This window comes from Gossypium hirsutum, chromosome A02 (genome assembly GCF_007990345.1).
Source record: "Gossypium hirsutum isolate 1008001.06 chromosome A02, Gossypium_hirsutum_v2.1, whole genome shotgun sequence".
NCBI classification, from domain to species: Eukaryota; Viridiplantae; Streptophyta; class Magnoliopsida; order Malvales; family Malvaceae; genus Gossypium; species Gossypium hirsutum.
The window spans coordinates 68,692,420-68,764,508 of record NC_053425.1 but is presented as its reverse complement, the minus strand read 5'-3'; the positions used below and the strand labels follow the sequence as shown (position 1 = coordinate 68,764,508).

At 36.6% G+C, this 72,089-nt stretch overlaps 2 non-coding genes across 2 annotated transcripts; one reads left to right on the top strand and one right to left on the bottom strand.

Annotated features, from left to right (window-relative positions):
* The first annotated feature begins 41,585 nt into the window (after positions 1-41,585).
* On the top strand, positions 41,586-41,692 carry LOC121216988 (small nucleolar RNA R71). The gene has a single exon (XR_005913190.1). It is a non-coding gene; the product is annotated as a small nucleolar RNA R71 (small nucleolar RNA).
* Positions 41,693-55,342: 13,650 nt separating this feature from the next.
* LOC121216878 (small nucleolar RNA R71) lies at positions 55,343-55,448 on the bottom strand. Its single transcript, XR_005913084.1, has one exon. It is a non-coding gene; the product is annotated as a small nucleolar RNA R71 (small nucleolar RNA).
* Between the last annotated feature and the right edge of the window lie 16,641 nt (positions 55,449-72,089).

Below are 72,089 nucleotides of genomic sequence, written 5' to 3'. Positions count from 1 at the left end.
CCCGAATGCCATTTACCAAAATACTGGCACTCTGTTCTGTCTCGACGATCATTTCCAACACTGGCAACCGAAGTGACTCGTGTACTCACAGAGGGTCGATCACGATCTCGTCTAGAAAAGCCCGAAGTGTCTTTAGATCGGCCTAAATCATCTCTAAATTTCTTCGATGACTGTTGAAAGGGATTCCCCGAAGATCTCTTACGAAACTCCTTTACTCTCATATCAGTTTTCTTTTCTCTTTACTGAGCTCTTCGGCTTTGCAAGCTCGCTCGACAAGTACCACAAACTCTCTGATTTCTAAAATGCCAACATACAGCTCTATATCATCGTTCAGTCCATCTTCGAAACGTTTACACATCACAGCTTCTGAAGAAATGCATTCTCGCACGTACCGGCTAAGCCTTACAAACTTTCGTTCATAGTCAGTAACCGACATGGAACCTTGTTTAAGTTCAAGAAATTCTTTCCGTTTTTGATCAATGAATCTCTGACTGATATAATTTTTTCGAAACTCAGTTTGGAAAAACTCCCAAGTTACTTGCTCTCTAGGCACAACAAAAAACAACGTATTCCACCAATAGTAGGCAGAATCACGTAGCAAGGAGATCGTACACTTTAAGCATTCATCGGGTGTGCAAGATAGTTCATCAAGTACCCGAATAGTGTTGTCCAACCAAAATTCAGCTTTCTCGGCATCGTTGCTGTTTGTAGCTTTAAATTCCGTAGCCCCGTGTTTTCGGATTCTATCAACTGGGGGCTTATTTAACCTTATCTAGTCAGTTACCGGAGGTATTGCAGGTGCAGGGGTTGTATTAGTCGGGAATGGGGGTTGTGGAACAGCCGTATTAGTTCGAATGTATTGGTTGAACCAATCATTCATCACGCTATAAAAAGCCTGTCTAGCTTCATCATTCTGATTACTAGCAATAGGTTGAGAGTCCACCGGCGCTGTCCCTTGTGCGGGAGCAGGCGCTACACTCTCAAGATCATCAGCTACCACTCGGTTGGGATCGGGATCCATTACTATAAATAAACACATTTTTAACTGTCAGAAATCGCCACACTATCAAATCAACACACAATGGCATGTATAGCTAGACCCGAACGTATTACGGTAGTCCTAGAATTGAATAAACCGTAGCTCTGATACCAATAAAATTGTAACACCCCGCACCCGAGACCATTGCCGGAGTCGAACACGAGGTGTTAACAAACTTAATTCATTTATTTACACAGTTCATTTTAACATTTCCAGACAAGCTGGCTAACTACGTCACTGTCACCTTAAAAATCATATCTTGAGTTCCAAAACTCAAAAACTGATTCCGTAAATTTTCCCTAAAACTAGACTCATATATCCATCTACAGATTTGTTTCTAGAATTTTTGGTCAGGCCAATTAGTACAGTTTATTAGTTAAATTCTTCCCTGTTTCAGGGATAGACTACTCTGACCTTCATGCATTACGACTTAGATATCTCCCTGTACAGAGCTTCAATACTTATGCCATTTGTTTCTAATGAAACTAGACTCAAAAAGGAATCTATACATATAAAGCATGGCTTCTAATTGTCTCTGGTTAATTTATGGTAAATTTTCAAAGTCATAACAGGGGATCCAGTAATCGCTCTGGCCCTGTTTCACGAAAACTTAAACATCTCATACAATACGGATCATATAGTCGTTTCGCTTCTTCCATATGAAAATAGACTCATAAATATTCGATTACATAATTTATTCATTATTTAATTACATTTCTACTATTTTTAGTGATTTTTCAAACTCACATCACTGCTGCTGTCAGCATCTATTTTAAGGTAAATTTCACCTATTTCATAGTTTCCATGATTCAACTAGCCATTGGACATACATAGCACCAAATATGATCGTGATTAACCATTCCAATGGCTAATCATTGCCAAGCATTTCCACACCTCTCAATAACCATATATATATAAAATGATTTTAATACTATTCTCAAAATATTTAAGCCATTTTCGCATGGCTATCCGAATATATACACATTACCAAAGGTACTTGATTAACAACAAAGGTTAGTTCTATACATGCCATTATCAACGTTTAACTAAAAGAGTACCAAAAGGGCTTAGACAGTGTGGACGACTTCGACTTTGACAATTCCGAGTCCGATAGCTGACGAACAAAAATCTATAAAACAGAGAATTAAAGAAACGGAATAAGCATTTAATGCTTAGTAAGTTTTGAGTAACGAAATTAATTACGACTAAAGTATAGCGTTCATATGACTAAATGAATAATTTCATATATGCACATTCTCAAAATCATAATTTCTTCACGCTTCAACCAATATATTCATACACAGGGTATCAAACCTAACTAGAGGCCGGAAGCTCATTAATCAATTGAGCGAGTACTATTTGAAAGGAATCAACCTTTTCGATGCATATACGAAACATACCTTATCGTTTGTATTTTATGAGCGTATTAATTGAAATTATTACAGCAAGATCGCTCGCTTCCAAACCCAAGTATCTTCGGGATTTAGCCGGATATAGCAACTCGCACAAATGCCTTCGGGTCTTAGCCCGGTTATAGTCACTAGTATGAATGCCTTCGGGACTTAGCCCGGATATAGTCACTAGCACAAATGCCTTCGGGACTTAGCCCGGGTATAGGAACTCGCACAAATGCCTTCGGGACTTAGCCTGGATATCATCCGAATAATCAAGCACATATATCAATAAATCATGACACATCTATATTTCACTTTCATAACCAGAATTCAAACACAAGACACTTATCAACCATTACCATTTTCGGCTCAATAGCCACATACAAAGAGCATGATTTTGATTTGCTTTATAACATAATCTCTATACGCATTCGGCTGCCCGTCATAAGTATGAACTAATTACCTCAATATATATAACTTAAATAGAATCATTATATCACCGTTTATTTGTTATGCTTATATGTCATGACTTAAACAAATCATAAACTAAGTTCCATTACTCGAAAACTTACCTCGGATGTTGTCGAACGATTTCGACGGCTATTCGATCACTTTTTCCTTTCCCTTATCCAACTTTGATCCTCTAGGCTCTTGAGCTAAATCAAACAATTTACTTCCCAAATTAAACATAGTCATACGACATCCATATACATTTTATACTAGCCGAAATGTACCATCAAGATATACTTTACTCAAATAATTTACCTTGGCTGAACATGTATAATATTTGTGCAGCCAATTATCCATGGTCATACACACACAATCAAAAGTAAATACCAAATTTTCATATCCTTTATGCCCTAAGCCGAATACACTTGTCATGTTCACCTACATTTTTCAAGTACAACATTCTCATATTCGGCATTAGTATCAAGCATAATAGCCAATTCTTCCCACCTTGAATCTATGCATCTATTTAATCATAGTTTGTTCAAGCACTCATACAACAAGATACATCCAATTTAACAAGAAACAAAAACCTTATTTCTCCATAGCTACTATGGCCGAAAGTTCTAGACATCTCAATACCGAAATTTTTAACATGGGTTGCCTAAAGAACTTGGTGATGAGTTCAAAATAATCTAACATTTCAAGCAACTTAACACATCCATATAACTAAAAATTCTAAGTTTAAACACAATACAACATTTTAGCACCATGGTCGAATACTTCATGAAGTTGTTAAGACCCATCCTTTTTATTAAGCACTAAAACTCAATCATCTTAATGCCTCATCACCACAACATCAAACACCAACCAAGAAGACAACACCCATGGCCGAGTATCATCTCCATCAAATAGCAAAAGAATTTAAACCAACATCTAAAAATATGCATGAATTTCATGGAATAACATCAAACATACCTCTTGCTAAACATCAACCAACCGAACATGAAGCAAGAGAATCCTCTTCTTCTTCCTTCCTCAAGTCACGGCAATGGGGGAGCATGGATGAGACAACTTTGTTTTCATCACCCCTCCCTTTTCATTACTTTATTACTAACCTTTTATTTTATTATTTCTAACATAAAACATTAACACAAAATGTTTATAATATGCTTTAACCCATAGCATGGCCGGCCACTACCTAAAGTTTTGGGTAATTTGACATGCAAGGACAAGCATTTTCTAACATGCATCAATAGGCCACTTTAACATTTGCCTAGCACATTTCTAAATTTTCTCACACAAGTCCTATTTAATAAAATTCACTTACAATTAACAAAATTCAAACATGAAATTTTCACACATGCATATATACATATAATAAGCATCAAATATGACGGTTAATTATTTTTATGACTCGGTTTTGTGGTCCCGAAACCACTTTCCGACTAGGGTCACATTTGGGCTGTCACATATGCAGATTTGAAGCGCAAGGAAATTGAGTACTCTGTGGGTGATATGGTCTTCTTGAAGGTTTCACCTTGGAAGAAAATATTAAGGTTTAGGAGGAAAGGCAAGTTAAGTCCGCGGTTCATTGGGCCTTATCGGATTCTTAAGCGAGTGGGTCCAGTGGCTTATCGATTGGAGCTACCTCCAGAGTTGGATAGGATTCATGATGTCTTTCACGTCTCCATGTTAAGGTGGTATCGTTCTGACCCTACTCATGTTATGCCGGTTGCAGAGATCGAGGTCCAAATAGACTTGACTTTTGAGGAAGAGCCTGTGCAGATTTTGGATCGAGATGTTAAGATTTTGAGGAGGAAATTAGTTCTGCTAGTAAAGGTGCTGTGGCATAATCATAGCAGAGAGGAAGCTACTTGGGAGCCAGAAGTGGCGATGCGTCAACAATATCCTCATCTGTTTGATTCAAGTAAAATTTCGAGGATGAAATTTCTTTAAGGAGGGTAGAGTTGTAACGCCCCAATTTTCTGGTTTTCTTTGTTTCTGTGATTTTTAAATTTTGTGTGTGTTCTGGTTGGTTAATATATATATTAGTAGGTTAGTGGGCCTTTGGAAGGCCTAAACTTAAGTTAAATCCGTGGTAGTCTTCGGAATTTTAATTTTATATACAGGTGATGCAATTGGCATTTGGGCTTTTAAGAGTAAAGGAGTAAAAGATGACACAAAAAGGAGTGTGGTGTAGTGGCAAGGTGGCGCCACTTAGGGGACAAGGAAGTGACGCCATAGAGGAAGCAAGGGGTCCAAGGTTCAAGTCTTGGCTCTTGCAATATATTTTGGTTTTTCTTTTCAATAAATCTGGAAGCAAGTAGGTGCGCTTTAAAGTTTAATGTGTTGGATTTATGACACAAATGAGTTGATGGCCTAGTGGTGGTGGCATGAGTTGGCATGTGAGAGGACTTTGGTTTGAATCCCTTGGCACGCAAAGGTTGATTATTTTGCTATGTTGGGACGGCAAGAGTTGGTGTTGGTTTTAAACTCTGGTGATGGAGGGATCCCACATCGGGAAGCTAACATAAGAGTAGATGGAGAGCTGGCTTTAAATAGAGCAAACCATGAGGAGAGTAGGCATACCCTTCTTGGCTGATCCCTCTCGCTTTGTGACGTGCTCATTTGGGTTGGGCGTCAGCTAAGAGTGTTTGGAGCGCGGATTAACTGCAGTCTCCTAACAGGTGTGTATTTCTCATTACTCTAGCAGTAGGACGGCTATTTTGGGCCGCGATGGGCTGAAATAGGCCATGTGGTCCCAATGGGTCCGTAGGCCCAAGTGGATAAGTTGTAGAATTACCGAAATACCCCTGTAAGCTAGAATTATCGAAATACCCCTGTAGGGTAGAATTATTACAATACCCTTGTAGGGTAAAAATACCGAAATACCCCTGTAGGGTAGAATTACCGAGATACCCTTGTGGGGTAAAATTACCATTTTGCCCCTAGGGTGTTAAATGACTATTTTGCCCCTCGTGCGTAAATGACTAACTTGTGGGGTGATTGGGTTAGTTGACGTGGATTTATGTTAGTTATCGTTAATTCGTAAGTCTAATGTGTTAGTGATCGATTGTAGAATTATCGCGTGGGAGATATCGTCATCAATCGTCATCAACCAGATGTGTAAACGACACCCTCCCTTAGACTGAATTGGCAAAAGCCAAAATACTGAAACATTGGTATTTTGTGAACTCGTGAGCGTTCGAGCGCTTGTGAGACAGTTGTTAATGAATATGGTGCATTTGGATGATTAGAGTGCAGAGTGTACATTTTCGTGTACAACGGTATTTTTGGGATTAATTGGCTGAAAACGGGCCAATAGGCCAATGGGCCCACTTTGGTAAAAAGACGAGGTAAGTACTTCTGGTTACTTGGTAAACGTTAGAATAAGCATGAAACCTTAGCAATAGGTAATAATTACTAAAATACCCTTATGCATGCAAAATTACGATTTTACCCCTAGGGTTATTTTTTTCTGAAAAGCATGATGTTCTGTTTCTGTATATTTATGCCATGACATATTTTTTCTGTTGCATGGGACATGGGTTTATATTGATGGAGGAAGCGTTTCTGGCAGCCTCGCTGCAATCTGGTGGCCTCGCCACATATATCTGTTCTGGTGACTTCGTCACAATATCTGGCTGCAATCTGGTGGCTTCGCCACATATATAAATATATGTTCTGGTGGCCTAGCCACAATATCTGTATCTGGTGACTTCGTCACAATATTTGGTAGCCTCGCTGCAATTTCTGTGGTGTGTAGCGGTTGGGTGGGTCGAGTAGTCTCCCCACACGGTGTAAGGCTGGTACGGGGGTGTTATGGATGGCTTTGGGTTGGGATTTTTGCATTCATGATATATTTGTTCTGTATCTGCTATGGACCTATGCGTTTCATTCTGATTTCTGTACTGGGCCAAGGCCCAGATAAGTCTGACTCTGAGGTTTGTTCTGTTTTGGGCTATGGTTGGGTTATGTTACACACTGAGTTTACCGAACTCACCCTTTATTTTCATCTCTGCAGGAAATCCCCAACTATAGTGGGCTTGGAGCTGTAAAGGATTCGGAGTGGCCACATCATCTGCAAAGTTGATTTTCCTAAGTTAGTTTATTTTTATTATTTTATATTTTGATTTAATTTTGGGTTTTAAGTTGTAATAAGGCCGGTATTTAAATTTCTTTTTCCGCTATGGTTTTATTTTCTGATTATATTCATACTATGTCGAAACTGCTAGTATTAGGCTGCGCGGGTTTTCAAAATTAATGAATGTTTTCCAAGACTCAACAAGCACAACAAATGGATAGCCTAAAGATTGATAAACCGACATTTCATTCAACCGCTGTTTTTACAAAGACCACCCCAATCACTTAAACCAACTAATGCATACTAAGTCATAAGTCCATGTGACACGTCAGATCTGGCCATAACGTCTGGGCCGGGTTTGGGGTGTTACAGTAATGCCTCAAACCTTATCCCGGTGTCGGGTACGGGTGAGGGGTGTTACACTCTTTTATCAAATTGACCCCATGTATCTTATTCTCACTGAGCTCAGTCCAATACAAAGGTGTACGGCATTTGCGACCATATAGGCTTCGTACGGTGCCATTTCAATGCTTGATTGAAAACTGTTATTATAAGCAAATTCAATCAAAGGCAAATACTGTTCCCACATACCTTCAACTCAAGAATGCAACATCTCAACATATTCCCAAGAATCTAAATAATCCGCTCGTATTGACCATTCGTTTGCGGGTAAAATGCAATCCTGAAGTACAATTTCGTACCCAAATCATCTCACAATAGATAATGGCACATCGTGCAATCTCACAATATCAGAAATGTATAACTCAGCTAACTTATCAAGCAAGTAATCAGATTATACCGGAATAAAATGAGTTGATTTCGTCAATCTATCCTAGATCGTATCTTTCTTTCTCGAGGATAGGGGAAACTCGAAACAAATTCCATTGTCACTTTATCCCATTTCCACTTAGGAATCATAATAGCCTGAAGTAACCTAGATGGAACATGATGTTCAGCTTTAACTTGCTGACAAATTAAGCATTTTGAAACACTTTTCATTCCAGACCATCAATAATGCTGTTCCAAATCATTATACATTTTCGTACTACCCGGTTGTATAGATAAACGATTGTTATGAGCTTCATTTCAAATCGTTTGAATTAACTCTATATTTCTTGGAACACAAATTCGATCTTGAAATCTCAAGCAATCATCATTATTAACTCAGAATTCAGAATCAGAATCAAAATTACACTGAGCTCATTTTGCTATTATCTCATTATAAACCTTTTGAGCATTAATAATCTATTGTGAAAACAACTGTCTTATTTTCAATTCAGCTAAAATTGAACCATCATCAGACATAACCAAATGAGTATTCATAACACGTAATGCAAACAGTGACTTTCGACTCAAAGCATCAACAACAACATTTGCTTTCCCCGGATGATAATGAATAACAAGGTCGTAGTCTTTTAATAGTTCTAACCATCTTCTCTGTCACAGATTCAAATCTTTTTGAGTCATCAGATATTTCAAACTTTTATGATCTGAATATATATGACATTTCTCACCAAACAGATAATGGCGCCAAATCTTCAAAGCAAACACAATAGCTGCCAATTCTAGATCGTCGCGTCGGGTAGTTCTTTTCGTACGACTTCAAGTCTCAAAGCATAGGCTATAACTTTGCCTTGTTGCGTCAAAACACAACCCAGACCATTCAACGAAGCATCACTATAGATCACAAATTCTTTACCCGATTCTAGTTGTACTAACACCAGAGCTTCAGTCAACAGGGCTTTCAACTGATTAAAGCTTTTCTGAAACTTTTTAGACCAATCAAATTTCACATCTTTATGAAGCAATTTCGTCAATGGAGTTGCGATCATCGAAAAGCCTTTTACAAATCATCGGTAATAACTAGAAAGTCCCAAAAAATTACAGATTTTTGAAACATTTCTCGGAGGCTTCCAATCCAAAATAGCTAAAATTTTGCTCGGATTGACTCGGATACTTAATGCTGACACAATATGGCCCAAAAACCCAACTTTACACAACCAGAATTCACATTTACTAAACTTTGCATACAATTGCTTATCTCGCAAAGTCTGTATCACTGATCTCAAATGCTAGGCATGTTCGGTTTCATCACGTGAATAAATCAAAATGTCATCAATGAATACGACAACAAATCGATCTAAATACAGTCTGAAAATTCTGTTCATCAAATCCATAAAGATAGCAGGTGTATTCATTAACCCGAAAGGCGTTACTAAAAACTCATAGTGACTGTACCTCGTTCGGAAAGCAATTTTTAGAATGTTTGAATTCTTTACTCGCAACTGATAGTAACTTGATCTCAAATCTATCTTTGAAAACATGGTAGCTCATTTCAATTGATCAAACAAATCATCAATTCAAGGCAGAGGATATTTGTTCTTGATAGTCACTTTGTTTGACTAAAAATAATCAATGCACATTTTCATCGTACCATCTTTCTTTTTCACAAATAGAACAGGAGCTCTCGAAGGTGAGAAACTCGGTCTTGCGAATCCTATTTCTGTCAACTCTTGTAATTAAGACTTTAATTCTTTTAACTTGGTCAGACCTATTCTATACGGAGCTATCAAAATTAGAGTAGTTCCAAATAATAATTCAGTGCCAAAATCAACTTCTTGAATCGGAGGTAGTCCCAGAAGTTCTTCAGGAAACACATCAGGGAAATCACAGACAATCGGCACTGATTCAACTTTCTTTTCTGTTACTTTCAAATCATTCACATAGGCAAAATGGGCTTTACAACCCTTTTTTATAATACTCAAAACTTTCATTGAAGATATCAGAGCTGGTAACCCATTCAAATCACTAGATTCAATTCGGACTATTTCATCATTCTTGCATCTCAAATCAATAGTTTTCCATTTTAAATTCACAATAGCATCGTGAAAAGTTAGCCAATCCAAATCCAGAATTATATCCAACTCATCAAAAGGTAATAACATCAGATCGGCTGGAAAACAAATGTTTCGAAGCATTAACGAACAGTTCTTGCACACTTTATCAACTAAGACACTTTTACCTAAGGGGTTTGATACTCTAATCACAATTTCAGTAAACTCTACAGACAAAGTCTAACTAGATACTAAATTCATACATATATAAGAATGCGTTGATCCAGGATCTATCAATGCAATCACAGAAGTATCGTAAAGTGTAAAAGTACCAGTTATCACATCAGGAGACGAAGCTTCCTCATGTGCTCGAATGGCGTAGGCTCTAGCAGGTGCTCTAGCCTCAAATTGTACAACAGTGTCTTTAGTTCCTCTTTGACTACCACTCACATTTCCCGTGTTTCTGGGAGGTCTGCCTCGAGTTGAGGTGTTACTCTTTCTCAAAATTTTCACAATTTCTTGCTCGACAGACTTGGGGCAATCACGGATAAAGTGATCTAGTGATCCATATTTGAAACAAGCCCGATCGTATAGTCTACAATTTCCAAGATCAGATCTAGCATTTCTAACACTAGCAAAAAAAGTAGCTGGAGCTTTGAAGCTCGATAGCGATCTAGCACGATCCCTTCTCGGATGTCCCACATTGGTCTTTGAATAGCTATAATCATCTCGGAATTTCTTTGATGCAGACTAAAATGGTTTACTTGCAGATCTCTTTCTAAGATCTCTAGCTTCAGAATCGGCTTTTATTTTCTCTTTTCTAAGTTCTTCAACTTTATATGCCCAATCAACAAGCACAACAAACTCTTTTATCTTTAAATCTTGACTATAAACGAATGTCTTTATTCAAACCATCTTCAAATCTTTTACACATTGTTGCTTCGGTCGAGACACATTCTCGTTCATAATGGCTCAATTTTACCAATTCTTTCTCATGTTCTGTAACAGACATACGACCTTGTTTCAATTCAAGAAAATCTTTACGCTTCTTGTCAATAAATCTCTAATTGATGTATTTCTTCTTGAATTTAGTTTGGAAGAAATCCCAGGTGACTCACTCTCTTGGAACCACTGATATCAAAGTCTTCCACCAATGATACGCTGTATCTCTTAGAAGCGAAATAGAACACTTGAGACATTCATCCGAAGTCAATGACAATTCATCGAATAATCTTATCGTATTCTCTAGCCAAAACTAAGCTCTCTTAGCATCATCATTCGTAGTAGCACAAAACTCTTCAGCTCCATATTTTCTAATCTTATCAACTGGTGGGTTACTTAACTAAATCAAATTTGCTTGTGACATGACAAAAATTTGCGGAGGATTAGGCAGGGTTGAGGGTTGTTGAACAGTCGGATTAGTTCAGATATAATGGGTGAACCAATCATTCATCATCTGATAGAAGGCTTGTCTTGCCTCTCCCTCGTGGATACTCTTAGCCAGTCTAGAATCAGATGGCGCTGTCCCTTGTGCGGGACAGACGCATTACTCTCAATATCGTCAGCTATGGCTTGCTCGGGATCTATTTGCTATATAAACACATTTTCATTGTTAGGATTCATCACACTATCGCAGTTCATAAATATAGCATGTATAGCTAGACTCACACACACTACGTTAGTCCTAGAATCAACTAAACCGTAGCTCTGATACTAACCAAATGTAACATGTAACGCCCCAAATTTTGGGCCTAGAAGTATTAGGTCTTGAGCATGAGAACAATTAGGAGGATGCACATTACTATTTAGATGTGCAAGAAAGTGATGCATAATTGTGTATCTACCTTAGTGGTTATATGTTCTGGGAAGTGCCGGAGAAGTCTTGGGTTCAAGCCTTGGCTCGTGCAAAAATTTTTTTTATATGGATAAACGTTGTCTCTAGTCAGTAGGCTTTTAAATAAATAGGGGTAAAACATGTTAGAAAGGGCCTGCTGGTCTAGGAGATAAGTGGGATGTTGTTGTTCCATGAGGTCTGAGGTTCAAGTCCTGCTTTGAGCAGTGGGAGAGTTATATTTTGTTGCTAAGGCCGTGTAGGAGTTCTAGTCAACCTGAACTACTGAAATGTTTGAGTGAATTTTGAATTAAGTAGTTGAGGGAGGAGTGGATGGCATAGAGGGATTAGGGGAGGAAATTGTGGAAAGTTGAGGTGAGAGGGAGTGTTGTGCCGAATTTGAATGTTGGGCACTCTAGAATTCGGCTTGGGGTTGGTATTTTCTCCTCATTTCAGGTTTGGTGAATTCTCTTTTGGTTCATTTCTGCTTGAAGGCCGAATATTGTTGGAGTGCATACGGGTATTTTCTTTTTTGGTTTTCTTTAATTGTGTTCTCCCTTCTGGCTATTGTTCTTTCCCTTGTCTAATCGATTCTTTTCCTTCTATCTTGTGGCCGAACCTCCTTCCTCTATCCATTATACTGCTTCATCCCTTTGGCTAATTTTCTTTCTTCTTTCCCTTTCCCGATCAGTTTTCCTCTTTGGCCGAATATCCCTTCTTCCCTCTCTCAATTAGTTTTCTCCTTGACCGATTGTTTCTTCTTCTCTTACCCTCACTGTGCTGACTTTCCCTTCATTGCTATCTATCGTTTCTGTAGTCATTCCTATTCATTGCTTTTACATTTTGGGGTGCAATTGCTCATTTTTGCCTCTGTCATATTGTGTACTTTCAAATTTTGTATTGGGTGTAGGCCGATTTTTTCTTTCTTCTAATCTTGTCTTCGCGTTTTCGGTAACCCCTAGGGCCTAGTGATCAGTCTCTTGCACGGGTCGCTCGAGACAACTGTGAACATACTGTTGGGTCGGTAATATATGATAAAATGACTATTTTGCCTTTATATAATAAAATTACTATTTTGCCCCTATGTGATGTATATATATATGTACATGTATGACCGTATTTTAGCGTGCTATTTAAACTATAACGGATACATGTATGATTCTATGAGATGACATGATTGTGTGATGCATTCCATGGGGATGGGTTTATACTGATCGGAGGAAATGTACTGAAAGGTTTCGAGCCTAAATTACTAACAGCCCAACTGCATATTACTGTATAGTGCCACTTTCGGTACTTTCTGGACTACAGGGATAGGTGGGTTGATTATATCCCCACATAGAGTGTAGGGTTGGACGGTGTAACACCCCTAACCCGTATTCGTTATCAGATTAGGGTTATGAGGCATTACTGTATAAAACACAGTTCAGCACACTCATTCCTCAACTTTCATACACCAAGAATTAATAAACATTTAAAACTTACAAATTTCAAATATCCACAATTCACTTATTATAAATTCGAATACATGGGTCATAATTCCAATTCAAAAATAATCATACCTTATTGAACATATATCGTAAATAAGCACATTTCAAAAATTCCAACTAATTCAGTACGAACATATATCAAAACCCAACTGATTATGTTCTATTATTATTAAATTCGAACCAAACCTAAATTAAGAAAAATGAATTCCTTCCTCTTGAATAATAAGTTGAAGAAGATGAATGGGAAAGAATTTGTTTTGTTATATCTTAATTAACCTTAAATACTAAATACCGAAATTAACCTTATTACTTAATCAAAATTTCAATAATACCAAGCCATTATCATCCACAATCTAATTAATGGGTTATTTACCACATAAGGACCTCTATTTTAATGTTCTATAGCTTTTAGACACCTTTAGCTAATAGAACTCAAGTTTTACACTTTACGTGATTTAGTCCTTTTTTATCAAATTAAACACTCAAACGATAAAATTTCTTAACAAAATTTTCACACAATCATACTGTCATACTGTAATCATTAAAATAATGATAAAATAATTATTTTGACCTTGGATTTGTTATCCCAAAACCACTGTTCTGATTTGACTAAAAACGAGATGTTACAAGGTACCAGTTTCCATTATTTCATAAAGAGATCCGAGGTTTACATTGCGATTTTGGAAAAAATTGCAAGAAGCCTTGGTTACATGATTGCACTTTAGTACCGCATTTCTTCCGCAAATCTACGGTCAGTTTGAGAGAGTAATTCAGATTCTTGAAGATATGCTTCGTTGATGTGTTTTAGAGTTTGAAGGCAACTGGGAGAAATATTTACTGTTGGTTGAATCACATATAACAATAGTTTTCAATCGAGTATAAAGATGGTACCTGTGAAGCTTTGTATTGTCGCAAATGCAAAACTCTGTTGTATTGGACCGAGTTTAGTGAGAAAAAGATTCACAGGGTTGATTTGGTTAGAGAGACCAAAGATAAAGTGAAAGTAATTCGTGATAGTTTGAAAGCAATTTCAGATCGACAGAAATCTTACGTGGATGTGAAACGTAAAGACATTGAATTTAAAATCGGTGACAAAGTATTTTTGAAAGTATCTCCGTGGAAGAAGATTCTTAGATTTGGTCACAAAGGCAAATTGAGTCCAAGATTCATCGAGCCGTATGAGATTATTGAAAGAATAGGGCCTGTGGCATATCGACTAGATTTTCCGTCAGAGTTAGAAAGGATCCACAATGTTTTTCATGTTTCGATGTTGCGCCGATATAGATTAGATTTGTCACAAGTAATATCTCCTACAAAGATTGAAATTCAGCTTGATATGACGTATAACGAAGAACCGATCAAAATTTTAGCTCGAGAGGTTAAAAAGTTGAGAAATAAAAGTATAGCTTTAGTTAAGGTTATCTGGAAATGTCATGGAGTCAAAGAAGCTACGTGGAAACCCGAGGAAGCTATGAGAAAACAAAACGCTAACCTCTTTTCTGGTAAGATTTTTGGGGACAAAAATTCCTTAGGGGGAAAGTTATAACAACCTATTTTTAGTCAAATCAAAATGTGGTTTTTGAACCACAAATATGAGGTTGAAATAATTATTTTATTATTATTTTGAAATTTACAGCATGATAGTATGATTGTGTGAAAATTTCATTAAGAAATTTTATCATTTGAATGCTCAATTTGATAAAAAGGACTTAATCGTGTAAAGTGTAAAACTTGTGTTCTATTAGCTAAAGGTGTCTAATAGCTATAGAACATTAAAGTGGAGGTCCTTGTGTGGTAATTAGACCATTTATGAGATAGTGGATGATAGTGGCTTTGTATTTGGTGAAATTAATAAGTATTTTAAAGGTTAAATATGTAATTAGGTTATTAATGATAAAAATAAATAAAACAAATTTATCATCATCTTCAATTATCATCTTCCACCGATTTTCATGAGGGAGAGGAGCCATTTTTGTACTTGATATTCATCCAAGCTTCCATAACTCATATTGGTATGATTTTTTATCCCTTTTTTAATTGTTTCTATGTTTTTCAGATTGTTGCAGCTTAATCTAGCTAGCCCAAGGACTATTTTTCAAAATTGTTAAAGTTTTAGGATTTTTCCATTGATGAGTACATGTGTATTTTGATGTTTGATGATAGAAAATGCCTGGTTGTTGTTAGATAAACAACATTTCTAAAGTGATTTTTGGTAAAATTGTCAATTAGGAATTAATTTATGAAATATGTAAATTGTGGTTAAGTTGTGAAATAAATGAAAAATATGGGCTGCTGGGGACTTGACTAAATTTTGGCTAGTATGGGTAGGGACCTAATTGCATGAATTTTTATTTTTATGAGATAAGGACAAAATTATAAAATCATTGAAATATTAGGGGCAAAAGTGTAAAGTTGCCATAATGTGCATTTTGGACTAAATTGAATAGAATGTGCAACATCCCAAATTAGGGCATAGTCAGAACAATGGTTTCGAGACCATAAATCTGAAGTAGAAATAATTATTTTATGATTCTCATGAGATCTACGATATGATTGCATGCTTGTGTGAAAGTTTCATGAAGAAGTTCTGTTGATAAAGTGTCCAATTTGATATTTAGGACTAAATTGCAAAGATTACAAAATGTGAGTTCTAGAAGCTTTAGGCATGAAATTGTCATGGATTATTAATTAGAGGTCCCTAAATAGTAATTTTCCCAATTTCTATTTTTATGGACAAAAATGGGCATGAATAGGAAAATTTTCAAAAAAAGGCCATAAGGGCATTTTTGTCATTTGGTTAATAAAAGAATAAAAAGGGAAAAATAAGTCAAAATTGTGTCCATCTTCTCCCACCTTGGCCAAAAATCTCAAGGGTTCCATAGCTAGGGTTTCTTCAACTTTCAAGCTTAATAGTAAGTGCATCTTAGCCCCGTTTTTAATGCTTTTTACATTTTTGAAACCCTAGTAACCCGATTTACCTATTTCTAGCCATATTTTGAAGTAGGGTTCATGTTTTAAATTTGACCCATGTGTGACATGCATGTACTTTGATGTTTAATGGAGGATTGTGAAAGTTTGATGTGTGTTTAACATCTTTTACTAAGTGATTTTTTATAAAAATGCATGAAATAACCTATTTGTAAAAGATGCAAAATGAGTGGCAAGATGTATGTTCTAATGAGAAATGTGGGCTGCTATAAGCATTTTATAAGTTTGGCTAGGCTTAGGTAACAAAGAAAATGAACACATTTCATTTTACGAGCCAGGGGCTAATTCGTAATTATGTGAAAGTTTAGGGGCAAAATTATAATTTTTCCAAAGTGTGATTTATGGACTATTTTGAACAATGTGATAATTAAATAAGCAAAATTCGCTATTATAGATCAAGAAAAATAGAATCCAAACCTAAACCTAGGAAAGAACAAGGTTGTGGACTAAATCGAATAGTAGCCATACTTTGGGTACCGAGGTAAGTTTGTGTGTAAATAATGCAACATTACATTATTATATATTTAATGCTTTAATATTGCATGAATTGTATAATTGTCTTTATGGATTTAATTAATGATGACTCGATGATGATTCGATGAGTTCGATACCTCAAAATCCTAGTTGAAACGTAGGAATAGTTAGGATACAAATGTCATGACATTAGGGCTATGTACGATCCCATGTAAGACCATGTCTAGGACATGGCTTTAGCATCGATATGTAATATCGTGTAAGACCATAGCTAGGCTATCGGCATCAATGTGTGATCCCATGTAAGACCATGTCTGGGACATGGCATTGCCATCGATATGTGGTCCCATGTAAGACCATATCTAGGATATGGCATTGGCATCCTACCAAGTATATGAGAGTTCCCGCATATCCTTTAGTATTCCCAGTGGTTCAATGGGTAATCAAACAATTATGTCAAAGAGATGACAAGGTATGATCATGTTGGAAGAATATAGGTACATACACAAAGCTCATAAACATTGAGATTATAAATCGATGAGACCTCGAAAGAAGTGATTGAATGAATTATGATTCATGAGTTTTATTGCACATTATGTAAATGGCATGATGTAAAATGTACCTATGATACTTGTTGACATTGTGATTAATATTATTGTATTATGTGTATAATGTTGCATGGTTAATGTTCTTAATTATTTACATGTAAACTTACTAAACTTTATGCTTACTCCCTTTCCTTTTCCATTTCCTTATAGCGTTGCCAAGCTAGCTCAGGGATCGAAGGACGTCAGAGCTTGATTCATACGATCAAACTAATCTTTTGGGTATAGTAAATTTAAATATTTTGAGTATGGCATGTATAGGAACTTGGTCTTTTTGTTACATGTCATATTGGTTTAGCCAAGTGTGTTGGCTTATAATGATTTGATGATTCATTTTGTATATAGCCATGAGATAAGCCTTATATTAACTATAAGGATGTAATCCTATTCATACATGCATACATGTGCTATGGTCACTCATGTTGTGGTTAAATTCATTTGGCATGGATGAATTGTGGATATGACCATGAATGGTTGATGATGGAATTGTGAGTAAATGACATAATAACAACGAAGACATGAATGTGTAAAATGGAATTAAAATGATGTTTCATATTGCATGTGATTTGGTAAACTTGGTCTAAATAAAATATGAAGTCTTAAGTAAGTATAAATTGTTGAGAAGTTGACATGCATGAGTCATGTTTATGAATATGTAAGTGCTCATTTATGCCATGTAGGATGTCATTGAGATATATAAGTGTTCATGTGTTATTAAGGTGACAAAAGGCTTGGAAAATAGCCTCAAAGTTGTCCACACAGGTAGGCCCACGGGCATGTGACTATACCATGTGTGACACACAGTTTGCCCTATAGGCGTCTGATCCGACTGTGTGTCCCTTGCACCTTATTAAATGCAAAATAGAATGCTCAATAGTAAACACACGAGCAGAGACACAGTCGTGTGTCTCAGCCGTGTGAAGGACACGGCTGCAGGACATGGGCATGTGCCCAGTTGTGTGAAGTTTGCACATAATTTTTGGAATTTAATTCGCCACATGGCCTAAGCACATAGGCGTATCACTTGGCCGTGTGATCCTAGTTGCATTGATGACATCCGGGCTGAGGACACGAGCGTGTCCCAAGCCACACGGGCGTGTGTGACCACACAGCCGACCCACACGGGCGTGTGACTATAACGCCCCGTACCCGAGACCATTGCCGGAGTCGAACACGAGGTGTTAATAGACTTAATTCATTACTTAAACAGCTCATACAATTGATTTTAAAATTTTCAAACAAGCTGGCTAACTGCATCACATTCGTTTTAAAAACCATATCTCGAGTTAAGAAACTCGAAATCCAATTCTGTAAATTTTTTCTGAAAGTAGACTCATATATCTATCTACTAAATTTTTTCTAGAATTTTTTGTCAGGCCAATTAGTACAGTTTATTAGTTAAAGTCTCCCCTGTTTCAGGGTTCGACTACTCTGACCTCTGTGTATTACGAATCAGATATCTCCCTCTACAGAGCTTCAATGACTATGCCGTTTGTCTCTAATAAAACTAGACTCAATAAGGAATCTGTAAATATAAATCATGACTTCTAATTATCTTTGTAATATTTATGGTGAATTTACAAAGTCAGAACAGGGGATCCAGAAATTGCTCTGGCCCTGTTTCACAAAAATTTAAGCATCTCATAAAATATAACTCATATACTGTTTTGTTCCATCCATATGAAAATAGACTCATAATTCTTCAATTCCATATATTATTCATCATCTAATTGTATCTCTACTATTTTTAGTGATTTTTCAAACTCACGTCACTGGTGCCGTCTGAATCTATTTTATAGTAAATTTTACCTATTTCATGGTTTCCATGGATTAGCTAGTAATTTAGCATACATAACACCAAATATGATCATGATTAGCCATTCCAATGGCTAATCATTACCAAGAATTTCCATACCACTCAATAACCATATCATAAGACCATATATACAAAATGATTATAATGCTATACATGCCATACTCAAAATATACAAGCCATTATGCCAAGATGGTATACGGATAGTGTGAGCGAGCCTTCGACCGTTCCCGATTTCCGAGCTGGCTTGTCAAAACTACAAGGAATGAAAAGGAGGGAGTAAGCATAAATGCTTAATAAGTTCACATGCAAATAGCAAGTAACATAACCATATAAGCAAACATAAAACATCATTTGCATAATCATCACCAAGACATTCATATCACATTTTCATTTATCATCTTACCATATTGTTGTTATATCGATTTTTCAACCCGAGGGTTAAGTACATACCTGTTCAAAGTATCCATTTCACAACACTTACCAATACGTCCCTTTCATCTTGAGTATTCCTCCATTTCAGTAGAACTTTACCCGTTGAACACATCGGAATATAATTCGGATACATGGAAAGTTTGCACATAAGTGCCACATATGTAGCCAAGCTACCATGTAACCTGCCCATAAGTGAACTCGGACTCAACTCAACGAGCTCGGGCGTTCGCATCCATAAGTGAACTCGGACTCAACTCAACGAGCTCGGAGGCCTAGTTACATCTCTCGAACTCGGACTCAACTCAACGAGTTTGGACATTCGCATCCATAAGTGAACTCGGACTCAACTCAACGAGTTCGGATGCTCAACCATCCTAGTGACATGTCGCTTGTATCCTAATCTATTCCTAAGGTTCAAACGGGCTTTTTTCCTCGATCTCACATCTTTTCCGTCTTCCACGGAATATCGGAACCGATACTCGGTGATAGTTCATACTCATCAAGTAATTCACATAATTACATATTATTCAACAATAACCACAGAACATAAAGTTTCATGATAATAATAAGCATCATATCATATAAACAACATTAAATTCCTTAAAACAACAATTATGTTACTACATTTACACATGAACTTACCTCGTATGCGAAAATGGTTACTTTTACCATTTCATCCACAACTTAGTATTTTCCCCATTTTAGCCCGAATTTTAGTTTTCCTTGCTCTATCATTTAAAATATAGTCTAATTAGGACTCACATTATTCAAATTGACCCAAAATCATATTTTGGAATAATTACAATTTTGCCCCTAAACTTTTGCATATTTACACTTTTGCCCCTAGGCTCGGGAATTAAACTTTATTTCTTATTCTTATGTTTCATAACATGCTGATCATTTTTCCCTTCTATGGCAACATCAAATTCTCACTTTAACATGTACTTATGACTATTAGGTATTTTTACCGATTAAGCCCTTTTGCTCGTTTTCACTTAAAACCGAGTAGCACAAGTTGTCTAACATAATTTAAAACCTCATATTCTATCATAAAACACCAAAATACACAAATTTCACCTATGGGTATTTTTCCAAATATGAACCCTAGGTTGAATTATTGCTAGCATAAGTTCAATTGAGCTACCGGGACTCCAAAAACGTAAAAATCATTAAAAACGGGGCTTGGAATCACTTACTATGGAGCTTGGAAGCTTGAAACAAACCCTAGCTATGGAGAACCCTTGAAATTTCGGCCTAATGAAGAAGATGGACAAAAATTGGCTTTTAATTTTGTTTTTAATTCATTTTAATAACTAAATGACCAAAATACCCTTACTGCTAAACTTTCCAAAAATTCCTTCCATGTCCTAATTTTGTCCATGAACTTAAAATTGGTCAAATTTCTATTTAAGACCTCCTCATTAATATTCCAAAACAATTTCATACTAAAAACTTCTAGAATGCAAGTTTTGCAACTTATTCGATTTAGTCCCTACTTTCAATTTAAGCACTTTAGGCATAGAATTTCATCACGAAATTTTCACACAATCATGCAATCATATCATAGACCTTAAAATAATCATAAAATAATTATTTCTATCAAGGATTTTGTGGTCACGAAACCACTATTCCGACTAGGCCTAAAATCAGGATATTACAACTCTCCCCCCTTCAGGGATTTTCGTCCCCGAAAATCTTACCAGAAAAGTGGTCTTCACTTTTAATCTCATATTCGGTGCCGAAGAACTTGCACTTAAACTATACCTCCAATACATCTCTTCAATTTATCATATGATCTAAAAGCTTACAGTCTCAACTCTCAACTGTTCTTAAACTTTCAACCCTTCTCAGTTTCCCATGATATCGTGACATAAAACCCGGATCTCAACTTGATTTAATGGAGACCGGAATTCCAAGAAATCCAACAATCAAAGAGACCTGAAATTCCATTATAAGTACCACTTCGGTAAGGGGGAGGGGTTGTAGGACCTCTGACTCGACTTTCTTATACATACACATATGACACAACTTCTATCATCATAATAACATCATCAAAATCATGTCATTCATTCATGTTGGCTTACACCAATTTTCCTATTGTCCCATTTAGACAATATACTTATGCATACATTCTATGTTTTCTAGACAGCTTTACTTATCCATTCATTTAATTAAATTAATTCATGCTCATGACATTATATAAGGCCAAACAAACATAGATATTTGCATCACAATCACAACTTTCATTTCGTGCATCATCATGTACATATCATTACAATCATATAATTCAATCCAACAATTTAACATAGATAAGTTCATTTCATTATAATCCTTTATCTCATAAAAATTATATATTATTAACATTTATCAACATTCGACGTCCAAATCAAGACAAGGACATTTTCACTCGTATCATAATATTATGACCTTTATTCATACCTCTACTACTTTCTATTTATTCCGCTCATCTTATCAAGTAAGCCACATACACTACATCATATGAGCATTAAGCAAATATGAATATTTATCACAACATGAACTTTCATCTCACATATTATCACATATGTATCATAAACTTTTATTCATACTTTTCTGAACCGAGACTTATCATAATCATAATTTTACTCAAATACCTTCACATAACATTGAACATGGTCGGCACAGCTCGGTTGGAGAGTACCCTGTCTAAATAAGACAGTACTCATACGCGTCGGAAGACATCACACTATCACAAATCAGTGGCATGTATAGCTAAACTTTTACACATGCTCGGTTAGTCCGAGAACTGACTAAACCTGCTCTGATACCACTAAATGTAACGCCCCGTACCCGAGACCATTGTCGGAGTCGAACACGAGGTGTTAATAGACTTAATTCATTACTTAAACAGCTCATACAATTCATTTTAAAATTTTCAAACAAGCTGGCTAACTGCATCACAGTCGCTTTAAAAATCATATCTCGAGTTACGAAACTCGAAATCAAATTCCGTAAATTTTTCCTGAAAGTAGACTCATATATCTATCTAATAATATTTTTCTAGAATTTATTTTCAGGCCAATTAGTACAGTTTATTAGTTAAAGTCTCCCCTGTTTCAGGGTTCGACTACTCTGACCTCTGTGTATTACGAATCAGATATCTCCCTCTACAGAGCTTCAATGACTATGCCGTTTGTCTCTAATAAAACTAGACTCAATAAGGAATCTGTAAATATAAAGCATGACTTCTAATTATCTTTGTAAAATTTATGGTGAATTTACAAAGTCAGAAAAGGGGATCTAAAAATCGCTCTGGCCCTGTTTCACAAAAATTTAAACATCTCATAAAATATAACTCATATACCTGTTTTGTTCCATCCATATGAAAATAGACTCATAATTCTTCAATTCCATATATTATTCATCATCTAATTGTATCTCTACTATTTTAAGTGATTTTTCAAACTCACGTCATTGGTGCTGTCTGGATCTATTTTATAGTAAATTTTACCTATTTCATGGTTTCCATGGATTAGCTAGCAATTTAGCATACATAACACCAAATATGATCATGATTAGCCATTCCAATGGCTAATCATTACCAAGCATTTCCATACCACTCAATAACCATATCATAAGACCATATATACAAAATGATTATAATGCTATACATGCCATACTCAAAATATACAAGCCATTATGCCAAGATGGTATACGGATAGTGTGAGCGAGCCTTCGACCGTTCCCGATTTCCGAGCTGGCTTGTCAAAACTACAAGGAATGAAAAGGAGGGAGTAAGCATAAATGCTTAATAAGTTCACATGCAAATAGCAAGTAACATAACCATATAAGCAAACATAAAACATCATTTGCATAATCATCACCAAGACATTCATATCACATTTTCATATATCATCTTACCATATTGTTGTTATATCGATTTTTCAACCCGAGGGTTAAGTACATACCTGTTCAAAGTATCCATTTCACAACACTTACCAATACGTCCCTTTCATCTTGAGTATTCCTCCATTTCAGCAGAACTTTACCCGTTGAACACATCGGAATATAATTCGGATACATGGAAAGTTTGCACATAAGTGCCACATATGTAGCCAAGCTACCATGTAACCCGCCCATAAGTGAACTCGGACTCAACTCAACGAGCTCGGATGCCTAGTTACATCTCTCGAACTCGGACTCAACTCAACGAGTTCAGACATTCGCATCCATAAGTGAACTCGGACTCAACTCAACGAGTTCGGATGCTCAACCATCCTAGTGACATGTCGCTTGTATCCTAATCTATTCCTAAGGTTCAAACGGGCTTTTCTCCTCGATCTCACATCTTTGCCGTCTTCCACGAAATATCGGAACCGATACTCGGTGATAGTTCATACTCATCAAGTAATTCACATAATTACATATTATTCAACAATAACCACAGAACATAACGTTTCATGATAATAATAAGCATCATTTCATATAAACAACATTAAATTCCTTAAAACAACAATTATGTTACTACATTTACACATGAACTTACCTCGTATGCGAAAATGGCTACTTTTACCATTTCGTCCACAACTTAGTATTTTCCCCATTTTAGCCCGAATTTCAGTTTCCTTGCTCTATCATTTAAAATATAGTCTAATTAGGACTCACATTATTCAAATTGACCCAAAATCATATTTTGGAAAAATTACAATTTTGCCCCTAAACTTTTGCATATTTACACTTATACCCCTAGGCTCGGGAATTAAACTTTATTCCTTATTCTTATGTTTTATAACATGCTGATCATTTTTCCCTTCTATGGCAACATCAAATTCTCACTGTAACATGTACTTATGACTATTAGGTATTTTTACCGATTAAGCCCTTTTGCTCGTTTTCACTTAAAACCGAGTAGCACAAGTTGTCTAACATAATTTAAAACCTCATATTCTATCATAAAACAACAAAATACACAAATTTCACCTATGGGTATTTTTCCAAATATGAACCCTAGGTTGAATTATTGCTAGCATAAGCTTAATTGAGCTACCGGGACTCCAAAAACGTAAAAATCATTAAAAACGGGGCTTGGAATCACTTACTATGGAGCTTGGAAGCTTGAAACAAACCCTAGCTATGGAGAACCCTTGAAATTTCGGCCTAATGAAGAAGATGGACAAAAATTGGCTTTTAATTTTGTTTTTAATTCATTTTAATAACTAAATGACCAAAATACCCTTACTGCTAAACTTTCCAAAAATTCCTTCCATGTCCTAATTTTGTCCATGAACTTAAAATTGGTCAAATTTCTATTTAAGACCTCCTCATTAATATTCCAAAACAATTTCATATTAAAAACTTCTAGAATGCAAGTTTGCAACTTATTCGATTTAGTCCCTACTTTCAATTTAAGCACTTTAGGCATAGAATTTCATCACGAAATTTTCACACAATCATGAAATCATATCATAGACCTTAAAATAATCATAAAATAATTATTTCTATCTCGGATTTTGTGGTCACGAAACCACTATTCCGACTAGGCCCAAAATCAGGATATTACAGTGACCCTGTTTCATGAAAATTCTTCTAAGTTCTCCGAAAGTTTTCTAAAGTTCTCGATTTAGACTCGAATCACTCTTAATGTATGTTTTGGGCCTCGTAGGCCCATATAAGGGACAACATGCATATGGATGAATGAATTTAATTTGAATGAAATTTTGTGACTTGATTTTTGTTTGTGTGTTTACGTTTAAGTCTTGTAATGCCTCAAACCCTGTCTCGGCATAGGATACTCGTAAGGGGTGTTACAAAATGATAATTAAATAAGCTAATTTTGATTACATATAGATTAAGAAAAGCGAAGTCCAGATTTAGATCGGGGGGAAAAACAAAGTTTTGGACCAGTCGATACATTTCGTTGTTTTTGCGATCGAGGTAAGTTTGTATGTTAATAAGCATTAATGTAATCATATTTTAAATGATTTATTATTAAATTAATTGTGACTACGACCTTGCAGATATGTTGACGACGATTCAGCAAATATGGAATCCCAGTTGAACCTTAGGAATAGATTAGGATACGAATGACATGTCATTAAGGGTTATGTGATTTGGGTACTGGTCTGTACGTCCTACCGATGGCTGAGTTGTCTGGCATGTGTTGCAGATTCTTGTCAGCTTGTGTGAGCAGCACTGTATAGGTAGGTCATGATCGTCAGCTTGTGTGAGTAGACCTGTTGAAAGCTTGAGAGTGAGCATTATATGTGGTATGAGATTGAGATAGCTTCAGCTATGTATTGCCACTTAGGGTGCGAGATTCTTAAGTATCCAATAGTATTCCAACTGGTTCAACGGGTATATCGAAGTTATGAAATTGTGAGAAATAAACACATATCAGTACAGGTATGGACGGAAACTATACAAGCATTTAAAACTATGAAAGTTATAAGATCTTGATTAATTATGGGATTGAATATATGACAACCTTATAATTACATGATTTTGCATTATACTATGTTATATTACTTGAATGGTGATTAAATGGTGAATTTTACTTATTAGCTATATGGGCTTACTAAGCTTTATAGCTTACTTTTTTCACTGTTCCATGTTTTATAGTGAATTTTGAAGCTAACTCAGATTGGGAGTCGTATGATTGCGTACACTATCGAGATTTTATTTTTGTACTTTTGAGCTTATGTTTTGGTTATATGGAATGTATAGGACATATGGTCATTTTGGTTTATGGTTTGATAATGAATTTAGCCATTTGAATTGGCTTGCTAATGTTAAGTGTTTGGTCTTGTGTATAGCCAAAAGAGTTGGCTTATTTTGGTATATTTGGTGATATATATATATGTGCAAATGGCCTTTGTTATGCATTTGGTAAATTGAGTATCATATGGTTGTTTGTGAATTGGTATGCTTATGATTTAGGTAAAGTGATGTATAAATGAAAGTGCATATGTGAAGTTATCTAGTTAAGTGAATTCAGAATGTGAATTTGGTATAAATTGAATAGCCTAATGTGGTACTTGTGTGCCTTGTTGTTTTTGGTATGGAAATGGTATGAATTATGTTAGGTTGAGGTTGGTTGAATGCCTATTTATGCCATATTATGTGCAATTTGGGTTGTATAGGTATAGCAAATTTGGGGTGAGAAAGATGGCTTGGTAAATAGCCTATTTTTGTCCACATGGGAAGAGACACGGGCGTGTGTCTCAGCCGTGTGTGACACCTCAGGTGACACGATCGTGTGTCCCCTAGTGTTTGATTAGAAATCAAATCAGTATGCTCCACACGGTCCAGTACACGAGCGTGTGTCTTGGCCGTGTGGCATAAGTCAATATAATCTACAGGTTTGGCACGGCCTAGCACACGGCCTGGCACATAGGAGTGTGTGGCCATTTTGAAGGGCACACGGGCTGGTCACACGGGTGTGTGGTTGGTCGTCTGACCCAAGTGAGAGAGTTACACGGGCTGGGACATGGCCATGTGATCCCATTTCTAATGTCCACACGGCCTGTGACACGAGTGTGTCTCTGTCCGTGTGAGACACACGACCAGGCCACACGAGCGTGTGTCCCTTGTATTTTGAAAAATTTTATAAGTTTTTCAAAAATTTCTTGAGAGATCGGTTTAGTTCTGAACCACTTTTAAAGCATGTTTTGGGCCTCGTAGGCTCATATTAGGGACTTGATGAATGATTGTGAATGACTTGCATTTAAATTTGATAATTGTATGAGAACTATATGTTAGATTGATAATAAGTATGGTAAAACTCCGTAACCCTATTTCAGCGACGGATACGGGTGTGGGGTGTTACATCAGCTATCAGTAAGACATTCAGGACTAGCACCCGAAACATGGTAACCCTAATGACATGTCATCCGTATTCTATATAATCCTAAGGTTCAAACAGAGCTCGATAATCGCCGTTACATTGTTGGATTTCCACATTCAATTTCATAGCAAACAATACATGAATATATAATTCAACATAACATTAAAACATTATATAACCATACGAAGTTACCTCAATAACAAGGCATAGAAACAGGATCAATCCGAGTCTTTCGCTTTTCCCTGATCTAAATCTATTCGAGGTTTTTCTTCATCTAAATAGATAAATTCAGTTCATTTAATACTTCTATTATTCAATTCAGCCCATAATTCATATTTTTGAAAAATTACCATTTTGCTCCTATTTTTTTATCTTCTTAACAATTTAGTCCTTAAGCTCATAAATTGAAATTTAAGCAATTTCATCCACATTTCATGCTAGCTGAATGCTCTAGCAACCTCTACTAATTCATAAAAATTAGCATGTCACAAATTTACCATGGTATTTTACTATTTTTACAAATAAGTCCCTAAATGGAAAATTCATAAAAAATCCCTTTACAAAACTTATTTATTTAACAACAAAGATTCATATTCTTCCATTAAACTTCAAGAATCATGCAAATGTGTTCATGGAAAAACCCTAAATCTATAACAATTTAGCAAATTAGTCCCTGGGCTAGCTAGATTAAGCTACAACGATCCTAAAAACATAAAAATCATTAAAAACGGGACAAAATAACACTTACATGCACTAGATGAACTTGGCCAAATGAAAATCCCTAACTATGGATATTTTCTCTTAAAAATTTTGGTGGAGAAGATGAACTAAAAGATGATACATTTGTTTGTTTATTTTGTTTTATGTTGATTTTACAAATTATAAAATTAACCTTGGTTATAAACATTAAAATCACTTAACATGTGTCCATCTTTTTCCACTAAAAAAATAATGGTTTAATTACCATATAGATCCTCTTAAAATTAAATTTCATAGCTAATAGATACCATTAAATAATAGAACTCTACTTTTGCACCTATTTTGATTTAGTCCTTTTTACTTAATTAAGCATGCAAACATCAAAATTTCTTAACAAAATTTTTATATGACCCTACTAACATACTATAAAAATTAAAATAATAATAAAATAATAATTTACTCATCGGATTTGTGGTCCCGAAACCATTATTCCAATTTCACTAAAAACAGGCTATTACATTAATACTCTTTAGCTATCCTAGTGGTCTTAAATTCAAGTCCCTTTGTTCACACCTTTTAATGTAATTTTTTAACATTTTTCCCATGTGTTTATTAAGCTTTCCATCCACCCTATAGCTTTCATGATTAGGAGGACTTCTTTCCTCAATTAAGGGTCAAACTTACCCTAAGTTTAAGGAGGATGATCCCATTTTCACTCCATATCTCCCTCTCTTACCATTTCATCTCACCTTTGCCATAGTAGACATTCATTGAACCTAAGCCTAGTTGACCAACCTTTCCTCTCACTCACCAACCTATCATTGTCGTCCCCTCTTCCCTCTCCTCCATATTCATTTTTTTCTCTCCATTCTCACCTATTTTTCTCTCTTTTTGCAACACCACCACCCTTTCCTCTATTTAATTTTTCTTCCTTCCTCCACTATGACCAAACCCTCCACCACTGACCACAGCACCTCATAGCCACTACACCTCCTCTTCCTCTTCCCCGTTGCTGCCTATCACTGCCATGACCATCACTGCAAAACACCACATTTTTCTCTTTTCCTCCATTTCTCTTTCATTCATCGCAATATTTTACCTTTGTTTTGTCGAACTTTCACTATTTCTTTTACTACACCTTTCGCTAAACTGCACTACCGGTGATTGAGTTTTCCTCTTTTTCTCCAAATTTCTTTACCATTCCTTTATTTTGATTAATCTTATAACATCTTGCTTTAATAATTCTCTTTGATCACCCAACTCTCCAATCTCTTGGCTTTATCGATCCACCATTCATCACAAATTGATCCACTGTGTAAGTGTGGGTTATTTGATCATAAACTCCTCTTCTTGGTGATTTCCTCTCTTGGCCGAATGGTATAGTGGCCATAGTAATTATTCTTATTTAATTATTTACATATTAAGACTATCATTTATGCTTTTTGAAGGTCCAATCGATAATAATAGGAGAGATCCTTAACTTTGGATCGGAGATCATAGATTCGAGTATGCAGATCGTGGGGTAAGTGTTATGGTGAGATTTTTAGTCATCAATATATTAATAATAAATATTTTTCGACGGTTTCTAACCAATAGAGTTCATTTGTGTGTTTAGATACATCTTTTGAATTTAGATCCAAGCAGAATCAATACTAGGGGATTGTGGCATTTTGGATCTAAGAAAAAGGTATGGGTTCAATACGATTAGCGATTAGTTGTGTGCGATGTGTTTTCTTTTGTTATATTAATAATTTAATTATAATTAACTTTTAGTACATTAAGTATTCAAAGAGGAGTTGAAAAACTCATCAAAAGGTACCCAAGTAAGTGGCTCTAACTGAGTACATTTTATGAAAGGCAAGATATATGATGTGATTATTGCTATAATAATGATATATGTATTGATCTTTGTAACAACCTGGTTTTAGCTAAATCAGAACAGTGGTTTTAGAACCACAAATTTGAGGTTTTAAATTATTTTAATAATAATTTTTTTGTGTTTACAGCATGTGAAAATATATGTGTGAAAATTTCGTGAGCTAATTTTATCGTTTAATAGCTCAATTTGAGAAAAAGGACTAAATCGCGTAAAATGCAAAAGTTGCATTCTATATGTTAAAAGTGCTTAATTGCTATGGCTTATTAAATGAGAGGTCCTTATGTTGTAATTAGACCATTGATAGTGGTGATGGGCATAAATGGCCTTGAATTATGTGTTTTATAATGGTTTTAATTAAGGTTAAATTTGTAAAAAGTTAAATAACATATGATAAATAATAACAAAATAGAAAATGGTGTTCATATTTCTCTCCATAATCGATTATTGAAGAGAAAAGAAAGATTTTACACTCATTTTAGGGTTTGACACTTACAAGCTTGATTAAGTACGATTTTAGCTCGATTTTTGATGATTTTTATGTTTTTGTGATCGTTGCTTTGAGTACTAGCTAGCTCGTACCCTAATTTCTGAATTTATTGATGAATTTGTGAGTTTCCATTGATGAATGCTTGAGATTTTGAATGATTTTTGATGAATACTGAAAGCTTGATGATAGATATTAAAGTTTTGTTAAGTGATTTTTGACAAAAATGCCTAAATAGGATTAATTTGTGAAAAATGTAAAATGGGCAGTTAAATGTGTGAAATATTGATAAATATGGGCTGTTATGGAGCCTATAGATTTCAATCAAGCATGGCTTAAATTGAATTTCATGAATTTTGTGTATTTATGTAATAGGGACTAAATTGAGAAAATGTGAAATTATAGGGGTTAATGTGTAAAATGTTCAAAATTGTATGTTTTGGATGAAATTGAATGAATTGAGGAATAAAAGAGTTAATTTTGAATTCATATAGATCAAGAACGAAAGAAATCGGATTTAGATCAAGGAAAATCGAAAGTTGACAAATAGTCGATTTCTTTCGTTTATTCTAAACACGAGGTAAGTTCATATGCAAATATATGTATTTGAATTGAATTATATATATATTTTTATTATCAATGAATTGCTACGAATGTTAAACGAGTAAATACGAGCATGAATCGACGAAGTTACGACATCCAAAAGTCCTGTACGAGCCTTGGGAATACTATAAGATACGAATGTCATGACATTAGGTTATCGAGCTGTGATTACATGTACGACCATGTCTGGGACATTGGCATCGTTAATCGATTTCGTGTAAGACCTTGTCTAGGGTAGTGGCATCGATATGTGATAACATGTAAGACCATATCTGGGATATGGCATTGTACGAGCTTATGTAATTTTTGAGTATCCTTATCGATTTCGAATGGTTCAACTGGAAAACTCAAGTGAGAAACAATATGTGAATGAATTAAGTGACTCAGGTACGTATGAGATTCGTAGGAGTATTGAAAAGGATATCATTTGATGAATTCAATTATGATATTGAATATATATACACTGAGAAAGGTTTGTGAACTTGAATGTGCATTTAAATGTGCTTATTCATATCTTATCTTGCTTAATTGATGGAAATGATATTGATTCATAAGATGATTTATTTGTGTATGGCTTATGATACATGATATTCGCGACAGGTTTTAAAAATTTATAATTAATCGTTCTTGAAACTAACTATTATCACGATGAAGGCAAGTGTACCTATCAAATAGTAGTATAGCTTTAGCAAGACTGGATTGTCGAACCCAACGGAACCAAGAGTACTAGTAATTACTTTCTTTTTATTATCTAGCCTAAAAATTAAGGGGTTTGTTTATCTAAATTAATTAACTAAACTAAGGGTGCACAGAGAGAAAATTGGGGAAAGCTTTTGGGAAAACTCGATTGATTAAGACAATTCCCAAGGAAAAATCCACCTAGACTTCACTTGTTATTTGACTTTGAATCAGACGATTTATTCATTTGACTTGATCCCTAGAAATCCCTAAGTTATATTATTATCTCTCTCGAGACTAATAACGTCTAACCCTAGGTTGATTAATTGAAATCTCTTTCTAATTAACACCCTAGTGTTGCATTAACTCGATCTATCGATTCCCTTATTAGGTTTCACCCTAATCCATCAAAATCTTGTCACACTATCTCTAGGAATGCAATCAACTCCGCTTAATTACGACAAATTTACTCTTATACAGGGACTTTTGTGCCTCTGAATAAGCGTCTTAACTTGAATCAATATCCTAAAATATTAAAACAAGAATTAAGAACACATAATTAAGAACAAGTCAAATATTTATCATACAATTCAGATAATAATAACAAGATCCGTCTTAGGTTTCATTGTCCTTAGGTATTTAGGGGGTTTAGTTAATAATTATGAAAGAAAACATTTCAAAAATAATAAAGATAACAAAACATAAAGAAAACCCAAAACTCCTGAAGGAAATTGAAGGGAGATCTTCAGTCTTGACGATGAATCCGACTTCTGAGATGGATCAATCGGCTTTCCTTGAGTAATTCCTTGCCTCCTACTCTGTGTTTCCTCTAAGTGCCTCCTTAGGTGTTTAAATATGCTTTAGAATGCCTAAAAGCCCTCAAAAGTGGCCTTTTCCGAATAGGACTATACTTGGCCTCGACAAGGACATTCCCGTGTGACACGCCCATGTGCGATTAGGAGCATCGAATTCACCAAATCTAAGGAGAAATCATCTGTAATAACCCAATTTAGGGCCTAGTCGAAACAGTGGTCTCGGGACCACAAATCTGAAGTTAGAAAATTATTTTTATTATTTTCATGAGGTTATGATACGATTATATTAGTGCATGAAAAATTTGGTGAGTTAATTTTAATGTTTTCAAGCCCGATTGCGAAAAAGGACTAAATCGTATAAAAGGCAAAAGTTACTTTTTAGTACCCAATGGTGCCAAGTAGCTAGAGAATTGAAATTAAGAGTATTTAAAGGGCAATTAGACCCTTGTGCATTGGCTTGGCCGGCCATGGGGAGACAAATTGGAGAGAAGGTCAAAATTAGGTGATGGTGAGGTCATCAATTTTGACTAGTTTTATATTAAACAAAATAAAGGCCATTTCTTCTTTATTTTCTTCTCTTTCACCGATTTTTACCAGCCATAGGGGGGTTTTTGAAAGCTTAAAAATTTCAGCAACATTAAGCCTCTCAAGTAAGTGATTTTGAAAGTTTCTATTAATGATTTTTACATTTTTGGACTCCTTAAAGCATAGGCTTTCTAATGAGATGTTTATTTTGCAACATGGTGGAAAGTTTAGGGTTTTTCCATGAAAATATGTGTAATGTGTGCTGAGTTTTTATGGAATAATATGAGTCTTAGTTGTGTTATAAACAACTTTTGTGAAAGGTGATAGCATGAAAACACCTAAAAGGACTATTTTACATAAGTTGCAAAATAGGAGGTTAGTGTGTGAAATAGTGAGAATTTGGATTGCTCTAGTAGTAAAAAGAGTTTATCTAGGCTCAAAATACGAAGAAATTTGATAAAAATAGATTTTTAGGCATAGAGGTAAAATGGTCATTTTGCCAAGGCCTAGGGGAAAAAATGGTCATTTTACCAAAGTTATGAATTTATGAATGCCTAATTTTTGTGGTTAGTGACTAAATGAATGCATATTATTATTATAGATCAAGATTTGTCAAAATCAAGCCTAGATCGGGGCAAAGCCAAGCAATCCGAATAAGCCGACTAGTCAAGAACTCTTTGTAAACCGAGGTAAGTTGTATGTAAATGATACAACTACAATGTAAATACTTGTATTCATATTGTCATTGAATTGATATTGTACGAATTGTTAAGTTATAAGTTGAGAATGCCTTGTAATATTTGAGATGGTAGAAATATCCCGTTGAAACCTTAGGATATGAACTGGATATTCGTGCCAAGACATTGGGTGAGTTGTGCGCTAGTGTAAGACATGTCTGGGACATGCTTCGGCTGCATTATGAGAGCCAGTGTAAGCCCATGTCTGGGACATGGCATCAGAATAGAGATCAGTGCCAGAGTAAGACATGTCTAAAACATGCATCGGCCTCGACAGAGATAGCCAGTGTAAGACGTGTTTAGGACATGCATCGGCTAAGAGTTGTGCTAGTGTAAGACATGTCTGGGACATGCATCAGCATGCATATATGAGAGCCAGTGTAAGACCATGTTTGGGACATGGCCTCGGCAATTTATCCCATGTTGAAGGTTCATAGAATATCCATTAGTTTTCCAAACGATTCAATGGTGAAAGTTATAGTTAAATTTTGATAAAGAAAGGATGATCATGTTATGAGTGTTACAGGCACCTATATAATAAGCATGAGTAACGAGCTTAATTTAGAAAATGAGACTCGAGTAGATGATAATGAGTAAGTTAAGTTGTGTTTACCTTTGAGCTATAAACATGATGGTAAATGGTGAGATTGTTGTTATATATTTATTTATATGCAACTTACTAAGCTTTATGCTTACTCTTTTTCCTTTCTCTCTTCTTTCAATATCGTCAGGCTAGCTTAAAGATCTCATAAAGTTAGAGATATCGATCACACTATCAGCCGCAGCACTCGGTATAGTTTGATTTAATTTTTTTGAAGGTGGCATGTATAGGGCTAGACTAGGATGTTGCATTAAGAGAATTATTCATGTATTTTGGCTCAAGTCAAAAGCCCTTCACTTTGTGTCAAGCCTGGAATAATGGCTATTATTCATTTTGATGAATGCATGTAATGTTCTTTCTATGGATGAATTGGTGTTCATTGTGATGAAATTTGTGTATTGACATGATCTTGTCTAGGTTGTGCAAAATGGGTGACAAAATGGCTTGGGAAATAGCCTAGTTTGTCCACACGGGTAAGACACAAGGGCGTGTGTCTAGGCCGTATGTGACACATGGCTCACGCCCATGGGTGTGTGTTATGGTCGTGCGTCCCTTGCACTTAAAACTTTAAAGTCATTTTAGTACACGGGCAGGCCATACGAGCATGTGCCCAGGCCGTGACATAAAGTCAGTATGCATGCTAGTAGTACATAGACAAGAGACACGACCATGTGTCTTGACCATCGGAAGGACATGGTTATAGGACACGGGCATATTCTTGGGCCGTGTGGTTTTGACAGAATGTGCAAGTTTCCAGACACGGGTTTGGTACATGGGCGTGTCCCTAGCACATGGCCGTGCGTTCTATACCCACACGGGCGTGTGGAGCCTTGATGCATGAATTTTTCCAAGCTTTTCATGAGTTCTCGATTGGGTTCTAAACTACCCTGGATGAATGTTTTGGACCTTGTAAGCCTGTATGTGAGACAAATTGCTTGTGAAAAGAGAAGCTTTTAAATTGTTTGAAATTTCATGGCTCAATTTTATACAGTTGGTCGAGTTTAAGTTAGGTAGCACCACAAACCCTATCCTAGCGTCGGACATGGGCGATGGGTGTTTCATTTAGTGGTATCAGAGCATGGTTTAGTCGATTCTAGGACTAAACTAGCTAGAGTACGAGTCTAGCTATACATGCCACGTATATGCATATTGATAGTGTGACGATTATAAATTGTATTTCTCTTGCATAGTAACTGGATCCTGATAGAACCACGGCAGATGACGTGCAAAGTAATGCATTGGCTCCCGCAGAAGGGACCGCGCCAGTAGAGAGTGAGCCCGTAAGTGTGGGCCAAGGTGGAGGGGCTAAGGAAGCTTACATCTGAATGATGGATACTTGGTATACAGAGTTTGTTCGTGCGAACCCGAACACTCCACCTCCCCCACTTCCCCCGATTCATCGGTATGCTTCGATGGCTCCGCAAGGTGCGGAAGTGTTCAGAAAAGAGAAGCCTCCGGTAGACAAGATCTGAAAGCAAGGAGCCAATGAATTTCAGGCTAGTGTAGATGATGACCCAGGGAGAGCAGAGGTTTGGCTAGAAAATACCATGAGGGTATTCGATGAACTATCATGCACGCTTGAAGAGTGCATAAAGTGTGTCGTGTCACTTTTACAGACTCAACTTATCAGTGGTGGAATACTCTCGTGTCTGTTGTACCGAGAGAAAGAGTAACTTGGGAATTCTTCCAGGGAGAGTTCCGAAAGAAGTACATTAGCCAGAGGTTCATGGACCAGAAAGGAAGGAATTTCTAGAGTTGAAGCAACGTAATAAGACTATGATAGAATATGAGTATGAGTTTGTAAAACTCAGCAAATATGCGCAAGAATGCGTATCCACTAAAGATATTATGTGTAAGAGGTTTGAGGATGGCCTCAATGAAGACATTCGAGTGTTTGTGGGCATCCTAGATTTAAGAGAATTTGTTGTGCTCGTTGAGAGAGCATGTAAAGTAGAAGAGCTGGTGAAGGAGAGGAGGAAGGCAGCCATCGAGTCGCGAGATTTAAAGAGAAGACAGATGGGGAAGACGCATCAGTCCTCCTCCAAGAGGTCTAAAGAAATTAATACCCGATCGAACACTTCAGTGGGATTTTCACGGAGGAATAAGAATCAACAAAACATGACATCTAAAGCCCAAACTACTTCAGTTACAAGTGTCGATTGTGCTCGGCCAAATATGCCAGAGTGTTCGCAATGTGGAAGACGTCACTTGGGCGAATATCGGGTAAACGAGAGGGGCTATTTCAAGTGTGGGTCACTTGACCACTTTATCCGTGAATATCCTAAGATGGATGAGAGAGCGAGAAAACAATATGTGAAAGCAAGCAGTGCTCCCTTGGGGGGTAGGCCTCAAAGGAACTCCGAGAGTAGGACTAGTAGTAGAGGTGCACCGAGAGACGCCGCGATGAGGTCTAAAGGCAAAGTGCCAGTGAGGACCTATGCTATACGAGTCCGAGAAGAGGCAGAGTTTCCAGACGTGATCGTGGGTACCTTTTCTATTCACGATATAACTGTTGTCGCTTTAATTGACCTGGGATCTACCCACTCTTACATATGTATGGAACAAATACCTCATATAAGCATGCTAGTAGAGTCCACTAAGTTTGTAATAAAAGTGTCTAACCCGTTAGGCAAGCATGTATTAGTGGACCAAGTATGTAGAAATTGTCCTTTGATGATTAGAGGCCACTGTTTTCCGGCCAACTTGATGTTATTGCCGTTTAATGAGTTTGATGTAATTCTTGGGATGGATTGGTTGACCTCTCATGGCGTTGTAGTAGACTGTGGGAGAAAAGTAATTCAGTTAAGATGTGAGAATGGAAATGTTCTTCGAGTTGGGCCAGATAAGTCAGATAACTTGTCTGTAGTAATATCGTCTTTGGCAGTCGAAAGGTATTTGAGAAAAGGTTATGGAGCTTATCCAACTTTTGTGCTGAATACTCAAGTGTCCGAGTCAAAGATTGAGTCAGTATCAGTGGTTTGTGAGTTTATAGAAGTCTTTCCGGAGGAGTTACCAGGGTTACCCTTAGAGAGAGAGGCTGAGTTTGGTGTCGAGTTGGCTCCTGGTACGACACCAATCTCGATTGCACCTTATAGAATGGCCGCCACCAAGTTAAAGGAGTTGAAGGTATAGTTGCAAGAATTAACCGATAAAGGTTTTGCTAGACCGAGTTACTCACCATGGGGTGCTCCAGTGCTATTTGTGAAAAAGAGGGACGGGTTGATGAGGTTATGTATCGACTATAGACAACTTAACAAAGTAACGGTAAAGAACAAGTATCCCTTGCCAAGGATTGATGATCTCTTCGATCAACTGAGAGGAGCCACTGTATTTTCTAAAATAGATTTGAGGTCGAGTTACTATCAGTTGAGAGTCAAGGAACAAGATGTGCCGAAGACTGCTTTTCAAACGAGATATGGGCATTACAAGTTTCTTGTTATGCCTTTTGGATTGACAAATGCCCCAATGGTATTTATGGACTTGATGAACTGCATCTTCCGACTGTATTTGGATAGGTTCGTCGTCATTTTTATTGATGACATCTTGGTTTATTCACGTAACGAGAATGAGCATGCGGAGCATTTGAGAACTGTGTTGCAGATCTTGAGGGATAAAAAACTTTATGCCAAGTTTAGTAAGAGCGAGTTTTGGCTTAAAGAGGTCGGGTTTCTAGGACATATAGTGTCAGGTGATGGAATTTGAGTTGATCCGAATAAGATCTCCGCCATTGTGGAGTTGAAACCACCGAGGAATGTGACAGAGGTTTGCAGTTTTCTGGGGCTAGTGGGATGCTATAAACGATTTGTAAATGGATTCTCCATGATAGCTACACTAATAAAAAGGCTACTGTAGAAAGATGTCAAGTTTGAATGGACAGAAGAGTGCCAACAGAGCTTCGAGAAAGGCTTTGTTGACTGAAGCCCAATTTTGGTGTTACCTGAGTCGGGCAAGGAATTTGTAGTTTTTAGTGACGTGTCCCTAAATGATTTAGGGTGTGTACTAATGCAAGAAGGAAAGGTTATAGCCTATGTCTCGAGACAGCTAAAACCTCATGAGAGGAATTATCTGACCCATGATTTAGAGCTAGCAGCTGTGGTGTTTGCACTGAAGATTTGGCGACACCAATTGTATAGTGAGAGATGCTGAGTATTAACTGATCACAAGAGTCTAAAGTATTTAATGACTCAGAAAGAGTTGAATTTGAGGCAACTAGGATGGTTAGAGCTAATAAAATATTATGAGTTGATCATCGACTACCATCTAGGAAAGGCGAACGTAGTCGTCGACACTTTGAATAGAAAGTCGTTGTTTGCTTTGAGAGCTTTGAATGCTCATTTGACCATATCTAATGATGGTTCGATCCTAGCAGAGCTAAGAGTTAGGCTGACTTTTCTTCATGAGATCCGAGAAGCTCGAAAAAGTGATGAGAAGTTGCAAGCTGAGAAAAGTCAGTGTAAGTCAAGTGTTGAATCAGATTTTCAAACTGGTACCGACAGAATAAAACAGTCAAATATAACAAGAAAAATCAAATTAGTAAACGGAATGAAGAGAAAAGAATGACCAAATGAAAGAGCTTGGTAGAGAGAGGAGCTTGGGTCATCGATGGTGATTTTGTGGTCGGTGCACGGGCGTGGCAGGAAGGCGTGGGTAGGAGTTGCGGCGGCTAGGGTTAGGGATTTTGGGGAAGGGGATGATGAATAGTGAAGGGTTTATACAGATTTTGGGGCACACGGCCTTGGGGCACGCCAGTGTGCCTTTTATTTCATCACTTGTCTATCGTGATTTTCAAATTTTGGCACGTCTAAAATTCGTCCCACGCTTGTGCCCGTGTCCTTTGGGCGTGTCGGCTCACATGGCATTGTCCTAATTCGTTCGCTTTTCCCACGCTTATGTGTATAGGAGCATGCCGATGTTGTTTGATCAGTCTTGAGCACGGGTGGTGGGCACGGGCGTGTCGCACGCTCGTGCTAAATTCTTAGTTTCAACCATGGTTTCTAGACACGGGCGTGTCGTATGCCCGTGTTGTTTTGACAGACTCACCCACGGCCCGTCGGACGGCCGTGGCAACTTATCGCATCTCGTGTTGGGGAAAAATTTTCCCCTGTTTTCACACAGCCAAATTGTACGGCCATGTCTCTGCCCGTGGTGTGAGTACGGCATAAGGCACGCTCGTGTGCCTGGCCGTGTGGATTAGCAAACCTATGTTTGAAGGACTTAGGTAGTGATTAGATGTTAAAAACTAAAATTCTGAAGAAATCAATACTGTTAGTGCTTGGGTTACCTCCCGAGAAGCGCTGATTTAGAGTGTAAGCTTGAGTTATCTCCCTTTTGCATGGTCATGGTGGTGCGAGGAGTTTACACTCCTCATCCCTACTATCAATTTTATCAAAATATGGTTTTAGATGAGTATTATTTACCTTGAACGTACCATATTTGGGATGAATTACCTCGACTGTTCCGTATGGAAAAATATTGAGTACCGTGAGAGGAATTTCTCCATTAGATTCAGAAGTGGCAATACAAGGATCTGCTGCATCCAGTAGTACTTTGTCACCAACCTTAATTGATTTGGTGGAATATTGAGCTCGTCATGGCATGGTTTTGGTTTTGGTTTATCATGTGTCCTTGGTTTATGTGTTAGCCATTCATCTAGTTCCTTGATTTGTAGCCTTCGTTCTTCATAGATGGGTTCTTTGTTGTTACTTGAACAAGGCTCATGTGTGATCTTCCAACGTGTTTCCTGTAAAGAAGGTTACACCACATGGTCAGTATTAGTAGCATGATTTATACAATCACCCTCGATTTTTGAGGTGTTACTCAAATTATGAGCTTGAAGAGTGATTGTGTCATCGCCCACACGAAGTGTGAGTTCACCTATACGAACATCAATTATCGTTCTAGCAATTGCTAAAAAGGTCATCCCTAAAATTAAAGGCACGTTACTATCCTCCTCCATGTCTAGAACAACGAAATCAACCGGGAATATAAATTTGTCAATTTTAACGAGTACATCTTCAATAATACCCCTAGGAAATCTGATTGTTTAATCTGCTAATTGAATGCTCATCCTAGTTTGTTTGGGTTTCCCAAGACCTAGTTGCTTAAACATTTTGTAAATACTAGCCCCTAAATCGGCCAAGGCATTGTTAAAATCTAAGCTACCAATTAAGTAGGGGATCGTAAAACTCCCTGGATCTTTCAATTTGTTGGCCAACTTATTTTGTAGAATGGCTGAGCAAACTGCATTCATCTCCACATGCGACGCCTCGTCTAACTTCCGCTTATTTGCTAAAAGCTCATTTAAAAATTTGACTGCGTTCGGCATCTGCGAAAGAGCCTCAATAAACGGTAAGTTAATATGTAATTTCTTTAAAAGTTTAAAGAATTTACCGAATTGTTCGTCTGAATGGTCTTTCCTTGTCGCATTGGGGTATGGTACACGTGGTTTCTACTCTTTACTTTCCCATTTTTGGTCATTGTGGTCCACCTCACCTTTACCTTTACTTACCATAGTTTCATGCCTTGGTTCTAGTTCAGGTGCAACTAACCCTTCCTCATCTTGAATGGTAATCATATTGAGCTGCTCTCTTGGGTTAGATTCAGTGTTACTCGGTGGGCTACCTTGTGGTCATTCAGATATCAATTTAGCGAGCAGGCCTATCTGAGTTTCGAGCTCTTGGATTGACGCTTGTTGATTCTTAAGTGCTGTCTCAGTATTCTGAAAACAAGTTTCTGACACCGAGATGAATTTTGTTAGCATCTCTTCAAGGTTAGACTTTTCTCTTGTTGGTAAGGTGGTTGTTGGAAGCCGGGAGGTGGTGGTGTTCTTTGATTTCCTTGGCCTCCCCATGAGAAATTTGGGTTGTTCCTCCATCCTGCATTGTAAGTGTTGCTATAGGGATATTTTGAGGTCGAGGATTATTACCCATATAATTTAATTGCTCGTTTTCCATGTTGTGGCCATAAGGTGGGTATTCTGAATTGCTCGTTCCTCCTTCACTTGCATTGCATTGCATTACTGGGTGAACCTGTGAAGAACAAAGAAAACCGTCAATTTTTCTATTCAAAAGTTCTACCTGATTAGAGAGCATGGTGACCTAATCGACGTTAAAAATGCTAGCTGCTTTTGTTGGATTTGTCCTTATGACTTGCCACTGATAATTATTTAGTGGCATCTCTTCTATAAAATCATAAGCATCCTCTGTTGTCTTATTATTGATAGTCCCACCAGCGGCTGTGTCGACCATCTGTCTAGTTGAAGGATTCAGGCCATTGTGAAAAGTTTGAACCTGTAGCCAGAGTGGTAACCCATGGTGGGGGCACCTTTTCAATAGGTCCTTGTATCTCTCCCATGCATCATATAGTGTTTCTAAATCCATATGCATAAAAGAAGAGATATCATTCCTTAATTTAGTCGTTTTAGCCGGCGGAAAATATTTTAGTAAAAACTCTTCGGTCATTTGTTCCCAAGTTGTGATTGACCCTCATGGTAACGAGTTCAACCACTGTTTAGCCTTATTTCTTAATGAAAAGGGAAATAACCGAAGGCGTATGGCATTATCAGAAATTCCATTGATTTTAAATGTTTCGCAAAACTCCAAGAAATTTGCCAAGTGGGTGTTTGGATCCTCATCCTGCAAACCATCAAACTGAACAAATGCTGTATTATTTGAATCGTGTTAGGTTTCAGTTCAAAATTATTTACAACAATAGCAGGCATAACTATACTTGACTTAGTTCCTACTAAATTCGGTTTAGCATAATCATACATAGTGCACGGAGCAGGATTCTGATTTACTGGATCAGCAACAATCGCAGGAGGTAGCGAATTTTCCTGATTTTCAGCCATCTCCTTTGTTGTGGTTTGAATATCGTCCTCTTGCTCTTCCTCTGTGTATCTTAAGCTTCGCCGTTTTTCTTTTCGGTTTCTGTGAGCTGTGCGATCGATCTCACTATAAAAAAGTAATGGTCCTGACAGGTTTCTTCTGGTTATAAACTAGAAAAACCTGTCAGGAGCGAATAAAAGAGAAAATTAGAAAATAAAATAAAAATTTAAATTGCAAATAGAGCAAAATGGCTAAAGTAATAAAAAATTAGTGTTCCTAATATCTTAATATTCACGATAGGTTTTAAAAATTTATAATTAATCGCTCTTGAAACTAACTATTATCACGATGAAGGTAAGTGTACCTATCGAACAGTAGTATAGCTTTAGCATGACCGGATTGTTGAACCCAAAGGAACCAAGAGTACTAGTAATTACTTCGTTTTTATTATCTAGCCTAAAAATTAAAGGGTTTGTTTATCTAAATTAATTAACTAAACTAAGGGTGCACAGAGAGAAAATTGGGGAAAAGCTTTTGGGAAAATTCGATTGATTAAGACAATACCCAAGGAAAAATCCACCTAGACTTCACTTGTTATTTGACTCTGAATCAGATGATTTATTCATTTGACTTGATCCGTAGAAATCCCTAAGTTATATTATTATCTTTCTCAAGACTAATAACGTCTAACCCTAGGTTGATTAATTGAAATCTCTTTCTAATTAACACCCTAGTGTTGTATTAACTCGATCTATGGATTCCCTTATTAGGTTTCACCCTAATCTGGCAAAATCTTGTCACCCTATCTCTAGGTGTGCAATCAACTTCGCTTAATTACGATAAATTTACTCTTAGACAGGGACTTTTGCTCCTCTGAATAAGTGCATTAACTTAAATCAATATCCTGGAATATTACAACAAGAATTAAGAACACATAATTAAGAACAAGTCAAATATTTATCATAGAATTCAGATAATAATAACAAGATCCGTCTTAGGTTTCATTGTCCTTAGGTATTTAGGGGGTTTAGCTCATAATTATGAAAGAAAACATCTCAGAAAGAATAAAGATAACAAAACATAAAGAAAACCCAAAACTCCTGAAGGAAATTGAAGGGAGATCTTCAGTCTTGATGATGAATCCGGCTTCTGAGATGGATCAATCTACTTTCCTTGAGTAATTCCTTGCCTCCTACTCTGTGTTTCCTCTAAGTGCCTCATCAGGTGCTTAAATAGGCTATAGAATGCCTAAAAGCCCTCAAAAGTGGCCTTTTCCGAATAGGACTATACTTGGGCTCGACAGGGACACGCCCGTGTGTGATTGCTTCAGACCATGGTCAAGACTGTTAAAAAGGCACGGACGTGTGGTCTACCCGTGTGAGCCATGCTTCGATTCTACCAAATGGACATGACCGTGTAGCCTACCCGTGTGAGGAAGTCCAGCCCGTGTTGATTCCCATATTGGCCCGTTTTCTCTATTTTTGGCCTGTTTCTCGCTCTTTTTGCCCTCCTATGCTCACCTAAGCATAAAACATGAAATTAAAGGATTAGGACCATCTAATTCTCCAAATATAAGGAGAAATCATCCATAAATGTGCTAAGCATGGGATAAAAATATGTATAAATTATGGTTTATCAGCTTACTAAGCTTTTAAAGATTACTGTGTTTATTTTTCACTGTTTTATAGTTTATTGAAGCTAACTCGAACTTAGGGATTGTCGGGAAACATCATCACACTATCGATCATCTCATTGGTACTTTTGGAGCTTTGTATATATGGTATATGGCATGTATAGGCTATTGTCATCTTGGTCTGTTTGCCATAGTTGTGGATATAGCTAAATGGTTGTTCATTTGGTTAGTTGTTAATGCTTGAAAGATGATATGTTGTGGCTTGATTATAAGATATTGTGTTGGAATGTTTTGTGATATTAAAATAGGTGATAAAATGTTGAGAAAATGCATAAAGAAGATAAATGCAATAGTTAGTTTTGACATAATGTTTCAATATGATTTTGGTCATGGTTTTGAGTATTAAAATGGTTGTGAATAAGATGGCATGTTTTGTGTATTAAATGGCATGTCTTGGTTGCCTTTGAATGTATATAAATGATGCAAGTTGTTGTGGTTGAGGTGTTCATGATAAAAGGGTGGCAAATTGGCTTTTCAAATTGCCTATTTTTTCCACACGGGCAGAGACACAAGTGTGTGTCTTAGCCGTGTGCGGCACTGTGACAACCCAAATTAGACCCTGGTCGGAATGTGGTTTCGAGACCACATTACTGAGCCAAAAATTTATTTTTGTGTTTTAATTACATAAATTTTTGTGTGACAGCGAATATATGAGAAATTAAATGCTTAATATTAGCTTTAGGATTGTGAATTAATTCGAAAAGGACCTAGTTGACGAAGTTAGAAAAGATGATAGATGAATTATAAGGAGTAATTAATAATAGGGAGAGGAAGCATGGCTTTGCATGTCAAATTACCCATAAAATACATGGTGGCCGGCCAAGGAGTGATGATGCTCCACTCATTCTAATTTAATATGTTTTTTTTGGTTAACAAATGATGGGAATAATAATAGGAAAGTGAACAAAAAAAAGGGGTGTTCATACTTGCCATCTCCTAGCCGAAAAACCAAGAAAAAGAAAGGGAGAAAAATTTTGAAGAAGTTCGGCCATTGCTTGTATCTAGGAGGAGTGTTTGATGTTGTGGCATGAAAATGAGGGAGTTTGAATGCTTAATAAGGAGGGAAAAAGGAGTGTTCATGTTTTCTTTCTTTTGCAATTGTCGTAACTAGAGGAAGAAGAGGAAGCAAGATTCGGCCAAGGTGGTCCTTTAGATCAAGGTATGTTCAATGATATTTTTGGAAGTTTACACAACCTTTGGGTGATGAGTCTAAATTCTATCTATCCCATGGTTGGATTTGGGGTTGTTGGAGAGTTAGGATTCGGCTAAGGAGCTTAAAAAATTTTAGTTGATACCTTGATGCTATTAGCATGCTAGTTATATGGATGTGTTAAGTTGCTTGTTATGTTAGCATGAAAGTTGAAATTGTTAAGCTATTTTGTTGGAGGTGCCGAATTTAGGACTAAGAAGAGAATGAGTATTCGGCTAACATAGTGGAAAGGTGGGTGTTGCCGATTGCTAGATTTAGACTATGGGAGTGGCTATAATGGGCATTAAGATGTGGAACTTAAGAAATGTAGTTATATGTGGATTTACATGATGTTACAAATAGATGTGAAAATATGCTAGATTAGGAAAATTCGATCAAGTGTTCATGAGATGAAATTAGGTGTTTAAATGATGTTATAGTTGACATTGTACATATATACATACATTCGGCCATCTAATTGAGTATGAAGGTGGTGTTAAATCTAATTGTGATGCCCATTCCGAAGTATATATACATATATATAGACATAACTATGCCCATTCGTGATGTTACCTTTAATTATGTGTATAATCGACTAAATGGGTAATTAGTGAGGATGGTTGCCGAATATACAAACATACATATGCATGTGTAATTGAATTATGAATGTTTAGCAAGATGGTTAAACTAGTTGATTTATTGATTAAGCTCAAGGAGTTAAAGGAGGAGAATCAAGCAAAGGCAAAGAAAAGATCATCGAGTAGCCGAGTTGGAACCGTCTTACCCAACACAAAGTAAGTCATTAAGCATATAGTTTGTATTAATTTAAATGGTCATAACGTCTATGTAATGATGCTGAATGGAATGATAAATATATATATACATGTATGCATGTGGTGATGAAAGTGTTGAATGAAAAGAAAAGAGGTGAGATATATTGAGTCGTTAATCTCGGCACTAAGTGTGCGGGTATAAACATTTATGATCATGAGATTAGCACTAAGTGTGCGGGTTTAAATTGTACAGCACTAAGTGTGCGAGTTTGATTATATAGCACTAAGTGTGCGAGTTTGATTATATAGCACTAAGTGTGCAAGTTTGATTATGTAGCACTAAGTGTGCGAGTTGATTATATAGCACTGAGTGTGCGGACTTAATATATACTTTTGAATCACTATGGACACTAAGTGTGCGACATTATTAAGTTGATCACGGACAGCGGATCGGGTAAGTACCTTGAGTTCATGGCTAATAGGTGCTATGTTTATATTTGGAGTTGAGCTTGGTAAGTTTGAACCTATGTGACAATTATAACTGAAGTCACGTACATAAGATTTATCGTGGAATAGGTGAAAGGTCGTTTAGTTGTATGATTGTAACGAAAATACAATGATGTATGAAAATGCCTCAAATATCCTATTGATTAGTATATGGAATGTGAATGCATGACTTGGTATGAGATTGAACCGATAGGTCTAAGGAACTATGGTATGGTTCGGTATGGATGGAGTAACTAGCCTCGTTCCATTTTGTTTCCTCTTGTGATAATGTTATTAATGGATGGTAGTGCATTGCTTATGACTTACTGAGTTATATACTCACTCGGTGTTTCCTTGTCACCTATTTTAGGTTTCTTGGACTCGTCTCTTTTTGCGTGATCGGGCCGTCATCGAAGTCATCACACCGGCTAGCAACTTTTGGTATCTTCTTTTTAGTCGGTCTAGGAGAACATTTCGGCATGTATAGGCTAATATGTTTTGTTGAAATTTGGTATGTAAATTTTTAGCCATGCGAAAATGGCATAAATGTTCGGATGGGTTTGGTTCTATAATGTTAGGTCGTAAGTCTTGGAAATTCGATTATTATGCCATATGTCATGGTTGATTATTTTTGGTGTCAAAATTCATGATATGGCAATAGTGTAGTAGGGAGATGTTTGACAATGATTAGCCCTTGGCATGGCTAGTCATGATCATGATTTGTGATATGTATGATGAATTACTAGTTAGATCAAGGAGATATCACGAAATAGGCATAGTTGCTTTAGTAACAGATGCTGGCAGCAGCAGTGACGTGAGATTGGAAAATCACTAAAAATAGTAGGAGTGGAATTAATTAATGAATAAATTATGTAATCGAAGCTCGATGAGTCTATTTTCATATAGAAGAAACGAAACAACTATATGAGCTGTATGTTAGGAGATAATTAAACTCTTGTGAAACAGGTCCAGAGCGATTTCTGGATTTCTCTGTTCCGACTTTATAAATTCATTATAAATTAACCAGAGGTAATTAGAAGTCATGCCATATGTACATGGATTCCCCTTCGAGTCTAGTTTCTATAGAAACAAACGACATCAGTAATGAAGCCCTGTACAGGGAGATATCCAAGTCGTAATACGCGAAGGTCAGTGTAGTCGATCCCTGTAATATGGGAGACTTTGACTAATAAACTGTACTAATTGGCCCAACCAAAAATTCTATAAAAAAATATGTAGATGGACATATGAGTCTAGTTTCAGGGAAAATTTACGGAACTGGATTTCGAGTTTCAGAACTCAAGATATGATTTTTAAAGTGACTAGTACGCAGATTGGCAGCTTGTCTGGGAAATTTTTTTTTAAGTGGTTTGAAGTCTGTTAGCACCTCGTGTTCGACTCCGGCGACGGCCTCGGGTTCGGGGTGTTACAGACACACTATTATGCAGCACAGGCCGTGTGTCCCATGGGAAATAATTACGAACTCAAGTCAGTCTTGAGCATGGCCTAGACACATGGGCGTGTCTAGTGGCCGTCCGAATCACACAGCCTTGGCACATGGGCGTGTGTGGCCATTTCGAATGGTCAGCCTTATGACCTAAGTCAGTAGGTCCTCCAGTTTTCCCATGGCCATGGCACACGGGCGTGTCTCCAGCCGTGTAGTACAAGTCATATGTATGCCCTGTTTTCACACGGCCTAAGACACAGGCGTGTCTAATAGCTGTGTGAGGCACACAGTCTATTCACACAAGCGTGTGACCCTGAAATCAAAGAAAATTTTATAAGTTTCTTAAAGTTTACATATGTTATCGGTTAGTCTTGAACCTCTTCTAAGCATGTTTTAAGGTCTCGTAGAACCTTATAAGGGACAATGTGAATGATTTGAATGAGTTTTATATATGAATGCATAAATAAATACGTTACTTATGTGAATGATGTGTATTGATCGGTAATGCCTCATAACCCTATTTCGACGATCGATACGAGTTAGGGGCATTACATTTAATTGGTATCAGAGCTATGGTTTAGTCGATTTTAGGACTAACGTAGCAAGTGAAAGTCTGGCTATACATCCATATATATAAACTGCGATAGTGTGATGATTCCTGATAGCTTAAAATGTGTTTTTCGTATAGAAAATGGATCCGAGCAAACATTAGCTGACGATGTTGAAAGTAATACGCCCGTTCCTGCTCAAGGGGTAGCACTGGTCGATTCTAGGTCTATGTCAAGTAGTAAAGGGGAAGAAGCTAAGCAAGCCTTCTTCCAAATGATGAGTGAGTGGTTTACGGAGTTCATTCGAATGAATCCGATTGCTCAACAATCTCCACCCCCACCTGTTCCTCAACAAGTCCTAGTTGTTCAACAAGTGATAGATCCGATTCGGTTTAGTAAGCCTCTAGTGGATAAAATACGTAAACACGGGGCCGAAGAGTTTCAGGCTACAGTTGAGGATGATGCTGAGAGAGCTGAGTTCTGGCTCGAGAATACAACCAGAGTATTTGATGAATTGTCCTGTACTCCAGATGAATGTATCAAGTGTGTATATATTTGCTTAGAGATAGTGCATATCATTGGTGGAAAATGTTGACATCAGTAGTTCCTAGAGAACGAGTTACTTGGGAGTTTTTCCAATCTAAGTTTTGAAAGAAATACATATGCCAAAGATTTCTCGATCAGAATAATAAAGAGTTTCTAGAATTGAAACAAGGACAAATGACTGTCACTGAATATGAAAGAGAGTTCATACGTTTAATCAAGTATGCTGGGGAATATGTCTCCATTGAAGAGATCATGTGTAAAAGATTTTTTGACGAGCTGAATGAAGATATAAAACTTCTAGTTGGGATTCTATAAATCAGAGAATTTGCTGTGTTAGTTGAAAGGGCTTGTAAAGCCGAAAATTTCAGTAAAGAAAAGAGAAAAGCTGATTTTGAAGCAAGAGATTCAAGAATGAGATCATTAGTAAATCTTATCAGTCTACATTGAATAAATTCTAGGATTTGTTTAATCATTCCAGTGCATCTATGGGGCATTCAAAAAGAGATCAAGTGAGACAACAGTTGAGCTTCAAAGCTCTAGCTACTTCGATAGCTAGTGTTTGCAGTGTGAGACGTAACTGACTTGAATGCAAACATTATGGTAAAAGGCATCCTAGTGATTGTAGATTGAATAATTGGGCTTGTTTTAAATATGGATCATTGGATCATTTTATCTGTGATTGTCCTGAGTTGGCTAAGCAAGATACAGTACAGAATACGAGGCCAAGTAACACTGCAGCTAGAGGTAGACCACCTAGAAACACTGGAAATGTGAATGGTAGTCAAAAAGTAACTAAAAACTCTGCTGTGAGGTCAGAGGCGAAGGCACCTGTATAAGCCTATGCTATTCACGCTCACGAAGAAGCATCATCTTCAGATGTCATTACTGGTACTTTTACTCTTTATGTTACTAAAGTTATTACATTGATAGATCCAGGATCAACTCATTCGTATATATGTGTGAATTTAGTATCCAGTAAGACTTTATCTGTAGAGTCAACTAAATTTGTAATTAGAGTAATGAACCCCTTAGGCAAGTGTGTGTTGGTTGATAAAGTGCACAAAAACTATCCATTGATGATTCGAGATAATTGCTTTCCAACTGATTTGATGTTGTTTCCATTTGATGAATTTGATATAATTCTGGGAATGGATTGGTTAATGATGCATGATGCTGTTATGAATTGGAAATGAAATATGATTGATTTGAGATGTCAGAATAATGAAATTATCCGGATTGAGTCAGATGATCTGAATGGTTTGCCAGCAGTGATTTCATTGATGTTAGCTTAGAAATATGTAAGAAAGGGTTGTGAAGCTTATTTTGTGTATGTGCTTGACATAAAAGTGACTGAAAAGAAGATTGAATCAGTACCAGTTGTGTGTGAGTATTCAGACGTGTTACCTGACGAGTTACCAAGTTTACCACCAATTCGAGAGGTTGAGTTTAGTATTGACTTAATGCTGGGAACAACTCCTATATTGATAGCTTCGTACAGAATGGATCTGACAGAGTTAATAGAATTGAAATCTCAATTGAAAGAATTAACCGATAGAGGATTTGTACGACCGAGTCTTTCGCCATGGGGTGCTCCCGTATTGTTTGTGAAAAAGAAAGATGAGATGATGAGAATGTGTATAGACTACCGATAGCTTAACAAAGTGACAATCGAGAATAAATATCCTCTATCCAGAATAGATGATTTGTTTGATCAGTTAAAAGGGGCTACAGTGTTTTCAAAGATAGATTTGAGATCAGGTTATTACCAGTTGTGAGTTAGAGATTCTGATATGTCGAAGACTGCATTCAGAACGAGGTATGCTCATTACGAATTTTTAGTTTTGCCTTTTGGACTAACGAATGCACCTACTGTCTTTATGGATTTAATGAATCGAATTTTCAGACCATACCTAGATCGATTTGTTGTTGTGTTCATAGATGATATTTTGATATATTCATGAGATGAAACTAAGCATGCTGAGCATTTGAAAATTGTATTGCAGACTCTGCATGATAAGCAATTATATACAAAGTTTAGTAAATATGAATTCTGGTTGCGTGAGGTTGGTTTTCTAGGGCATATTGTGTCAGCATCTGGTATTCAAGTCAATCTGAGCAAGATTTCTGTAATAATGGATTGGAAGCCTCCGAGGAATGATCTGAAGTCTGTAGTTTTCCAAGACTAGCTGGCTATTACCGACGGTTTGTAAAAGGCTTTTCAATGATTGCAACTCTGTTGACAAAATTGCTTCAGAAAGATGTAAAGTTTGAATGCCCTGAGAAATGTCAAAAAAGTTTTGATTAGTTGAAAACTCTTTTGACTGAAGCTCTAGTGTTAGTACAGCCAGAATCGGGTAAAGAATATGTTATCTATAGTGATGCATCGTTGAATGGTGTGGGTTGTGTTTTGATGCAGGAAGGCAAAGCCATAGCTTATGCTTCGAGACAGTTGAAATCGCATGAAAAGAATTACCTGACGCATGATTTAAAGTTAGCAGCCATTGTGTTTCCGTTAAAGATTTGGCGCCATTATCTGTGCGGTGAGAAATGTCATGTTTACTCAGATCACAAGAGTTTGAAATATTTGATGACTCAGAAAGATTTGAATTTGTGACAGCAGAGATGGTTAGAATTGCTAAAAGATTACGAGCTAGTGAGTTACTACCATCTAGGAAAAGCAAATGTTGTTGCTGATGCATTAAGCCGAAAATATTTGTTTGCTCTATGTCTAATGAATTCTCAGTTGGCTCTGTCTGATGACGGCTCTATTGTAGCTGAATTGAAAGCGAGACCGTTGTTTTTACAACAGATTTGTGAAGCTCAAAAAGTTGACATGAAATTTAGCTGAAAGAGCGCAATGTGATTCAAAACCTGATTTAGAGTTTCAAGTTGATTTCGATGATTGTTTAAGATTTAGAGGCCGAATATGTGTTCTAAGAAATTCAGAGTTGATTCAGATGATTTTGAATGAAGCACATAGTAGTCGTTTGTCTGTTCATCCGGGAAGCACGAAAATAGATAATGAGTTGAAACAGCTTTATTGGTAGCATGGCATGAAATGTGATATTTTGGAATTTGTTTCGAAATGTTTGATTTGTCAACAAGTTAAAGTTGAGCATCAAGTACCGTCTGGTTTATTGCAACCAATTATGATTCTTGAGTGGAAATGGGATAGAGTGACTATGGATTTTTTTTCGGGTTTGCCCCTATCCCTGAGTAAGAAAGATGAAATTTGGGTTATTATTAACTGGTTGACAAAGTCTGCTCATTTTATTCTTGTGCATATAGATTATTCGCTTGACAAGCTTGCTGAGTTGTATATATCTGAGGTTGTGAGATTACACTAAGTACCTGTTTCTATTGTTTCAGATAGAGATCTGAGATTTACATCGAGGTTTTGGAAGAAACTGCTTGATGCACTGGACAAAACTACATTTTAGTTCTGCATTTCACCCATAGACGGGTGGTCAATCTGAGTGAGTTATTCAGATACTCGAAGATATGTTGAGATGTTGTAATCTTGAGTTCGAAGGTATGTGGGAAAGGTATCTGCCGTTGACTGAATTTGTGTATAATAATAGCTTTCAATCAAGTATTAAAATGGCACAATATGAAGCTTTATACGGTCGAAAATGTAGAACACATTTGTATTGGACTGAATTAAGTGAGAATAAGATTCACAGGGTTAATCTGATTAAAGAGATTGAGCAGAAAGTGAAAATAATTCGTGATAGTCTGAAAGCAGCTTCGGATCATCAGAAATCATATGCAGACTTGAAAAGAAAAGATACCGAGTTTCAGATCAGGAATAGAGTGTTTCTAAAAGTGTTGTCATGGAAGAAAATACTTCGATTCGGTGGTAAAGACAAATTGAGTCCGAGATTCATCGGGCCATATGAGATTATCGAGCGAGTTGGACCAATTGCTTATCGGCTAGCATTACCGTCTGAGTTAGAAAAGATTCATAACGTGTTTCATGTATCGATGGAAATACAAAAATTTACACACTTTTTCATACCCTTTTTAACTTAAATTCATGCGAATTCGGTTAAATTCTTGTCAAAAAATAATTAATTTTATAAAATAATTAAAGTGCACTTAAAATATGAACATATTGAATTTTAGTTAATTTCATAATTATTTTTGATTAATTTTGGTTATTTTCGACAGAATTGTACAAAGGGCGAAAAATGGCTCGGTAGACACTGCTAGAAGCACGAAACTGAGAAGCAATTTGAAGTACCGAGGTAAATTAATTTCCAGCCTAAGACGGTCCAAAATTATGTGTATTAATTCATAATTTAATTAATTTTAATTTATATCCAAGTTAATTTGGGTTAATAAATTATTATTAATTAATTATGAAAAAATGGTCTGATTGAACCGAATCGAGTGAACCAAACCGGCCATGAAATGGACAGCCCAAAACCGTCCAAGTGCTGACCCAATTCAGCTCATTAGCTAATTATTTAAGCTGCAGAGAAGCCCTTGAAGACTTGTTCAAATTGCAATTCAGCCCCTCCACAATTGGTGGCTTTGAAGATTTGCCCCAAGCCACATTTAGCAAAGTTGAAGCCATCAACTTTGCAACATATATGGCCGGCCAAGGGGTGGCTCTTTGGCTACTATTTTTAGAAAATTTTAGCTGCCACATTCAGCTATAAAAACCCCCCTTGGCTGATCATTAAAAGCATCCCTCATTCATTCATTCACATCTCTTCTCTCCTCTCTCACTTTCTCCTCTCATTTTCCCGTTCCAAGTCCCTTGCTCTCTTGCCGATTTCTCCTCTTGGAAAATGGCTATTCATCAGCCATTTTGGAGCAACATTGAAGTGTTCATAGTAGCCTTGATCGGCAAGGACAACAAAAAATGAAGACGGAGCAAACTAGTCAAGCCACGGAGAAACACCAGATTTGATTCTTGTTCCCTATCTCTTTAATTTTTGTTGTTGTTATAATGAACATATCTATGAATATTTATGTTGTTGGAATGGTTAAGTTAATCAGCTTAGCTTGAATTTAATTCGTGTTGGTTTTGATTACATTTCATCTGCTTAAAATCTTAAAATTGTGTTTATGTTGTTTTAGGCCTCGATAAAATGCTTGATTAAGTAAAATCATGCCCAAGTTATTCTTGCATTACGATTGTGAGGTAACTAATGAATTAGTTATTTAAACGGATTGAAATTGTAATTAATGGACACAATACTTAATCACTGCATGTTTATTCTTCTAAGGTAGCTGAAGGTTAAATTAGCATTGTATCTGGCGATACATTTGCCTTGCATAACTTGCAAGATTATTGTGATTAAACTGTTTCAAGGTAAGGATACCTTGTTACTTCACATAGTCTTTTATGTGCTTATTAGATTTAATTAATCGTTTGAAGTGACATAGGGATAGGTAAGAGATTAGTTCAATTTAATGAGTATGTATGTGCAATAACATGTTTGCTTATTAAAATTTGTTTAATTGTTTGAATTAACATAGGGATATGTTAAGAGATGAATGGATTTGTGTAGGTGGGTATGTTCATAAGTTAGCAAATTACTGAGTTGTTGTGAATTTATTTGTAACAACATAAACATGAGTTTAATAATTCTAAGTCAAAGAAATGTAATTAATCCAACACAATTATGTCATCTTGATTAAATCATATTTTGAAATCGTGCATTTGAGATTTATTTTTTTAGTTTACTTAGTTCAAAATCTTAGTTTTTAATCACCCTCTTCAAACAAAATATTTTTTTCACCAAAGTGTTTTAAATTGCATTCATAAATAATTCCTTTCACAGTCCCTGTGGATATGATAACTCGACATTTACTTGTCACTTTATTACTTGCTGCGATTGTGTACACTTGCACATTTCTGTCGTTCCAAGTTTTTAGCACCGTTGCCAGGGACTGTTTTAAAAAGTCATTATTTGTGAATTTGTTAGTTTTGCATTTTGGTTTTTTTTTGTTTAAATTTTAACTTAATTCATTTTTCTGTGATTATTTCAGGTGTTTATGAGTATTGATTGAATTATCAATTTACTCCTTGTAGACCCTGAGATTGAACGAACTTTTCGACAGCAAAGAAGACAAGCAAATCAGAGAAGGATAGAAGAGATGAACTTCGAAAATCTAATCCAAGGAAATGGAGCAAACCCTGCTCAAAATCCTATCCTTATTGTTGATGATAGGGATAAAGCTTTACGACAGTATGCCATGCCAGTGTTTCATGATCTTAACCCGGGTATTAGGAGACCCGAAATTGAGGCATAAAAGTTCAAGTTGAAGCCAGTTATGTTCCAAATGCTTCAAACTATAGGCCAATTCAGTGGATGCCTGCTGAAGATCCTCATATTCATTTAAGACTATTTATGGAGGTGAGCGATTCTAACAAGTTAGTCGGAGTACCCGAAGATGCATTACAATTGAAGCTGTTCCTATATTCGCTAAGGGATAGAGCTTGAGCCTGGTTGAACTCATTCCCACCAAATTCAATTTCCACATGGCAAGAGTTAGTAGAAAGATTCCTCATGAAGTATTTCCCGCATAGTAAGAAAGCTAAGTTGAGGAACGAGATCACTGCTTTCCAACAAATGGATGATGAGCCCTTGTATGATGCATGGGAAAATACAAAGAGTTATTACGAAAATGCCCTCATCATAGAATCCCACATTAGATCCAACTTGAGACATTTTATAATGGTCTCAATGCTCACACGAGGATGGTAGTGGACGCTTCAGCTAATAGTGCTCTCCTTTCTAAGTCTTATAATGACGCTTATGCAATTATTGAGAGGATTGCCATCAACAACTATCAACGAACAACCAATCGAGTAGCGCCAGGAAGACGAGTTGCTGGAATACATGAAGTAGACGCTCTTACTTCACTCGCATCTCAGGTATCATCAATATCCTCAATGTTAAAAAATCTTACTACTAATGGGTCTAATAGTTTTGCAGCACATCCACCAAATCAATTTGAAAGTATAGCCTGTGTTTATTGTGGAGAAGATTTGTTCGAAGAATGTCCATCAAACCCAGAATCCGTGTATTACATGGGTAACTAGAACCAAAATCGAGGAAGGTAAGGATTACAATCCAATTCTATAACCCATCGTGGCGAAATCAACCCAACTTTTCCTAGAGTAACCAAGAGGCTAGAACTAGTAACACTTATGCCCAACCTAGACCAATCGAGCCGCGTAGTTTTTCCCAACAAGTTTAGAAATCAGCTCAAGCTGAATCATCCAATAGCTTAGAGAATTTATTGAAGGCATACATGGCGAAAAACAACGCCACTCTAAGGAATTTGGAGAATCAAGTGGGCCAGCTTGCTACTGAACTCAGGAATCGACCACAAGGTGCTTTACCTAGTGATACGGAGAATCTAAGGAATCTGGGAAAGGTACATTGCAAAGCGTTGCCATTGAGGAGTGGAAAGACAGTAGAGCCCAACATTATCGAAGCAGAAAAGGAGCAATCTGACGCTCTAGATTCAAAGGGAGTTCAACCGAGTGTTGAAATTCCAGTTTCACAAGAACCAGAATCTGCAAAACCCGACAAGGTAATTTCAAAACTAGCTAATTTTGATCAACTAATAACTTTGTTAGATGTAGAATTGTCACAGAAGACGAATCAACCAGTTCCAGTAAAGAAAACTCCACCACCCTACACTCAAAGACTTCAAAAGTAGAAGCGAGAGATTCAATTCAATAAGTTCCTAGACATACTCAAACAACTTCATATCAACATCCTGTTGGTTGAAGCACTTGAGAAAATGCCGAACTACGTCAAATTCATGAAGGATATCCTATCAAAAAAATGAAGACTTGAAGAATTTGAGATGGTAGCTCTGACAAATGAATGAAGTGCATATTTTCAAGACAAACTACCACCAAAATTGAAGGATCTTGGATGTTTTACCATCCTTTGCAACATTGGAGCAACATATTATGGTAAGGAATTATGTGACTTGGGTGCGAGTATTAACTTGATGCCTATGTCAATATTTAGGAAGTTAGGGATAGGTGAAGTTAGACCTACTACGGTTACACTTCAATTAGCAGATCGATCTTTAGCACATCCAGAAGGAAGGATCAATGATGTATTGGTACGTGTAGATAAATTTATCTTCCCTATTAATTTTGTTACTTTAGACTTTGAAGCAGAAAAAGAAGTGCCAATTATCTTAGGAAGACCATTCTTAGCAACCAAAAGGACCCTTATTGATGTGCAGAAGGGCGAGCTTACTATGCGTGTTCAGGATGATCAGGTAACATTTAACTTTTCTAAGTCTATGAAATTTCCTGGCACAATTGATGATTGTTCCGCAGTATCCGATTGAGAGGATTTAATAGTGGAGAAGGGGCTCAACTATGTTGAGGATCCATTGGAACAAATTTTGACATCAGATCCTCTGAATGATGAAGAGGAGGATGAATACGTAGCGTTGTTAGAAGCTAATCAAAAGGGATTTAATCCACAATCCCGTTTTGAATCTTTAGAATTAGAGAAATGGGATTATGCCTAACCAAAAGCGTCAATCGAGGAGCCACTTAAATTAGAATTCAAGGTACTACCTTCACATTTAAAATATGTTTATTTAGGTAACGCTTCTACTTTGCCTGTGATTGTTTCAGCAGAATTAACTAGTGAGCAAGAAGAGAAACTCATCCTGGTGTTGAAACAATTCAAGAAGGCTATTGGATGGACCATAGCCGATATTCATGGAATTAGTCCATCTGTATGCATGCACAAGATTATCCTTGAAGATGGCCAAAAAGGGACGATTGATGGACAACAAAGACTGAACCCCATTTTGAAGGATGTAGTCAAGAATGAAATAATCAAATGGTTAGATGTGGGTATAGTCTACCCCATCTCAGACAGTTCATGGGTAAGTCCAGTCCAGTGCGTGCCAAAGAAAGGAGTTATCACAGTCATTGAAAACGAGAATAATGAGTTGGTACTAACTAGAACGGTTACGGGATGGAGAATTTCCATTGATTACCAGAAGCTGAACAAGGTGACTAGGAAAGATCACTTTCTTTTGCTGTTTTTGGACCAGATGCTGGATAGACTCGTAAGGCGAGACTATTTCTATTTTCTCAATGGATTCTCGGGGTATAATCAGATTACAGTAGCACCGAAAGATCAGTACAAGACAACATTCACCTGCTCGTACAGTACATTTGCATTTAGACGCATGTCATTTGGTTTATGTAATGCACCTGCTACTTTTTAAAGATGTATGATGTCTATTTTTAATGACATGGTTAAGAAATATTTGGAAGTCTTTATGGATGACTTTTCAGTATTTGGAGATACATATGATGATTGCCTAGCCAATCTAGCCAAGGTACTAAGGTGATGTGAAGAAACAAACCTCGTAATCAACTTGGAAAAGTGCCATTTCATGGTAGAGAAGGTATTGTTCTAGGGGATCGGATAACAAGACATGGAATAGAGGTTGATAAAGCAAAGTTAGATGTTATTGAGAAACTCCCACCTCCAACATTTGTAAAGGGTGTTAGGAGCTTTTTGGGCCACGCCAGTTTCTATCGAAGATTCATCAATGACTTCTACAAAATTACTAAACCCTTATGCAAATTATTGGAAAAGGATGCGACGTTCAAATTTGATAAAGAATGCTTAAGACCTTTCAACGATTTGAAGAGTTGATTAGTTTTGGTGCCCATAATCGTCACACCATACTAGGATTTGCCATTTGAATTGATGTGTGACACAAGTGACTTCGCGATAGGAGCTGTTATGGGCTAGTGAAGGAACAAAGTATTTCATTCCATCTACTATGTGAGTCGAACTCTAATAGGAGCTCAACTGAATTATATGGTAACAGAGAAAGAGTTACTTGCTATTGTGTTTGCTTTTGACAAGTTTCAATCTTATCTTGTAGGTACTAGGGTGACTGTCTATACGGACCACTCGGCAATTAAGTACTTACTTGCCAAGAAAGACTCTAAGCTGAGGTTGATCCGATGGGTACTTCTACTTCAAGAGTTTGATCTAGAAATTCAAGATTAAAAGGGAGTAGAAATTCAAGTAGCAGACCACTTGTCTAGATTAGAGCCGCAAGAAGGGAACTCTCCTCTTACACCAATTTGAGAGACGTTTTCAGATGAACACATACTGAAAGTAAATCATGTCCATAATAGCCCTTGGTTTGCTGATATTGCTAACTTTTTAGCTTGTGGTTTGATGCCGATTTTTAAGACGTATCATCAAACGAAAAAGTTTCTTCACGATGTGAAGTACTATTTTTGGGAAGAACTGTACTTGTTTAAGAAGTGTACAGATCAAATGATCAGGAGATGCGTGGCAAAAGATGAAGTACATAAGATTCTATACTTCGGAGGTACTCGTACTACGACCAAAGTATTGCAAGCCGGATTCTTTTGGCCAACACTATTCAGGGACGCATATGGTTACATAAAGAGTTGTGATTGATGTCAAGGGTTGGAAATGTCACCAACAGAAATGAAATGCCTCGAACAAATATCATTGAGGTAGAATTGTTCGATGTATGGGGTATTGACTTTCTTGGTCCTTTCCCTCAGTTCTTTGGTCATAAGTATATATTGGTAGCAGTAGACTATGTGTCTAAGTGGGTCGAAGCTGAAGCTTATCTGACAAATGATGCTAGGGTTGGGATAAGGTTTTTACAGAAACACGTGCTCACAAGGTTTGGAACCTCAAGAGCTATTATCTGCGATGAAGGGTCCCATTTTGTGAACAAGTTGTTGAAATGGTTATTAGATAAACATGGAGTGAAACACAAGGTCGTTAAAGCTTACCATCCACAGACGAATGGACAAGCTGAATTGGCAAATAAGGAGATCAAAGGCATAATTGAGAAGGTAGTTTGCCCGAACCAACGAGATTGGTCCAAAAGACTGGACGATGCTTTATGGGCTTACAGAATAGCATACAAGACACCTTTAGGGATGTCACCCTACAGGTTGGTCTTTGGGAAAGCCTGTCATGTACCCTTGGAGTTAGAGCACAAAGCTTTCTGGGCCCTTTGACAACTCAACTTGGATCTTAAGCTTGCTAAAGAGAAACGGATGCTTCAACTCAATGAGCTAGAGGAATTCCTAATGTTCTCGTACGAAAATGCCAAATTACTCAATGAGAGACTTAAGAAATAACATGACAGCACATTCAAGTTGGAGAATTTGAAACAGGTCAGCAAGTCTTGTTATTTAATTCTAGATTAAGGTTCTTTCCAGGTAAACTAAAATCACGTTGGTCCGGTCCATTTACGGTTCATCGCGTCTATCCGTACGAAGCTGTTGAACTCCAAGGTAAGGGATGTTATTTTCAAGTTAATGCTTAGCGTCTGAAACATACTAGGGAGATAAGACTAAACAGAATCAAATTTTGTTCATTTTATCAGATGTTTAAATTTCCTTATGTTCCTTTTTAATAAATGATTTAGGGTATATTTTCGGGATTAGTATGTTTAAATAAATTCTGTCTAGGAGATTGGAACTTAAGCGGGAACGCTTGTGACCCCTCCAATCTTTTCTGGGAATTGATTTTAACATAATTTTTCGAGAAATTATTCCCTTAATAAAATAAAATTTTTGGTTTTTCAAATAAAAGGGTCAATTTTGATCCAAGTTTTAAATTGCAACTCAATTTCAAATTTTCATTAAGTCTGGGGACTTAATTTAATTATTTTTAAAATTTAGTTGCTCTTTTTATAAATAATAAAAATTAGATGCCTCTTATTGTAAATATTTTCAAAAGGGTTCTAGAATAAATATTTTTAGTTTAATAAAAAAGATGATAATTATTAATATATAATTATATCCATTATAATATATATATTAATTATTATCAACTTTATATAGAGTTAGGATTAGTTTTAATTTAATTATATTTTATTTGATAAGATTTTATCTTAATAAATTAATAGCAATTAATAATTTAGTATGTATTTTATTAATTATTAATTGTTGTTAACTCTAAGTAGAATTAGAATTTAGAATTTTTAATTATTAGTTTTCTAAGAATTCTATTTCGACTCCTATTTCCCTCATTATAAATACCACCAACCTTCTCCATCATTTATCACTCAAAACCCCAAAACACCCAAACATTTAAGTGTCACAAGCCCTTAGTCGATAGCCTCATTCGGCCAGCAGCAGCTCACGCACATAGTGTGTGACCGTCTAGCACTAGCAGATCGCCTGGCTTGCTCCTTGGCGCCACACCAACTTTAGCTCCAGCGCATCCCACGCTGTGTCCAGCCCCAACCCGCTTCCCCATTGTTGCCTGTTGCTGTGTAGCTACTCCCACCAGGTTGCATCGCTCCTTGGCCTTACTCAACGCATCTGCTTGCTACCCAACATCCTTGCGGCATTAACCCGATTAATCACACCACCCTTTCACATATCCTTAGCCAAAAACCCCTCCATCTATTCTTATTTGACAACTTTTGTTTCATAATTATTTTTCTTAGGAGCTTTTAATTTTTACGAAGAAGGTGGTAAGACCAAATTTTCTCTTAAATTTTAATTTTATTCAAATATTTAACTTTTCAATTTATTGAATCATTAGTAATTTTTGTTAATTAAATTTTTGAGAAAATAAGTTTTCTCATCTTTTGTTCAGGTTAATCATGCCTCGCAAGAGAACTCGTGCCCGCGCCCAAATTGATGTAACACAAAACAAGTTCCATTGTGAATAAGCCAAAGCAAGATATGAAAGTATCTTCAAAAATCAACAGATGCATCCTGAGAAAGGCTTCACATTGAAAGAAAGCAACTATATTGATTTTATGGCACATATTCGTCAAGTTGCTGAAGCCCTGAATTGGGAATTATTTTGTGAAAATAGACCTAGTGTGGATGAGGAATTAGTGCACGAGTTCTATGCGAATTTAACCTCAAGTGAATTGACAGAAGTTCCAGTTCATGAAATCAAGGTAGCAATAACTTTAAATTCTATTAATGAGTTCTTTGAATTGCCTGATTTCGAAAATGGCGATTATTCTTCCTTGATGAGCAATATGGAGCTTGAAAATTTGCAAGAAATTCTCGAGGAACTTACAGTTCCAAGTTCTAAGTGGATTGTGTTAAAGCAAGGAATCCACATTTGCCGAATGGAATATTTGACACCACTTGCAATGGTATGGTTCTATTTCATCCGTTTCAACCTTATGCCTAGCTCACATGGGACTACAATTTCATTAGAGCCAATGTTCTTATCATACTCAATTTTAACTGGAAAGACCATTGATGAGGGAAAAATCATCCTAAGAGAAATGCAGAATTGTCCCGTTAGACGTTCTGGCCCATCCTACTTTCCATTTATGATAAGAATTCTATGCTTGAAAGCTAAAATTCTTGCAAACATAAATAAGACAGGCTATAGCCAGGGCACAATCATAGATTGGGACCTGTATCGAATAGCTGGAGAATCTGTTCTACAGCAACGAGTGGAAGAAAGTGAGGACCTCAAGTAGAAGAGGATCCTACAATGTAATTAGATGAAGTCCCAGATAATGAGGAACCAACAGAACTAGAAGCTGAACCTGATGATGAAACTTCAATGTTCATAACTCAGTCACCTCGCCCAGATCTTCGAGATGAGCTATAAAAATTGATGGACATTATGCAACATATGCAATGCAGCAACAAGCTCACTAGAGATACTCAAAAATAAGGGATGACTCAATGAGAAGTGCTCTTAAGAAAATTTGTAATAACCCATTTATTTTTGTGCCTAAATTTCCAGATTTTACATTTGAACCATGGAGTCCATTATCGAAGAAGGAGCGAAGCGATTCATGCAAAGGCAATAATGATGAAGCAAAAGATGAGTCAAATTCAGAAGGATATGCAAATAAATAAAAGGGAGGATCTCGACTTTATTTTATTTTTGTTTATCGGTTATTTAGGATTAAGTTAATTAGGAATTTTTATTCTTGCCTAATAAAATAGGAGAGGAAAATCATAAATAAAATTTTAGCAAGTCACAAAGTATAAAGTGTGGCAATAGATATATACATGTCTAGGATTGGATGTAGAGAGAGCTTGTAACACCCTTTACCCGTGTTCGACGTCGGAACAGAGTACGACGCATTATCGGACTTAATCGTTCACAAACATGCAAAAACTGGGCTACAAAATTTCATTCGTATGCAAAACTTTTAATACACATGCATAATGTCCCATATACGTGCCTACATAGCCCTAAACATGTATTGAAAGTAGTTAGGGACTAAGCCGAGAACCTTAAAAAGTTTTGGGAAAACTTAGAAATTTTTTCCATGACACAAGGTCACATGCCCGTGTGGACACAGGTACACACCTGTGTGCCTTTGACACACTCGTGTCCTCAGACCGTGTAACTCTCTGACTATGTCGTCAGCGAATAATTTGGACCATACGGCCAAGCCACATGCTCATGTGCTAAGGCTGTACCCCCACACGGTTGAGACACACGGTCATGTCTCAGCCCGTGTGGCCAACACTTAGGCTATTTTCCAAGCCTTTAAGTGTAACACCCCTATCCCGTAACTGTCGCCGGAATAGGTAAGGGGCATTACCGGACTTGTAACTCATGCCAGATCAGTAAAATTTTGAACATTTTCTTGAAGTAAAGATCATTCAATTGGATAATTGCTAGACACAACCAGGGATAAAATTTAAAAACTTATAAAAGTAAACATTCAAAAGATGTCATATTCGCATGGCTTATATACATTAACCAAAATATCCTCCCACTACTAGTCTATTCTATACATGCCATAAGATAATCCAAAACATAGCAGTACCAAACAGTGGATAGTGATAGTGTGACAAGTTGCTGACGATCCCCGAGCAAAAAGGCCAGAATCAACAATCTATAAAACAGAGAAACATAATAACGGAGTAAGCTTTTGTAAGCTTCGTAAGTCTTAAGCAATTTAAAACCAGTGAACTCAAATATAACCAATTGGTTTATTTGATTCACATATAACATTTCATTTCATATCTATAGTTATCCTCATCGGACAAATCAAAATGTATATCTCCCAATATCCTATAGTATTTCTCCATAACCGAATACTCACATATTCATATGGCATTTTCATATTTGCTTTTCACTTTACAATCATGATTTAATTTTGATGAGTCTAACATGTACAAGTATTTATCACATACCTGACCAACCAAATTAAAAGTCGATCTTACAAATTCTCATATAACCTCTTTCTAGGTATACTACCCTTTTTGGCCGAATATACACAATTACATAATACACAATAAGTAGATAAATTCTCACTTGATAGTGATCTCTTATAAACATAGGTACATTACATATTTTCACCTAACTTTTCACATTGACCAAATGCACAATAATCATAGAACAGTCTTATTACTTTACTCACATATGCATCACATAACGACCTTGTGATTTAATCCAAATCAAGCTTAAATATAATCTCAAAATACATACCTGACCAACTTAACGCATTGAACGTATTTATTACCAATTGTTACTGTGAAGTCGTATAATCTTATGCTTTACCCGAATCTTCAGCGAGACCTTTAGCTCGAATAATCCCCACACGTAATTATCGGGTCTTACCCGGACAAAATCTCCACACGTAGTCATTGGGTCTTACCCGGACATAATCTCCACACGTAGTCATCGGGTCTTACCCGGAATATATTTCCAAGTTTCATGTACATTTAATCACATGTTACAACATTCACATCGACTGTCATATTTGTAATTCATTTGCCTCATCAAATAACTAATAATACACACCTTTCACATTTGGTCATTCGGCCACAATATACACACATCTCCTACATATTTCACATTAGCCATTCGGCTTTACCAAATATAAATATCTCATACATATTTCACATTAGCCATTCGGATTTACCACATATATATATCTCATACATATTTCATGTAACGCCCCCACGCCCGAGACCGTCGCCGGAGTCGAGTATGAGGTGTTACTAAGCTTAATTTAACATATTTAGAACTTTGGATTATTTATTTCTACATTCACAGCTTTTAAGCTACTTGCATCATAGTCACAAGAAAAATCATATCTCGAGTTACAAAACTCGAAATCAAGATCCGTAAATTTTCCCTAAATCTAGACTCATATATCTATCTACTAATTTTTTTCTATAATTTTTGGTTGGGCAAATTAGTACAGTTTATTAGTTAAAGTTACCCCTGTTTCAGGACTTGACTGGTTTGACCTCTGTTTACTACGAACCACATTTCTCTCTGTAAAAAAATCCATATGACTATGAGGTTTGTTTCTAATGAAACTAGACTCAATAAGGATTCTGATAATATAAAATAAACTACCTAATTATATCTTTACAATTTATGGTGAATTTCTAAAGTTGGAACAGGGGATTCAGAAACTGCTATGACTCTATTTCACTAAAATTCAAATATCTTGTAACATATAATTCATTTACCTGTTTCATTTGTTTCATGTGAAACTAGACATAATAAGATTCAATTTGATATGTAGTACATCGCCAAGTTCAATTTCTATGATTTTTAGTAAATTTTTAAACTCGCATCAGTGTTGCTGCAGTATTCTGTTTATGGCAAATTTCATCCCTTTTATGAGTTTTTATGCACTAAGTATCTTAATAATTTTCCTTAACATCAAATATAATCTAAACTAAATATTTTCATAATTTATCATTATCAAGCATTTCCTCAACCATTCCATCACCATACCATAAGATCATTTACACAAAAAAAAAGTATATTGCTATACATGCCATACTTAAATTTACAAGCCATTACCAAAAGTCTTCCGGATAGTGTGACTGAGCCTTCGACCTATCCCGACCCCTGAGCTGGCTTGTCCAAAACTACAATGAGTAAGAAGGAGGGAGTAAGCATAAATGCTTAGTAAGTTCATATGCAAATAATAAGTAACATAACAAACAGTCATACCAATCAACATTAGCATGTATCACTAAAACACATATCACATTTTTAATCATTTTTCATCATCTTATTACCTTATCCTGGTTGTATCAATACTCAACCCGAGGGTTAAATACATACCTGTCCAAAATATCCATTTCACATCACTTACCAATACGTCTCTTTACATCTCGAATATTCCTCCATTTGAGTAGAACTTTACCCGTTGAACACATCGGAATATAATTTGGATACATGGATAACTTGCACATAAGTGCCATATATGCAATCAAGCAATCATGTAACCCGCCCATAAGCGAACTCGGACTCAACTCAACGAGCTCAGGCGTTCACATCCATAAGTGAACTCGGACTCAACTCAACGAGTTCGGATGCCTAGTTACATCTCACGAACTCGGAGTCAACTCAACGAGTTCGGACATTCGCATCCATAAGTGAACTCGGACTCAACTCAACGAGTTCGGATGCTCAATCATCCTAGTGACATGTCACTTGTATCCTAATCTATTCCTAAGGTTCAAACGGGATTTTTCCTCGAACACTTATCCTTGCCGTCTTCCGTAGAATGCCGAAATCAATACTCGGTAACAATTATATTTAACAAGTAGTTCACATAATTTACATATTATTTGAAATTAACCACAAAGCATACATTTCATAATAAAATTCAGCATAACATATAATTAACATCAATAACTTAAAAATAACCATTATGCTACATTATTTACACATGAACTTACCTTGGTACCAAAATACAAAGATTTTGCAATTTAGTCCACAATATTTTCTTTTCCTCGATTGAGGTCGATTCCACGTCTTTCTTGATCTAAAATAACACATTTAGCTTATTTAATACTCACATTATCAAATTAATCCTTAACTCAAATTTTGGCAAAATTACAATTTTACCCCTAAACTTTTGCATATTTACATTTTTGCCCCTAGGCTCGGGATTAAAATTTATTCCTTATTCTTATGTTTTACAACATGCTGATCACTTTTCTCTTCTATGGCAACATCAAATTCTCACTCTAACATGTACTTGTGACTATTAGGTATTTTTACCGATTAAGCCCTTTTACTCGTTTTTGCTTAAAATCGAGTAGTACAAGTTGTTTAACATAATTTAAAACTTCATATTCTATCATAAAACATCAAAATACACAAATTTCACCTATGGGTATTTTTCCAAATATAAACCCTAGGTTAAATTATTGCTAACATAAGCTTTATCGAGTTACCGAGATCTCAAAAACGTAAAAATCATTAAAAACGGGGCTTGGAATCACTTACTATGGAGCTTGGAAGCTTGAAACAAACCCTAGCTATGGAGGACCCTTGAAATTTCGGCCTAATGAAGAGGATGGACAAAAATTGGCTTTTAATTTTGTTTTTAATTCATTTTAATAACTAAATGACCAAAATACCCTTACTACTAAACTTTCCAAAATTCCTTCCATGTCCTAATTTTGTCCATGAACTTAAAATTGGTCAAATTGCTATTTAAGACCTCCTCATTAATATTCCAAAACAATTTCATACTAAAAACTTCTAGAATGCAAGTTTTGCAACTTATTCGATTTGGTCCCTACTTTCAATTTAAGCACTTTAGGCATAGAACTTCATCACGAAATTTTCACACAATCATGCAATCATATCATAAACCTCAAAATAATTATAAAATAATTATTTCTATCTCAGATTTATGGTCACGAAACCACTATTCCGGTTAGGCCCTAATTCGAGATATTACAACTCTCCCCCTTTTAAGGATTTTCGTCCTCGAAAATCTTACCGGTAAACAGATGTGGGTATTGATTTCTCATAGTTTCTTCGGATTCCCATGTAGCTTCTTCTACTCCATGCCTTTGCCACAACACCTTCACAAGTGCAACATTTTTATTCCTTAGTTGTTTGACCTCTCGAGCTAAAATCTTAATCAGTTCTTCTTCGTAGGTCATATCTGGTTGTAGTTCAATTTCTGTCGGTGAAACTACATGTGAAGGATCCGAACGATACCGACGTAACATAGATACGTGGAACACATCATGAATCTTCTCTAATTCAGGTGGTAATGCTAGCCGATATGCTACCGATCCAACTTTTTCAATTACTTCATACGGCCCAACAAAACGCGGACTTAATTTACCCTTCCGTCCAAATCTAAGGACTTTCTTCCACGGAGTCACCTTTAAAAATACTTTATCACCAACTTGAAATTCAATGTCCTTTCGCTTTAGGTCTGCATAAGATTTCTGTCTATCTGAAGCAGCTTTCAAACAATCTCGAATTATCTTCACTTTTTCTTCAGTTTCTTTTATTAGATCAACTCCATAAATCTGATTTTCCTTGAGTTCAGTCCAATACAATGGCGTTCGACACTTACGACCATATAATTCTTCATAAGGTGCCATTTTCAAGCTCGTCTGATAACTATTATTGTAAGCAAATTCCACCAATGGTAAGTATCTTTCCCAACTTCCTTGAAATTCCAATACACAACATCTAAGCATAGCTTCAAGAATCTGAATTATTCTTTCTAATTGTCCATCAGTTTGTGGATGAAAATCAGTACTGAAATTTAACTTCGTACCTAACGCGTCTTGCAACTTTTGCCAAAACCGCGAAGTAAACCTTGGATCTCTATCTGAAATAATCAATAATGGTATTCCGTGTAATCTAACAATTTCTTTAATATACAGTTCAGCCAACTTGTTAAGAGAATAATCCGTACGTACCGGGATAAAATGAGCCGACTTAGTTAATCTGTCAACTATTACCCAGATGGCATCTTTCTTTCCCGGAGTCAATGGCAATCCTAAAACAAAATCCATAGTAATCCGATCCCATTTCCATTCAGGAACCATAATAGGCTGGAGTAATCCTGAAGGTACTTGGTGTTCAGCTTTCACCTGTTGACAAATTAAGCATTTGGACACAAACTCTGATATATCTCTTTTCATTCCATTCCACCAATACATTTTCTTCAAGTCATTATACATTTTCGTACTACCCGGATGAATCGAGAAATAACCACTATGTGCTTCCTGTAGGATCTTTTGAATCAATTCCTCATTCTTCGGTACACAAATCCGATCTTTAAACATTAAGCACCCATCAGAACCAATTCTGAAATCTGATCCCGTATCAGCTTCACACTGTTTTCTTTTGGCTAGCAAATCTTGATCATTTTTCTGAGTTTCAGAAATCTCTTGTAAAAACATCGGTCTTGCTCTTAACTCTGCTAGAATCGAACCGTCATCTGACATTTTTAATTGAGTGTTCATAACTCTCAAAGCAAACAACAACTTTCTACTTAAAGCATCGGCAACCACATTCGCTTTTCCCGGATGATAATCAATAACAAGCTCATAATCTTTCAATAACTCCAACCATCTTCGCTGTCTCAAATTCAAGTCTTTTTGTGACATCAAGTATTTAAGACTTTTGTGATCGGTATATACTCGGCACTTTTCACCATACAAATAATGTCGCCAAATCTTCAAAGCAAACACCACTGCAGCCAATTCCAAATCGTGAGTAGGATAATTCCTCTCATGAGGTTTTAACTGCCTCGAAGCATAAGCCACCACTTTTCCTTCTTGCATGAGTACACACCCCAAACCATTTAGAGAAGCATCACTATACACCACAAATTCTTTACCTAATTCGGGTTGTACCAACACTGGTGCTTTAGTTAATAACTTTTTCAATTCTTCAAAACTCTGTTGACATTCTTTCGTCCATTCAAATTTAACATCCTTTCGGAGTAGTCTAGTCATAGGAGCAGCAATTATAGAAAATCCATTTACAAACCGCCGATAATACCCAGCTAGCCCCAAGAAACTTCTAACTTCAGTTACGTTTTTCGGTGGTTTCCAATCAACAATGGCTGAAATTTTACTAGGATCAACCCGTATACCATCACCCGAAACAATATGACCCAAAAATCCAACTTCCCGGAGCCAAAATTGACTTTTACTAAACTTAACATACAGCTGCTTATCTCTCAAAGTTTGCAAAACTATCCTCAAATGCTCAGCATGCTCTGTCTCATCTTTTGAATAAATTAAAATATCATCTATAAACACCACAACAAATCTTTCCAAGTATGGCCGAAATATGCGATTCATTAAATCCATAACCACAGCAGGAGCATTTGTCAACCCGAATGGCATAACTAAAAATTCATAATGACCGTACCTTGTTCTAAAAGCAGTTTTAGGCACATCCGACTCCTTTACCCGCAGTTGGTAATACCCAGATCTCAAGTCAATCTTTGAAAACCATGTCGCTCCTTTTAGTTGATCAAACAAATCACCAATTCTTGGCAACGGATACTTGTTTTTGATTGTCACCTTGTTTAACTGCCGATAATCAACACACAACCTCATAGAACCATCCTTCTTTTTCACAAATAACACGGGAGCACCCCAAGGTGAAAAACTCGGTCTCACAAAACCTTTATCAGTCAACTCTTGCAACTGCGACTTTAATTCCTTCAACTCTACTGGTGCCATTCTATACGGAACAATCGAAATCGGAGCTGTTCCCGGTATCAAATCAATACCAAATTCTACTTCCCTGACTGGAGGCAAACCCGGTAATTCTTCTGGAAATACGTCCGCAAATTCACACACAACCGGCACTGATTCAACTTTCTTTTCAACTTCTTTTGTATTAATTACATACGCCAAATAAGCTTCATAACCCTTTCTCAGATATCTTTGAGCCGACATTGAAGAAATCACACTAGGCAATGCCTCTGATTTATATGATTCAACCCGCAGAGTTTCACCATTTTCACACTTTAATTCTATAACCTTTTCTTTGCAATTTATTTTAGCATCATGCAATGTCAACCAATCCATACCCAAAATAACATCAAACTCATCAAACGGCAACAACATCAAGTCGGCCGGAAAGTAATGATCCCGAATCATTAAAGGACATTTCTTACATACTTTATCAACAGTCACACATTTGCCTAACGGATTCGACACTCTAATCATAAATTATGTGTTCTCAACAGGTATATTCATACTAGACACCAATTTTATGCACTCATATGAATGAGTAGAACCGGGATCAATCAAAGCAATAACATTAACATTATAGAGAGAAAATGTACCGGTAATCACATCAGGTGAGGAAGCATCTTCACGCGCTTTAATAGCATAAGTTCTAGCCGGAGCCCTTCCTTCAGGTCTAACCGGTGCATCCCTGGCTACATTCTTACTGCTTGTTTCACTTCCAACTTTTCTCAGATACCTTCCCCTCGAGTCTGCACCACTAGCTTTTACATTCTGAAAATTTTCTTTCTCAGCTCTCTCTGGGCAGTCTCTAATAAAATGATCCGGAGAACCACATCGAAAACATTCATTTGCTCTGCACGGACCAAAATGATTTCTACTACACCGCTGGCACTCGGGTTTAAAAATCTCGAGTTCCCCACACTGGCTGCAGAAGTATTCTGAGATTTAGGACCTACATTTTGCTTCTTATAATTCCCATATGATTGTCCAGCTGAAGCTTGGGAACGAGGATTCATATTCCTTGACTTTCTAGGTTGCTGTGAAAATGAACTACTCATCGGTCTTTTCTTCCAATTTCTAGTCTCAGCCTCTACCTTTTTCTTTTCTTTAAGTAGTTCTTTAGCCTTGCAAGCTCGATCAACCAGTACTACCATTTCTTTTAGTTCAAGGATCCTGACAAATACTTTAATGTCTTCGTTGAGCCCGTCTTCAAATCGTCGGCACATCTTGGCTTCTGTAGGAACATATTCCCTGGCATACTTACTCAATCGAACAAACTCTCTTTCATATTCTGAGACTGTCATATTACCTTGCTTCAGCTCAAGAAACTCTTTACATTTCTGATCAATAAACCTTTCACTAATATATTTCTTCCGAAACTCTTCTTGAAAGAATTCCCAAGTTACCCTCTCTTTTGGTACCACCGAAATCAAAGTCTTCCACCAATTATAGGCTGAATCTCTCAACAAAGATGTAGCACATTTCAAACATTCTTCAGGTGTACAAGATAATTCATCAAATACCCGGATAGAATTTTCAAGCCAGAACTCTGCTTTCTCTGCATCATCATCAATATTTGCTCAAAATTCTTCAGCCCCTTGTTTACGAATTCTGTCAACGGGGGTTCTGTGAAATTTTATCATATCCATACCTTGAGGCATCGGGGGTACAGGTTGAGGAATTGGGGGAGGTGGGGGAGGTCGTACATTTGGGTTCATACGAACGAACTCAGTGTACCATGCACTCATTATTTGGAGAAAGGCTTCCCGATCCCTTTCTCCTCCTCCCTGACCAACAGTAGGGGGTGGGTTTTCAGTCGG